Source organism: Homarus americanus, unplaced genomic scaffold, assembly GCF_018991925.1.
Source record: "Homarus americanus isolate GMGI-L3 unplaced genomic scaffold, GMGI_Hamer_2.0 scaffold51826, whole genome shotgun sequence".
Taxonomy (NCBI): domain Eukaryota; kingdom Metazoa; phylum Arthropoda; class Malacostraca; order Decapoda; family Nephropidae; genus Homarus; species Homarus americanus.
The window spans coordinates 1,451,853-1,519,047 of record NW_024747794.1 but is presented as its reverse complement, the minus strand read 5'-3'; the positions used below and the strand labels follow the sequence as shown (position 1 = coordinate 1,519,047).

Genomic DNA, 67,195 nt, shown 5'->3' with positions numbered 1-67,195 from the left:
TGGTGCTTGTGTATTATTCTGGATGTACTTAAATAGTTAGGCACATTAAATTTTAGTTCAGAGAGAAAAACGTATTTTGGCCAAAAATCCTTTAAGGCTATAGACACAATTTTTCTCATTTCGGCCAAAAATGGATTTGTTCAAAATTCAGTATAGGTACTCCTGAATGTGCTGTAAGGATCTGTTAACAAAATTTGATATCTTGATTCTTGTTCAAATGGCTTTTGAAAATGTTCAAATGATTTTTAGAATATTTTAATTACTTTTGCAATGCTAATTACTCGCCACTTATGGGTTTTCGAGGTCATTTCTTGGTGCTTAAGCAGCACATTCAGGAGTACCTATACTGAAATTTTGAACAAAATCCATTTGGCCGAAATGAGAAAATTGTAAGTCTATAGCCTTAAAGGATTTTGGCCAAAAATACGTTTTCTCTCTGAACTAAAATTTAATGTGCAACTATTTAAGTACATCAGAAAATACACAAGCACCAAGAAATGACCTCGAAAACCATAAGTGGCGAGTAATTAGCATTGCAAAGTAATTAAAATATTCTAAAATCATTTGAACATTTTCTAAGCCATTTGAACAAGTTATAATCAAGATATCAAATTTTGGTTAACAGATCCTAAGCACATTCAGGAGTACCTACTGAAAATTTTGAACAAAATCCATTTGGCCGAAAATGACAAAAATGTAAGTCATTAGACTTACCTTTTTGGTGGTTTGGGCCAAAAATTAGATTTTGATGAAAGTCAAAGTATAGGTACTCCTGAGCTTACTGATTATGACTATGTGGTCCACGATTCGATTGCAGAGAAATTAGTGGCCAAAATGACTATGAAAGATTTTACTGACATTTTTCAATGCTCATTACTCATCAACTATGGGTTTCTAGGGTGTGATTTAGGGTTTGTGTGTTATTCTGAAAGTATAATTAGTTAAACCCTTAAATTTCCATTCTGAGGAAAAAGTATATTTTGCCAAAATTTTTGGGCATTAGACTTACCTTTTTGGTGGTTTTGGGCCAAAAATTAGATTTTGCTGAAAGTCAAAGTATGGGTACTCCTGAGCTTACTGGTTATGACTATGTGGTCCACGATTCGATTGCAGAGTAATTAGTGGCAAAAATGACCCTTGAAAGATTTTACTGACATTTTTCAATGCTAATTACTCAACAACTATGGGTTTCCAAGGTGTGATTTAGGGTTTGTGTGTTATTCTGAAAATACTTAATTAGTTAAACCTCTTAAATTTCCATTCTGAGGAAAAAGTATATTTTGGCCAAAAATTTTGTAAGGCATTAGACTTACCTTTTTAGTGGTTTTGGGCCAAAAATTAGATTTTGCTGAAAGTCACAGTATGGGTACTCCTGAGCTTACTGATTATGACTATGTGGTCCACGATTCGATTGCAGAGAAATTAGTGGCCAAAATGACCCTTGAAAGATTTTACTGACATTTTTCAATGCTCATTACTCATCAACTATGGGTTTCCTAGGTGTGATTTAGGGTTTGTGTGTTATTCTGAAAGTACTTAATTAGTTAAACCCCTTAAATTTCAATTCTGAGAAAAAAAAGTATATTTTGGCCAAAAATTTTGTAAGGCATTAGACTTACCTTTTTGGTGGTTTGGGGCCAAAAATTAGATTTTACTGAAAATCACAATATGGGTACTCCTGAGCTTACTGATTATGACTATGTGGTCCATGATTCGATTGCAGAGTAATTAGTGGCCAAAATGACCCTTGAAATATCTTTCTGGACAGAATAACAGAAGACTGTGCACCCGAGGAACATCTAAACAAAAAATGGCCATACCTTTCCTTAATCATGTTTCCTGTAACATTACAAAAGATTGAGGTAAATCAAACTATTAGCACAGTATGATGCTATTGCAGCCCCAACTTTATTATTATTTTGGCTAATGCCCATTACCAATTATCAAGTTTAGATCAACAAGAATCTCAGGAGAAAGACAAAAGTTATGAGTATCTTAAAATAATAGCACATTTATCTCTACAGATTACAAATTTTAAGCATTTGGTGCAAAATCTGCCCCAAATCTAATTAATCCTGAATATATGAGGTACTGCAAAAATATAGTTTGATATAATGCCAAAAATCATTCCAGTAATACTGATGAATTGTGTCCATGAGTTGCATCACACATGGTATAAAAATAAATAGGCTGTAAAAAGTGGTCCTACGTATCTAATATCTTCATGAAACTGCTAATAAAATTGTACATGCATATTCTATACAGATTAAACCTAAACCTAGACTAGTTAAGTGCTAAATTTACCAAGAGAACAAGATATTGTAGTTTAAAGCAAATTTTTGTTGATTATGCCACATAACATATTTTGAAAATGTCTTAAGAAACTCACAAAAATTATCTATTATTAAAGGAATGCTTTCAAGTTGTAATCTAAATATCCATTTACTGAATTTTAACTTAATAATTATTAAAGAAAACTAACGAGTCAAGAGGCCTAGCATTCAAAAAATCAAAATTACCATCTTTGTGGATTTTACAAATGTAAAATGACACATAAAAGCAAATTAGCACTGATTAAAACAGCGAGCTTATATTTAAGTTTATGAAACAGATCCTTCTTCAATGGTAAGGATGTTATAATGTTCACTTCTATTGGTGGGCTTGAAAGACGTTACAAGTTAATCTTTCCATCTTTCTTATTATGCACAAGATTTCACAAATTTCAATCCTGCTTTCATGACTATGCTACATTTAAGCACCCAAATAACTGTAAAAGGAACTTGCCCTGACCAAACTTTTCTAATGTGACTTGGTGTTACTTGTTAGCTTAAACACAAACAATGACTGAACAATCAACCCTGGCAAAGTATTTGTCAAAGAATGCAAGTAGTCTATAATAATCGTTTTTTTTATAAAAAGAAAAAAGCCTCATATACCCGTTTAAAAAACAATTGCAATACTCTGTACTGTACTCGATTCTTCAAAAATGTAATTAACATGATGAGCCTGGAAACAATGCAGGCTTGACAAATAATATGGCCTTTCTGGCAAACATACATATCCTTTTTAACATACACAAATGTAGAGGAAGACTCAACATCAAAAAAATTATTCTCCAAGCTTACAGGGTATAAGAAAGGAAAAATGAAAACTTAACCTAATGAGGCACACATACACTCTTCTTGGTTCACTGTCCTGAGCAAATGAATGGGACATTCAAGGACTCCCACCGCAAAAAATCTTCATATTGACCATACATGAAGTGATGTAAAATTTACTACACACTGTACAGTATTTATGTATGCATGCCTGAGATCAGCAGAAGCAATGTATCCCAATACTCTTTTTCTATAATTAGCTCTAGATGAAATACCGATTTAATACTTGATTACCAGTCTTCCTACATACAATGGTCAGTCGCAACAGAAATAAAACATAATTAAATTTTTTAGGTAAAAGACTGGTTAGCATGGATAACCCATGGAAGCACTACCATGGGTGAAAGAGTTTTCCCTCTCATTGATGGTGGCTTTTTGTGTGATCATCTTCACTCACCAACTCACACTTTCCAAAATTAAGAAATCTCCATTCATGTTTAACTGCTTTCCCTTAGTCTTCTCATCATTTTATCATTTCTCCTTTACTTTTTTTTATATTCATAAACACATTCTCTTTGCAAGCAAATGACAACTGTTTAACTTAAGTAAAGAGCCAAGTCAATAGGCTGGTGTCAGCCACAAAGTGGATGTGGAAATAGTAGGTGACCCAAAATGATAGACAATACAATTATACAATCCAGTCCTGTATTCTAAAGGCATGAGTCATGCCTGTCAACCTTTCCAAACTCTCAGATTGAGACAATAATACTATACTGCCAATAAATATACCTCGATTCATTAGAATCCTTAACTAAGCAGGAATGCTTTTTCTAATACTCTTCAATGACTTATAATAGACAAAGCATGCTCACCTAGTCACCTAACTTGCTGATAATTATTTTTTGTTAAATAAATAGTTACATTACAAAAGATTTACCCTCAATCACATCTTAGAATCAGGTTTAAGAAGCGACTATTTCTTTTTCACAAAATTGTCACCGTTTATGGCTTAAAAATCTGTACATATGTTTTGTTACCCCAGCTTGAGACTGACTTGTACTATATTCATGTTTTTCCTGAAGTTTATTTCTATGTGATCAAAAAATTGTTACACGGTTTTCCCATATGATCTGCAAATGGAAGCCCTTGTTTTATCATTTATTATACAGAACTTCAACACTATAATGCTTTAACAACTATCAACATTAAGTGAGTCAACATTTTCAGTTATTTTTCTATGATATTGTAATGATGAATACATTATTATAAGGAATTCCACTATGACATAAATGCCAGTGTTTAGCTGATATCTGTCTCTTTATTAACACCTCTTGCTCATGGTGTAATTTTAGTTAATAAAATTTACTTTTTGCCTGGCTTCTTACCTGGACATGGTTACCAAATGGGGTACTGTACCCAAGTAACATATAGTCAATTATTATAAATTACTTTTAACACTTGCAGCACTAGGCTTTCAATACACCTTTCAAATATCAGTGCAAAGAACATCCAACAAACAGAGGAACATTAATTATGTGCATATTATTTAGTGTTGTGAGGATATATCAAGTTTAATTCTTAGTTCTTTACTACTTAAAAATACGCCAAAACACTAAAACCCAAAATTCATAAATCAGGGAAAAATTATATGTGAACTCGTAAATTTTTAATAACTGGTAGGTTTGAATGCAAAGAATAATAAACTGAAAGGATTATTTTGTTGTTGATGTACAAGATTCCATAAGTTACAAGTTTTTCCTCTATTATCAATTTTTCTACGTATATAAATGCACAAGTTCAACTCAGCATTTCAAGCATTGGACAACACAACTATTGCAATTCATATCAATCTTCAATTCTCTTGGTCCGTAACATGAACACCAATCAACCTTAAGGCAGTGTCTTTTTTGCACAAACTGCAAATACAAGTATTTTACCTCATCAATGAAATTAACACTGGTGGTTAAGAAAAATAGCAGTTATAGAGAAATGAAAACAAATATTTACATTAAAATATTTAACCAAGTTACAATATAAATTTGAGCAAAGGGCAGGCTGGTAAATCCAGAAGTTGTTCAGAGCTCAAAAGTTGAGCATGCAACTGCTCAACATTCAAAAAATCAATCAATAGTCTAGGTTTAAGGGCAGTGTATCATGCACTTTGATTGTTGCAAAGACAAAGGTTTGGACAGTATATTAAAATCACCACTTGAAATCCTACGGGTGCTTCTGACCCATTTGTGGTACTGTACTGAGAAACTAATTTAAGTCAGGTACACAATAAGTTTAGGACTAACCTTCTAGATCTCCCCTGACTTCTTAGTTACATCTCTTTTCTAAGGTTCAAAAAATTCTGAGCAAGTGGACAGACTAAATTTCATTGTCTTTTTATAAAAAACTTTCATATACTTGAACTTCCAATAAGGTCAATCTGAAGTAGCCCTTGGTAATATACAGGCTACCCAGATGTTATTTGGGTACCAAACTCATATGAATACGTAATATTTGCAAAACATGCCCTAACTATGGTTTACAACTAAATGTGACTTACAGGTTAAAAAAAATGCTGGCAAAAGACAAAGTTATGCCAGTAAAACTTCATACTAAACTACCTACACCATACATAGTTTAAAGCCTTAAAAAGAGATATATCTTGAACATCAAAAGGAGTCCAGTATTTGTAAGGGCAAACACCCCGAGTCTTATAAGCAAACTGTCTCCCTCAGTAGAGTACAGTTCTCAAACAAACTGAGGTAGTAAATCAACTTACATACAAGTTAACTACTCGTGTATTCAACAATCTTACAAAAGACTTTGAGGTTCAGTTCTTTGTATCTGAGTGATCAAGAAAATTTTCAAATCTATCAATCATCCTCTTTCACAACTTGTCAGGCAGAGTTCATGAACATATTTAGCAATGAGATGTTAATTATGACCATTCCCAAGGAGGTATATGTTATATTCTAAGTGGAATGTGTTTACAATATATTATCTCCATCTCACAGGAAAACATGATGCAGCAAGAGGACACTTACCTCTTAACTATAATATCAAAATGTTATCCAGAAGCAATATCCAAAATATTGTTAAAAAAAGCACCAACAACACTGGCACCGGTGAGTAAGTCCATCTGGAGATAACAGGCATGATATTAAAAACTGTTATGCCACCAAGTGGCATTCTTAGTAGCCTAGTCCCTCTAGCTACAGATATGATCTGATGGTTGGGACCAATCAACATAAAGTAGTCTTATCTGACAACTACAAATCCTACAATGGGCATTTTTAAACAGTACCAAACATACAAACGGCTTCCCCCTAATGTCAAGCATATCTTCCTATATTATAAAAATAAGAGACTTGGTGTTTCCATTGCTAGTGTCATACATCAGTGAGACATTTATCATAAGCTATGGGTACTGCACTGTACTTATTAAAAATTAAAATAAAAACTACTTACCAGAACTATATATTATTCAATAAGCCAAAGCAATAATGTTCTCACTTAAGAGTATTAATTCATGGGGTCACTATCAAAAAGTACTGTACTTGATATATAAATATATATATATATATATATACTGTATATATATATATACAGAAAGTCCTCTCTTAACGTTGTGGTTACTTTTATGAAAAACCACAACGTTAACGGAAACAACGATAACGGAATAAATTTTTCCCATTAGAAATAGATTAAATACGCTAGTTACGCTCCCCAGCCTCCCTTTTCAGAAACTAGTATATATTACACATCCAAAACGATAAATAAACTAAATCATTTTGTATTGTACTCACTGATGGGCAGAGGTGGAGCGAGTGTGTGGGTGGGAAGTAGAGAGGAGGAGGGTGGCGAGTCACTGAGACCTGGAGGGATTAAAACCTCCATTTTCGTAGCAAGGCTAATGATCTTGTGTTGCTTCTTCACAACACTAGCATCACTAACACTTGATGGGTGCTTGGAAGCCATTTCAAATGGTTACAGTACAAAATTTAGAGCAAAAACACTTAAACACGCAAATACCCTGTGGAAGCCTAACAAAGGCTGGGGACGCTGTGACGCTGCGAGAGAGCATAGAGCGCCAAGATGAGAGAGGGTGATGCGCCATACAAAGTAGTCCGTGACGACGTTATAACGAATCGGTCGGGACGTTGTCTAAATCACGGGTATCTAAAGAGTAGCGATGTCATAACGAAACAACGTTGTCGGGGGCAACATTAAACGAGGACTTACTGTACATATATATACAATATAGAGAGAGAAAAAAAATTCATGTCTTTGGCCTAAAAAAAAAGTTAAGGTACATACCTCTATCACTCAAAACATCAACATCAAAAAAATCAAAATAGTTAAGAAGTTTAATAACTGCATTTCAAGTTATACAAACCCTTTTGGGTACTTAAACATAAATTTAATCAGGAAACTTCAGATTCTGTCATAGATTTTTTTTTTTAATGAAAGTGCTGCTATGTAACTGTGAAACCTGATTTACACAAAGTGCATCAAATGTTTCATGGATCAATGATTTGTCAAATTAATTGCACCCTAACAATAGAGAAGTACCAGTTATAATCATGGTTAGTTTGTAATACCTCTTTCTACTGATGCAACTAAACACTCAACAGGTAAATATCCTGAGGCTACCAACATAATCATACACCTGAAAGTAAAAATAAATAAATAAATTGCCTAAACTACTTGTAGGCCTTAACTTAACCACCTTTGACATGGAAAATCAACCAAAATTAATACTTCATCAGCCACCAGGTTTACCTATATCCTTAAAAGTAGAAAAGTCTATGAATGATAGATTCACTTAATCTATTATATTAACCTCCACCTGGCACGAGGTAGAAGAGGTAGCTACCCAGAAAGTATTCATGGGAAACACAATTTATGATCAGGATTGTACCAAAATATTTTAACCCAGGTACTGAGTTAATAGGGATATAATTAGTATCTGTTTCCTAATGGAGACCAATTATTTCTTCAAGTTACCTTCATAATTAAAAACAAGCAATAACTGAGTTATGCTGTTTCTCCCACATAATATAAACTTGTTACAAAATTTACTTAATAAAATTCAAATATCCTTGACATCTAAATTCTGATAACACGAAAACTGCACAAACAGCTTTGTACAGTATTCAGTATATTGTGAAATTATTTTAGTGTATTATAAACACACTTCAAGATATTTTCAAATATCTAAGCAATCCTCTTTGAAGGTATCACTTCCTTTAAAGAGTGATTTCTTTCAGTTTCTCCAAAATTTCTTTGTCTTGCTCTGTCTCATCACGCACCATCATCAGTGTGTGCCCCATGCCACATGCAACTTGTGACACGTGAGCTCCTTCTAATGCCTTTACCTCTTTAGGTTGTGTGCTTGACTTGATGTTGTCACCTAAACCCTGAAACAAAGAAAACATTCATTGTGGTATCAAAATAATTTGATCTTGCTAATAGAGTAAAGTATAGTAACTGTCATCTGAAATGCTTGGGAACAAGAGGCTTCCATTAAGTGGAAAATTACATAAAATTGATATCATCATGAGCATCTGTCCATGGCAAGCATGTAATATACCATACTAATTGAACCAGCTTGATTATATTATACTGTAGTGCCTTTATTAGTTTCTACAATTACCTGTACACTAACTTACTTCATTATTCTCCAAGACTAACAACGTCATTAAGTCAATAATTATGCTCTCAGTGTGATGTCACTCTCTTACAAACACAAAATAACTACAAGTACAGTAATTCCTCGGGTGATCCCCATTTTCCCACCAACTCCCTTTTTGTAATTGGAGATATGTTCCTAAAAAAAAAAATGGCAAAAAATAAGTAATACAAACACACTTTTGAATGAAAATAAACATTATTAAACACATACATTGATCATTTCACAATATATGATAATAAATACTGTTCACAAAACATCTGAATTTAACTCACCACAGACAATGTCATGTGCTACATGAGGTGAGGTGGTGCAATGGGAATTATTGGGAGATGGAGCAAGCCCTAATGTTTTTGGAATCTGACTAAGTTTTTCTACTGCATAAAACTCCATTAAACATATTTTATATCCAATGTACAGTAATTCCTTTACTGGCTTTTTTAACACTGCTGTTTTCACTTGCACTTGATGGCCTCTTTCCACTCATCTTGACTAAGGGTAATACATACACTGGACAGTCTTGAATAATATACTTGTATGGCATGGGTATAACGTGTATCTACGCTTGGTGGTATAGTACGGTTGGGATATATAGCAATTTTTTATAAAGATTTTTTTATATCGCGACTACCAATATTATCAACATTTTCCAATATACAGTGTAGCAATAAATCTATTTATTTCGCGAGGGAAATCGGGCAGGATATATTTCAATTTTACAGCCATGGCAAACAAATGGGTTATTTGCTCACCAGAGGCGCCACCGTGGCTGCTCACTCACGTATTCACACTTGCCCACACAGTCTTTCTGGCTTCTAAGGTGAGTGTAAATGGGTTGCTAGTGACGTGAAAAGTGAAGTGAAGAGAATGGAAAGCTTAACGGAAAGATTTAATACTGTAACTAATGTTTTTTGGTTTGTTTGTTTATGTAGGTGCGGGATTGTCAAGTGAGGGTGGCAGTGTGGGGTTTGCTGCCGAGTCTGGTGTTCCCGGGATGGCGCGTCAGCTGCCGAGTCTGGTGTTCCCGGGATGGCGCGTCAGCTGCCGAGTCTGGTATTCCTTGATATTGAAACAGTCTAGTGTTCCCGAGTCTAGTGTTTATTGGTGCTTTATTTAGTAAGAAAATAAACTCGTTAAGTCGAGCTTAGTAGTCACTTTTATTGGCCTCCAGAACCTAACCTTATTTTCCTCATTAATTATATGTAATTATATATCCCGATTTAGTAAATGGCGAACATCCTTGGACCCTATCTCGCAATATATCCTGACCCTACTGTAGCAAACACCAAGAAATCCACACCTAAATAAATTTTATGGCTGTGGATTATTTTTGTATCTAGGGCACTATAATGCACTCCCTGGTAAAAATTGGTTCCTGCCGCACTAACCCAGTAACACCCAACCTTCCCCAATCATGTCAGGCCAGTTACTGCATGCAACACGTATCCACTATTAAGGTAAATCTAATGTTGTAGATTTTATTTAATTTACAGTGCAATTCATTTAATCTGAATTCCAACTATCTAAATTCTCCCGGTATCCAAACTTTGTCCACTTTGGTAAAAATTCAAATTTAGTCCAACAGTCAGAAAGCAACTGCTCATTTATTTGCGTGCCTGGCACCTGTAGCGCTGTAACTGCTTTAAAAAAAAATTGCTATGATAAACAATAAAATTGATACATGGCGGGTGGGTGTGTGTCTGTGTGTTTTGCAGCACTTCTGGCTAATACTTTCAATATGAAAATATCACAAAAATAAAAGGACATTAAAGAGCTGAATGAACTCATACAACTATAATACATTTATTACACTAATATTTCTTACCAGTTCACCATAAGTTGGAGAGGGACCCCATGATATGACACTTTCATCTGCAGCCACCACAATAGATGTGGCAGAACACCCAACAGATCTCACATCCCAGCCACAAAGGTCCTGTAGTGGTTTGGGGTACATATTGGCTTCTCCAGTGCGTCTGGTCTGACCCCACAGGAAGATTCCCAAGACACTGATTCCAACAGTAAAGGTAGAACCACAATATATTTTTACAACACCACGATTATGGCCATCAAAATACTTGATCAGACGTGGAATGTATTCATCCTTGGGTTCAGCATGACCCAGTCTTCCATACCCACCAAAGCCCCAAGAAAAGGCTCTCTTCTTGGCATCAACTGCAACCTAGAAGAAAATTCTCTTCATTATACACAATTAAAAAAAAAAAAGGCCAATCTTCAAAATATATAAGTTTACAGGAAACACATTTGAAATCAAAGTCAAACATCTATTATTAACAGTATTACAGTAAACAGCTTCACATTACAGTAATACCTCAATACACTGGACTAATTGGGGCAGACCCCAGTCTGGAAAAAGTGAAACTCTATATAAAGTGAATCTATGGAGGTACGTATAATGATTGTCTATCAGACCAAAGTAGTCCAGTCCAGAAGAACAACAACAGATGGAGCAGGTGTACGTGTACCTAACTTGATCCCCCCTACAGTAATGAGAGACAATAGAGATCTGACCCAACAAAGGACACGAAGGGACAAGGAGTTCTTGCCTTTGTGTTGATGAAAACACAGGCTCGATGTGTAAGGGGTTTATATTCCAGTCCAATGATTGCTGGAAATGTGTTGTTCAGTGTTGGGTTTGTTCTCTGTACCTGAAGCAGGTGTTGCTCATGGGTAGTTCGAACCGGGTCATAGTGCGGGGTGTGATCGTATGGCTGGTCACTTGGCTCCCTATCTCTGACCCAGTTGGTCACCTGCTACCTGTGAGTATTCCATATTAAATATTATCGCTATATATATCGGAAAATTTCGATCATTTTGGTCGCCGCGATATAAAAAATCGCAAAATAGTTGCGATATATCCTGACCCTACTGTATGTGTGTGTGTGTGTGTAGACACACAAAATACATACAATTAAATAAAAATGGGAAAATCCTTTTGCAAATACAGTAATCAGAAACAAGAAAACAAAATGAATTAAAAATGTAAGAGTCTACCCTAAAGTCAACTCCGTGTTTTGTTATTAAAGTTGACTTTAATAACAAAGCACGGAGTTGACTTGAGGGTACTCTCTCACATTTTTAATACATTTTGCTGTCTTGTTTCTGATTATTTGTGAGAGGAATCTCCCATTATTATGGATTTGTATGTATAACCCACTACAAAAATGCCAGCAACTTTAAAACTATCCTTAGACAGTCTTGGGTACATCCAGGGTGTCATCTGCGAATAATCGAGGTTCCCGAATTAAAAATCTGCGAATTGTCAGGTCATGCTGTACAGTACACTGTATATGAGGATGATCAGGTGCAAATAAGTTTATAAATTGGAGCAAAAAAACAAAAAACAAAAAGGAAAAAAGTACTCTATTCCAAGATGTGTTAAACCGTTGTAGCAAACATATATGGTGTTTCACATTTTGCAAGTTGGTGAAATAATATAAAAACATGGTTATCACAAGGAATGATTCATAACAAAAATCAATTTTGATGTTACATAAGATGTCTGGATGGCAATCAAGAATGCCAAAATTAAATTTAACTAGAGAAAAAATAAAAGAATAATCATCCCATTCAATAATAAAAAAATAAATGAAAAATGGAAATAAAACTTAAACCAGACAGTGTGGACTCTTTTCTTCAATATTATATTGTTTTGAATGTAGAATTGTTAATCAAGTTGACAAATGAAGAAATGTTATTGTCATGTTATTCAGTTTTAGACATTTTCACTAATCTGTTTTCGTGAAATGGCATATGGAATAATTCCATAATTTTGAGACATAAAACAAGTTCAAGATAAGGAGACACTGAACTGCACACATTTCTCTAGTCTATTACTGTTTCCATTCAGAAAGCATAGTAACAAACACTAACTGGGGAAGAATGTAGTTAAGGTGTAAACTGATTAAAAAAACAAAAAAAACATAAAAAACACACACTATGAACCTTTAACCAACTAATCTTAAAGAATCCCCCCCCCCAAAAAAATAGCATCAAAACATATCTTGCAGAGACTTACTGTATGGTTGTTTCCACAAGCAATGTCTACAATCTGCACATCTGTGACAGGTGTGGGGTGTCCATCTTTACTCCGTTCCACAAATATGGGAACTCGTCTTGGCACTCGTTCATGCTGGTATGACAGTTTAGTGCAAGAAATGAAAAACTTTCCATCAGTATTGTGACCCAACTGACCATATTCTGGTAGACCAAAGGAATACAGATAGCCTTTCTTGTCAATAATCATGCTGAATTCTGCACCACATGCCACCTGAAAGTAAAACAAAAAGTTACAATAAATTTTGCCCATTACAGCTCAAAATGCACCATGCAAGAAAGAACATATTGGAGCAACATGAAACAAGTTGATCACAAGGGTCCCTTCATAACTCCCTATGTTGTGAGGAGAAAATGCAAACTGTTTTAATGTGTCTCAGATTTTACTGGATTACATCAACATAGCAAGTTTAATCAAAACCCATTTCTATTTGTTACAATTCCCAGGTTTTTACAACAGACAGACTACGACACCAGAGGTGATGGGGGTCAATGCAGGGTTTTTTTTTAATTAACAAGTTAAACATCAAACTATCAATCAGCGCTAATAGGAATTTAATCAAATTTTTTTGTAAAAGGATAATTATTAATGATCGCCCATCCCTCACCATCACAACTATGGCCCTCAGAAGAATGTTGATAAACACAACAACATGTTCCAACTGGAAACAGAAGGCCTGATCATAGCTGGTTTTACACTTGCCAATGAATAATTGTTTTAAACTATGCAAACTGGAAGCATTAGAACACAGCAGTAATGTAATCTCTGTTTATTAATTTGTACTCAGCCACACTTTTCATCTTGGAGTCAACAGGTAGTAGGTATTAGGCAGCTACCAAACAGGGAGGTACTACCGCCTGGGAAGATATTGGAAGCATAATGTGTTGTCTATGGTAGACTCTGCTGTCATATGGCATCATGGAAATTGTGACCAAGTTCCAGGTTGCTGATCTGACTTTTTGCCTCATTTACACACAATTGCAGGGTCTCAATTGTTTCTCTTACTATTGACAACACAACATATATACTGTATATTGTTTCTCACTAAATTTTTTTTTCAATTTGTATTTCTTTATGGTTCTTTATTATTATTATTATTATTATTATTATTATTATTATTATTACATTTTCGCCCCCTAGGCCCCACACATCTGATTAAAAATCTCTTCACACCTTAGTAGTGAGAATGAGACTAGTGTAAGCATATCACTTGGCAACTTCTCTTTAAATCACCCACCCAACTCTTCCAAATTAGGCTTTTTGCATGATATAACATTAGTTTTGCTTTCATAAAATTTTGTAAGTGCAAAAATATTACCTAAACAGATTGCCACACTACTCGTAGCCACAGAAATGTTCTTAGGGATGGCCTGATACAAATCAGCAAGTGGTTTTCATCAACTTGAGGTAAAAAAATTTGTTTTGAGGTTTCTTTTGTTAAGTATTTTCACCAATATCAAGTGGGCTTTTTCTTATTAAATTTTGTTAGAAAATGCAAAATTGCAAACTACATTATATTCTCATTAATTCAACAGAAAAGGGGGCTCTTGGTGGGAGGGAAGAGATAACATTGCTAAACTGAACTGTTTAAAGAAAATCAGTTGTTGCTATGTTATTACCGCACTTCAACAACTTGGGTCTTTAGGAGTATAATAAGGTTATTAAAAGAATATTACATCAACAAGAAAAAAATATGAAACAACTCTGGGTTGAAAATCAGACATACAAGTCTGGTTGTCACTGAAATGATTGTTATTTACTGTAAAGTGTTATATGCAAGTAACCACATAATTTGTCTTATCAATAAAGAGAGAACTGTATACAGTACAGTACTGTAAAGATAAAATAAGAACAAATAAGTGTAGGAAAATACTGTATGTGGAAGATGTTTATCTGGAAGCAGCTGGCAGAGGGGAGGGGGGTTAGCATGGGGTGGGTGGCTCCCTCCCCCTAACTCCCACAAGATTCCTTTAACACTTCTTTATGCAATTCCACCACAATTCTCCTATAAGTTAGGATCATTTGATGCCAGGTTGATAAAATATTATCATAAAAGAATCAGCATTCCTGAAAAAAATCCCACAATGTGTCTTCAACACTTAGTAAATTAATACAGTACAGTTGTGTATTTATCATCACTTAATAAATACTACTTTAGCGTATTTAGCATCAATAAGTAATATTGTAGTGTAAAGTATTATGCATTGCATTTACCCCGGTCTTTTATTCTTCAGTTTCAGATGGAGAACTGTCATCGTGGATGTAAACACAGACAACAACAATGGCATCCCATCTCTTGTGTGACCATATTATTATTGACTTATACAGGTATTGCGTGAGGGGAAAAGAGAGTAAAAAGCCACACAAAAAATATGAAAAGGTCACACTAGGGAACGCATCTCATTATTATTGCTTTATTTTAATGGTAATTAATAATTCACGATACGATGATTCACCTTACACTGCAATATTGGAGGATACATTACCATCGTTATTTGAGGCTTTACTGTATACATAGCTAATACATAATAACTTTTTACATCTTAACACTGTATTCTTGGCTGATTGTGTCCTGGTACACTATAACATAACACAAATTGTATGCAAAAACAACAGAGAGCAAGGGATCAACCTTGTACAATGGCAGCAGAATATGACTAAGCAAGCTTTTCTACAGCCTAAGTTACCCAAGCAGCTAGCCTACCTACATGCCCGGCACATGGGAATGCGTCAGTGCAGGATGTAATCACTCAAAATTCCAGGAAAATTTGTTCCCATGCCCAGAACGTAGAGATTTTCTGAAATTTTCCGGAAAATGCGCCTGACTTTCATCCTTGGAAATTCGTTCCTATGCTGGAATGGAGTGTTTTCCAGAAAATTTTCTGGCTCAAAATCAATTCTGACTATTGGAGAGTTCCAGGGACCTAGGATTCTGGCTAACTGGGAGATGACTGTACTTAGTTATTTATTTCTTTTTTCTCTCCTTACACACACATCCCCATTTCTATTCTGAGGGGAAATTACATTTACATTAACATGATTTAAATTAACAGCTACCAAGTTATGTGAGGAGTATGCTTGCTTGTGGAAGCAAGCACAATATCATTTACTTACTTTGCAAATCTTGCTTTCCTTAAAGGAAATCTTGGTTGGAGTGTGAATAATGGCACTAGTACTGCCTGTACCACACTGTCCCGACTTGTTGTCACCACAGGCAAAAACATTGCCACGGTCAGTTAAGAGGAGACTGTGATTGCGACCCACTGCAGCTGCTACCACAGTAGATTCTGCCATTGACTGGATGGGTACAATACCAGTTCGAATGTCAGCATCCCCTACACCAAGCTGACCCTTCTCATTACGACCTGCAGAAAAAAAAAAAAAAAGACAAATATGTAGCAATGTAAATTAAAAATATTGAAAGAAAACTGAGTGAGATATGAGAGCAGGTTTAGAAAAAGACATTATCGGTTGTGCAAGTATTGTGGAATTGTTGTAAACAATACAAAGTGAAAAGACTAAGGAGTTGTACACTGGTAGTGTGCCGACTACAGAATATATTCGAAGTGAGAAGTCCAGCTGTGAAGCCATTACCCTGTTAACAGTGTTGTGAAGAATCAGTTCTTATTAGAGAAGACTACAGTTCACAAGTGTGTTTCTGTGACCTGGCTGGAAATCTACCTGCCTGTTTGTCTGTATATTGATACCAATCGTCGGGAAATTACAGGAGACTGGTGGGACAACCAGTGGTAATTCGACAACACTTGTGAGATATCTACTGCTTCTGTACATACGACCCTGGCCGCTGGTAACCAGTGGTGAAAGCTGGGTAAGCGGTGAAAGGAGGAGGGTCATTAACAGTATTATACTCTCATATGATTGGTTTATGGTTCATCTTCAGTAATAGAGAAATATACAATACTGTATATAATTTGTAATATACCTTGAAAATAAAAGGATAAGCTGTATCAGAAGGTTATTTATTCAAGATGCATTTGTGTGAGAGCTTTCAGCAGTCCAGCTTACAACAGGGGTCACAAAAACACACTGTATAGTATTTGATATGAAGATACCTTCTTAAAAACGTTATTTACTACCTTTGGCTCAGATTGGCTACTTGTACACTTAAGACAAATGATTAATGAATAAACCAGGGTTTACGCACATGCATAATACTATACACTTATTAAGTGATGATAAATACACAATAGTATTTATTAAAGGGTGCTACATACACTGCAATAGTATTTATTAAGCGATGATAAATCACTACTGTACTGTGCTAATTTACTAAGTGTTGAAGACATTGTGGTAAGCCAATATTCTATTTCTTCTTTGTAAACAAATGACTCATGGTGTTCAATGTGGGATTCTTTTAGGATAATATTAAGTTATCAACCTGCCACCAAATGATCCTAAATTATATGAGAATTATGGTGAAATTGCATAAAGAAGTGTTAAAGGAATCTTAGGGGAGGGAGCCACCCACCAGTGCCAGCTGCTCCCAGATAAACACTCGTCTTCCACATACAATACACTCCTACACTTATTTGTTCTTACAGTATTTTTATCTTTCTAAAACTGTACTGTATACAGTTTTCTCTTTATTCACAAGAAAGCTTCTGTAGTTACTTACAGTACATATAACACTTTACAGTAAATAACAAACATCTCGATGACATAAGTTGTTGGTAACCAGACTTATTTGCATGATTTTCAACCCATAGAGTTCTGTTTCATATTTTTTTTGTGAATGCAATATTTTCTTATTAACCTCGTAATACACTTAAAGACCTTAGTTGTTAAATTGCAGTAATAACATAACATCAACTTAATAAACAGTGTTATCTCCAACCCTCCCCCTCCCATATACAGTATTCGCTTTTTTCTGACTGGGGTCTGCCCAACTAGTTCGATTTATCAAGGTTCTACTGTACAGCAGAATTCCTAAACTTCACTTCAGTATTTAGAAAGATACAAATGACAGTTACATACATACCAGTACAGTATACGTATGCATGCGCACTCACACACATGCAAGCACGCACGCACGCATGCATGCACGCACGCACGCACACACACATAAATGACATAAAATTCAAGAACTACATTTTATAAAATTCTATGACTTCCACCTGTAAAAAAAAATAAAAAATAAATAAAAATTCATTAATTTTTATAACCAAGGAATGATATATTACAGTACTAAACTTTCCCCAAAACTGGTGCTAAGTAAATCACCCACCAAGAGCCATTGCTTTGCCCTCCTCTGTGATGATGATTGAATGGACTGCAGAGCAGTGAGATGTCACAAAGGCCACACGAATTCCCTTGAGAGCAGAAATGAGTCGTGGTCCATAATGTATCATAGAGGGAATACTCTTCAAGTTGCGTCTTCCAATATACTCCCACTGGGTACATCCTGTGTACACTAGAGTCCCACGTTCTTCTGGTAGATCAAGCTCCTGCAACATGAAAGAATTTTAAATGAAAAAATTATGACTATGCTAACCTACACCATGAAGATGCCGGAAAACCAGTTTTTTGAAGCGAGACAGATTGTAAGAGGATGGAAACACAGAAGAAGGAAGAGCATTCAACAATTTGGCTGTACAGTACATACAGTATTTCACTTTAACAAGTTTCACATTAACAAGTCATCACAATAGTGACAGTAACGAAATACAATAGCTCAACACATTAATTATACATTTCAACACAATAACTATCAGTAACACAAGTTGATGGTCACTATGGGAGACCATCTTGTTGATGTAAGCGAGCAGGGTGGCTTGTTTCGATCAGAGCGTGTGAACAGGTGGTGTACTGTAACCTGCTCACTGCACTGATGATGATAATGTTCAAGATTTACCTGTGTGTGATCTGTTAGATTTACCACTAGACTTCACTAGCTTTGAGACTGAAGGATCAGTTGGTGGTGGTGCTGTGGAAGCAGCACAGTGTGGGAGCAGGGGGGCACTAACACCACTCCCCTGCCTCAGATGACAACAGTCTCATTAAGCAGTTCAATGAGTGTCTAAAGGTGAGTTATTATTAGTTATTAACTCTACATGCAGTATTAATGTGTGAACAAGTGGTTGTAATTTTTTATGGGGTTTATAAGGGGTGAGGGCTGGTACCAACTGACCCATTTAGCATGTAAACTATACTCACCACATTAACGATTTTCACTTTAACGACCATTTTCAGAGTACCGATTAGTAGTTAAAGTGAAGTATGGATTGTACAGTAAACCCTCGATAACTCAGCATGGGTATGGTCTCGGAATGTATTACAGTATAACTTGGGAAATGCAGAGATATATAAAATTATCTTGTAAAATCTCAGCATATCTGGCCATGTGGGTAACACTCGCCACACTGCACTCCAAGCTTGGTCGGTCTGGTGTGTGCTGGCTCACTCCACCCAGTACATGGATGTGGGAAGGGAGGAGGGTGCTGTAGCAACCCAATATTTTGGGTATTAAGTGCTATACATTGCACCACAGAGTAGCTAGGGCACCAGAATTAATATTTAACACTCCCTGGCAAAATTTTGTTCATGCGGTACTAACCCAGTAACACCCAACCACCTCCCCCATTCATGTCAGGCCAGCCACTGTATGCAGAACGTCTCCACTATTATGGTAAATCCAAAGTCGTTACCACAAGCAGTAATGAGTGTGATAACTCTCAAACAAATAATATGTTGGGTTATGGGTCATGTCAGGTTTTATTGGGTGTGCCTGCCAGTATCTAGAGTATCGAAGTAGTGAAGATGGACAGAGGGAGAGAGAAAGAAGTGTGTTGTGTACCTATGCTGATTTTCCCCCTACAAGTGATGGCCATTATCAGTCGACAAAGAGACCAATTTATTGTAAAAGATAATTCAAACAAACAAAATTTACCTCACCTAACTTCCTTCTATTCTAATTTACCTCACCTAACTTCCTTCTATTCTACGATGGAAGTGCATTATTTTAATGGTAAAATTTAAGGACAGTAGTCTGGGTTATCCAATCATCTAGAGAAAAATATCTATAGAAGAAAACTTATTTCTTACCTCATGAATAATAAAGCAAATTGGATGGTGGAATATTATTTTTCCTATTCAGGTTTTTGTCTTCAGTTTTTCTTTTTGTCAATAAATATACAGCTACTATAGTGCATTTTTTCACAGGTGAGAAGAGATGCCCCGCCCCCTCCTCAAGAGTTACAGATAATTGATTGCTGCAAATCTGTCCAATTTCGTCCTAAAGTAATGATGTATTCCAAAACGAGTTTACTCATCGCAGCTAATATCATGTCTGTAAGTAATGCTATCTTAACTCGCCTGTACTGTATCTAGATAACTAATCATTTACCCAAGAAAATTAATAGAAGTGAAAGTAATCATCATACAAAACTGTGTCTAAAAACATCCCCCATAATTAATGAACCGCTGACGGCCACAAGTCCTATATTAGCCCAAAGGAAATTCATTAACGTTTTCTGGTGGTAACGGTTTCAGCTAATATGGTGAACTTCACAGCCGAAGAGTTATTTGTTTTGATGTTTATATTCTTACTATATTTTCATCAGTGAGTTCTGATATAATAATCATTTGGTAAATATTTAGACGAATATGTGCGCATTACATTTTGTCTTTCTCGGCAGTGCTGTGGCGGTACTCAGCCAATCAGAAGCCACCCACTGTTGCTCGCTGCTCTGCCAGTTCAAATTTCACCATGGCATGTGAAGGGTGTTGCCATTCGTATATGGACATTATTTATCAAGGTTGTTATGATTTAAATCAAATGATTTAAATCACATGATTTAAATCGACTTAAATCAGAGTAAAAAAATCATGATTTAAATCAAAATGATTTTGTTACTAATAACTGTTTTCTCTTTTTATTCTACATGATTGAAAAGTATATGCAATGCAGCAGGCTAATAACATTATTTGGATTTACATAAGTATGTATTGTACAAGTCTGTTCTCTCCAGTTTTGCGAAACTTTGATCATATCATAAGGTCTCATTATTAATGTATATATTTACATGAAATATATTCTTACCTAAGATAATAAATACTATTGAAATTCAGAAATCATCACATCCCAGGATCTTTGTATAGAAGAGCAGAAGGAACAATGCTAGTAATGCCATCAGACACTCGATGGAACACAGTGACAGATTCTATTGAATCTTATTTAAAGAACTGGGAGACCCTTGTCAAAGTGTGCAAAGAAAATAGTGAAGACATTGATAAGAAAATTTAAATGAAAGTTAATGTTAAGGCATTAAAAAGAACTGCAGAAGACTATTTAGAGAGACTTAAGCCTATTGCTGTGGCATTGGATTGTGTCCAGAGAGAACATACCCTATTAAGTGATGCTGTAGAAATCTGGGTAAAACTGATATTAAGGATTATTTAACAGATAAGAAGGATATGGATAATTTTGAAAAAAAGAATCAAAGTAGCATTGACACCTGCCCATTTTTTAGCTAATGTGATAGATCCAAGGTATCAGGGCAGACATCTGACTCCTGAGCAGCGAGACATTGCAGAACAGTATGTGTGCGAGTCTCTTCCACATTTCCTTTCAACATTAATGTCCTTCCATGGAAGAAGTGCGCCATTTAAAGAGGTCTATTTTGGTAAAGATGTTGTAAGATCTCTCTCAACCCTTGCTTGGTGGCAGTATTTTGCCAATGATATGACAGAAAATGTAATGGATGTTCCTAGGCAATTATTTACAGCTGTTGCATCATCAGCAGGGGTTGAGAGAATTTTTTCCACATATGGATTTGTACACTCAAAGGTAAGAAATCGCCTAGGACAGGAAAAGGCATCTAAGCTTGTCACAGTACATAAGCATTTCAATGTTCAACTAAACTAATTTAAATGTTTTGAACTATTTTTGTTGTTTACAGAATGAGAATATTGTGTTGACTTGAAGTTATTACCGGTAATTCTTAATACACTATAATTCTATAAATGTAAGAAAATAAACTTGTTACCAGCATTATTTTTTTTACAAAATGAGAATATTATTCTGTTGACTTGAAGAAGTTTAGTTATTAATTTTTGAAGCACTGTTATCCTATAAGAGCATTTAAGTTAAATTTCATTATTACGTTTGGATTTGTGCCCTCAAATGTAAGATATGTTACCAGCTTTCTTTTATTTTACAAAAAGAATATTATTGTGTTAAATTCCATTGGTACATCTACTGCATAAATATCTTAAGGCCAATTTTGTTTCTTATCCTGAATAAGCTTTGGTTGAAAAATACTGTTTTTATCGTTTAAAAATACTATTTTTATGCAATTAGTAAAAAATTAAAAAAACTCAGATAGTGTCCTAAGTGTAAGAACAAGTATAAATATCGTCAAGACCAACATAGTTGGCATGAACCAGGCCAATAAAGTAAGAAATGAGTGATTCCATCATATGGTGACAGTTAGGTTAGGTCAGGTCAGGTCCGGTTAGGTCAGGTCAGGTTAGGTAAGGTAAGGTTCGGTTTATGTTTTTTTGGGTGTAATTTGTATAGGTTTGGCCATGATTTTTATTGGAAAACGCCCCACCCAAAACCTCAGATAACTTCAATAAAAAAAAGGCAATTTCCGGCGGAAATGAAGGTCAATACAAATCAAAACACAAAAATACAATAGAAAAAAATAGTTTTGACTTTCTAACAGAGTTGTGTGCACTAATGCAAATTTACCATCTTTTCCTTAAATTGCTCTTTCTAAGATATTAACTTTTGCTGTCAGTAATAACTGGTTTACTTTATGATATCTGTAATTACATTTCTTACTGCTGCTAGGTATGGAGCCACTTCCGAATAATAAAAACAGAACAGTAACTACGGTAGCTCATTGCTGCCTGTCTTTTCCATATTAATGATCATTGAGTTAAATTATGTCAGCTCACAAAACTTTAATTCCATCATTAAAATACCGGGTACGTGATGTCATCGACATTTAAAAGACATACTGGGTCAGGAATGAAGTTACTACGGATATCTTTTCTCCTGCAAATCTTCCGGTAGGTACAAGTGAACGTTTGACAGGGCATCAACACTCGGCAAATGGATAATAGTAATAGATGAGATGGTGATGGAGGCAGCGGCATCATTTACCTTTTTCTCGGGATCAGAAGAAGTGGCAGAGTCGGATGCATCACTGTCTTGGCTAGTCTCATCTTGCAAGGCTTCTGTTACTGGTGGAGGGGAGTCCTCTTTCAGCTTCTTTGACTCCTGCTCCTCCTCGTCTTCTGCTGGTCGCTTTTCGGGTGTCATTCTATAAAAGTTCAATGAAAACAAGAGTTCACGTCTGGAGACAACACGGTAGTCGTTCCCGGTATACAACAAGCGGTGAACAGCCACTGTCCGAATTATTGTGAATTTGACTTCCAAACATTAATTGCAAGATACATATTCACATTTAATGACGTTCATTTCATAAGAGTATTATCATAATCTTCGTAACGCACAATTAAATAAATATCTGATATTGTCATAAGTTTTTATTTTGTATAATTTAATAACATAAGATATATTATATATTATTTAAGAAACAGAATTTGCTAAGCATTATTAATATGATTAAAAAGTTGATACTTATAATATATTTTCTAAATTAATTAATGAAACATATTTTTATAATAGATGGAAATAATATATTTTAGCAAATTTTATTTAAAGTCGTGTGAACAGTTTCAAATAAGCCTCCGACGCTTCCCTTTTCTTTTGTTTACGTTAGGAGGTCTGCGCGCCATCTGTCTTAGCTGGCGGGAACTGTAACAAAATAAAATCCTTTAATGCCAACATACCAATATTTTATCCACAAAGGCAAATTCTGTCAAGCATGATGAATGGAGAATGACGTACTACAATTTACATCAATACTGAAATAATTTGGTATAATCAGTTAACTACAATATTTCGGACACTGGAGGTAGCGGCGAGTATAAATAAATACATTTATCATGGTAATGGGCAACTCGTCAGTGGCAAGAATAATGATCAGTACCTACCACTGACGAGAGTTGAGTTTCATCAATTACGGTACTATGGTGGATATTTGACACAAATGTAGTTAAATATGAAGAAATTATACATTTAAGCCTAATTTATCTACTAATTAATTACATATTTTCTGGAATTAAAAAACAAATGGTAAATGTAATCTCCTACTTACATCCTCTGTCTCCATAGTAACGTTTCTCGTTTATATTATTTACTCGTTTCACGTCTCTACTGAGCTAGGTTTCCTCTGCCCTCTCTCATAAACCTCACACATTTTCCCTTTTCACATTTTTGTCTGCATTATTATTTTCTTCATAAGTATTATTCAGATAAATTAAATCTTTCTGTTCAGGAAAATGCACATTTAGGGAATTGTCCAAGTTTAGTACAACTGATCTAAATTTTGACCGGCTAGGAGAAACGAAATTTCCAATAAGCATGTGACTCAAATGTAGAGATGTGTAATAGATTTCCAAACGTAGAAATGCATATGAAGTTGGTCAACCATTCTCCACCCACTCATTTTTCTCTCCTTTCTCTGATTCATTATGATTCCTGCCTTCCTATTCCTCATTTAGTTCACCCTTCGAACTTTATATAACTTACATTCTGTTTTCATTATTTGCACTTATCATATCCTTGCCCTTTGCACACCTCATACGTCAGACGGTAAAGAAAAGAAAAGTTGGGCGTGCTTATGAACTCACTGCCACACCACGGGGGGAGTCAATAACCTCTTTGTTACCACCCGCTTATTATATCTGATAATTTGGAGTTAATTTTGATACGCTTCCCACATTTTGGTGGTTCTAATCAAAACTGGCCTACCACAAATTGCTCTTAACATCAAGATCAGATAACAATAGGTTTGCAGCCCTCTGATAATAGTAAAAAGAAAATACCTAGTTGGTTTCATCCTGCATCTTTGTATTGTACGTACTATTCATGCAGTCCCACATATTTCCCAAAGCATTTCTCTCACGGTATAGTGGTGTATATAAATAATACCAAGTTATAAAAATACTTATGCACACGTTTTTTTCCTTCGTAGAATTGTTGGAATACTTTTTATTATCGAAATAACTTTTTTTAGTTTAACAAATTTATTGGCAGAGCTTGTAGTACAGTTTGCCTATTCTGAGTAATTCAGTCAGGTCTTGACACTGAGGGTGGTATCACTTCTCACTGCAACGCAGGACAGAGGTTCATACACAAAGAAATACATCATATACATTAACAACTATAAATGTATAGAGGTCAGATTCAAATGGGTAATGTCACTGTTCACTGCCATGCAGGACAGAGGTTCGTACACAAAGAGATGCATCATATTCATTGACAGTACATATACATATATGTAAACACACACTCACATATACATACATATGCATATATACATACACATATACATGTACATGTACATACACACACGCACACATACATACATATACGTCGGTCAGATTCATGTGGGTAATGTCACTTTTCACTGCCATACAGGACAGAGGTTCGTACACAAAGAATGCATCATATTCATTGACACTATATATAGGTCAGATTCATGTGGGTAATGCCACTGTTCACTGCCACGCAGGACAGAGGTTCGTACACAAAGAAGGAAATACATCACATTCACCAGCAGCATATATAGGTCAGTGGATCACATACACTGGAGTCATATTCTAATTGAAGACTAATCAGTGTGGGCTAGCAAATTTGGGATAAACAGCAAGAATGTCCTCAAGCACACCTGATTCAATGAAGTAATTACATAGTTCAAGAAACAATAAGTCAGGTGGCCTGAAGTCTTTGACAGTGTCACATTCAATAATATAGTGTTCAAGTGTATGCTTTAAAGGTTTATCACAAAGTTTACATGCTGAGTGTTCCGGTATGGGTACAGCGTTACTAACTTGCCAGATGTGTCTGTATCCTAGCCTAATTCTGGCCACGACTACATCACATTGTCTGGTTCTGTCCTTATGCTGGCCATACCGGTACCTCTTGTTACAAAATTTGTCATATTTACTAATGCTACAACTGTCAGGTCTCTCTGCATTTCTCACTTCTTCTAGATCAGAGTTCATGATTCTGACTTGAATGTTTTTAATTACAGCATTGGACAGACCAAGGTCACGGTCAACATTTTCTTTCTTACATGCCTCATTGGCCAGTCTATCAGCACGGTCATTATACCTGATTCCAACATGGGACGGAATCCACACAAATTCGATACGAAAGTTGTTCTCATTGGCAGTTATCACATTTCTTTTAATATCACATGCAACTTTAGACATAGAACCTGACGGGCTGTTCATTGATTTCAAAGCACTTTGAGAGTCACAAAATATCACCCCACCTCCATTTTCTTTGAGGTAGTCTGTGGCTAAGTAGATTCCAGTTAGAATCGAGATAACGCTAGCGAGCCACACGCACCATTCATGTCTTCTGATGAGATATACTTTTAAGGCGGTACCAGTGAGTGAATAACTATTTTCCACACGTGTTCTTAACGACCTACTGAGTATATGTGGATGTGGAGAAACTGGATGTGGAACGGCTGGATGTAAAGATACTGAATGTAAAGTGACTAATTGTATAAAGATAGGATGAAGAGAAACAAGATGATGAGGAATACTGTAGATATAGGGAGAAGGAATGGGGGAAAGGTTGAACATTTGGAAGACTGGGTGTAGAGATAGGCAGAATGTAATAGCAATAACGATAATGATAATTTCGGATTTTGTATATGTGAGAGAGAGATAGAGGCAAATAGAGGGGGGGGGGGAGATAATCATAACAAAAATGGGAGAGACCGAAATTTTAATAAGATGAGGAGATGCAAGGGAGCGAAAATGACAGAGAAGTAAAGAGAGGGGGAGGGCGGGAGAGAGACAGGAGAGTGCGAGTCAGTGCCCCCAGGAGAAAGTGAGACAAAGAGAAATAGACATGCGGAGAGAAAACAGATTGAAGAAAAGATACCTAGAGAGTGAATGAGAGAAAGAGACAGATACATAGAAAGGGAAACAGGAAGAAACAAGATAAAAAAGTCACGAAGAGAGAGAAATAAATATGGAGAGGAAAGTGACAGACAGGTATACATAAAGGTAAACAGAGAAGAATCATGAAAGAACTAAGAAATAACAAAGAGAGAGAGAGAGAGAGAGAGAGAGAGAGAGAGAGAGAGAGAGAGAAGCGTCCCTGCCACACATGCACCAACAAGTGAAGTTGGCTCGGAGGTAACACAGGCCTCTTCTCTCCTCTCCGCTTTAAGAATGTTTCCGGGAACAAGCTGGACTTTATTCGCCTCAGATTATGTTTCATCTGTACCAGACTATTTGTGAATCGCTTTTTTTTTTACCTCTCCAATGAATGTCAACTCCCTCCACGAGTGACTGGCTGATTGATTGAAAGAACTGAGTGGGTGAAGGATCGGTCTGAGTAACTATCTGACTAATTGACTGACTGATTGCTTGGATGCGTGACTGATTGACTAACCGACTAATTGAGTGAGTGATGGACTGACTCAAGTGATTAAGTCACTCGTTCATCCACTCAGTAACTGATGAATTAACTATCTTACTCATTGAATAACTAGCTAACTGACTGTGTAACTGGTTTGAATAACTTGATTGATTGAATGACTAACTAGCGCAGTTTAATGACTAATTCTCGTACATTAACTGTGAGAACGAGAAACTGTCAGAGATCAGTCCATCTAGTAACGTTGTTTTATGAGAGTTTTCGTTTTTAGTGAGGATCCTTATTTTTTTTTGGGGGGGGGGATCTCGTTATTAGTGAGAGGTCTCGTGGTTAATGAGATGTGTTGTTGTTTATGATGCCTCTCGTTGTTTGTGGGAGTCTCGTTGTTTGTGAGGCGTCTAGTTTTTTATGAGGCGTCTTGTTGTTTGTGGAAAGTCTCATTACAGCATGACAGTTTTTCTTATCTGTGAATAAATACGTTGTTGACTCCAGCTTTTTAGTTTTGTATCTTTTCCTGTTAAGGACATAATATACTTTGTTTACGTTTCCCTGGGTCTAGGTTGAAGGCTTCAGTATGTTGTATAATGAGTTACTCTCAATAACATTTATATATCTTACAGGTCTTCCCAGCACCGCCACTGTGACCATAACATTGATTCACTTGTGGTCGCAGGGCTGCTTTTTAACTAGGCAAAGTGTAAGTCTGAATGTGGGACCAATAACCCGAAATACGACTAATCGGTGAAAAACATTTTCTTGGAAACTGTAGACAAGTAAGCAGACGAGGCGTCGTGAATCACACATATCACTGAAAGCAGTGCAGCAAGTAGGGTCAGCAGTGAAAAAACAACAACCAAGCTCAATAGGAATCTTACGTCGTACTTTCGAATATAACGATAAGAAATTACTCCCTAAACTGTATAACTTTGTCGTATCTGTCTCCGTCTAAACTACTGTATACAAGCATAGAGATCAAACATCCTAAAAGACATAACATCCCTCTAAAAGGTGTAGTAGCGTAGAACGACTAGAATTATCCTTCAACTTACCGTCTCGATTATCCAAGTAGATTGAGGACCCTCGGCATGACACCTTTTCAGACATGACATATGAATCATAGAATCTAGTCTTATTAAACATACCGAAGCATTCAACATGAATTTGAGTAACGGCATGTACAAGCTGGACAATTTTGTAATTAAGAAGATTTGTAACCAGGTGAGAAGGCCGGGTCACCTGACCATCTGACCTGACCACCAACCGTTGTGTGCTATTTAAAGATTAGTAGGGTCATTGCCTAATACCTGACCATTGTGGACCTGGTCTCACCCTCCTCTGTATATATACACCTTTGATTTGTATTTCTCTCTCGAGTCTGTACTCACCCCTGAAGATGTGAATTACACGAAAGCGCTTGGGAACTTCGTGTTTTCTTCTTTCCTTGTGGTTATCAGCATATACCTAAATCACGCGCACCTACAGTGATTTACTTGCATATATATATATATATATATATATATATATATATATATATATATATATATATATATATATATATATATATATATATATATATATATATATATGTGTGTGTGTGTGTGTGTGTGTGTGCGTGCGTGTGAGCATGTACTGTATGTGTGCATATAGTTAGATAGATACTGTAGATATATAGAGATATGAGATATGAAATAAGAAAACCAACAGAGTTATATCTCTCAAATCTTTTTATGTTGTTAGAATAGTGTAATTACTAACTTTGTTATGCGCTTAAAGACCTTAGTTGTTGAAGCGTAGTAACAACATTATAAGAACAGAGATAGGAGTAAATGAAAAATCATATTTTAGCTACTTTTATTTCCATTTTCCGAAAACTGTATGGTACGATAGTTGAAAAATAGGGGTCAAAGGAAACTTGGAAATTTATAAAATAATTGGAAATGCAGTTACTACAATAATGATAACTAATATAACCAGCTCTGTATAACACTTGTATCTCCAGCGACTGCCACACTTTTAACATATGATAAGTACACCGACAATTGTTGTGACACAACACATTCTGCTTTTCCGCTACGCTCTTTTTCGAAACTAAACAAATAAACAAAATATATGAAACGTACCACTTAACTGCGGAAATTATTCTGAAGAATATTTGTTTAGAACGTTTATTTCGAATTTGGTTGTCCGGTATTCACATGTGTAGATCGTTGTATTTGTTTTTCCCAAATAGCATTATTTGTGAAATTCTGTACCCGGGCTGTTTTTAACGATGGTCTAGATCTGCTCAAACTAATTGTTGCTTGGAAATGTTGTCCGTGAGACATTGCTAACAGGAAGTGGAAGAGGAGGGAGAATTTTATCTTATACTTTGACGTCTAAATTTAGTAGAAAAGTTAAATATTAAAAACATGGGTGCCACTACAGGTAGTATCAGTGTCGAGAACTACATATAATGAGATTTTGAGCTAAGCCAAAACACACATTTTCTTTTGTTAAAAATTAGCATCTAATTTAAAATTTGCTCCTAATATTAGTACAGACGGTTGAAACAGAAACCCGGTTGAAGGTGGCAGTTGTGGCCCGATGAAATCTGTCATCTCTGTTTTCTACCACGGATGTGTGTCCTTTTTTCTAACTGGTGCAGTTACTAAGCACTTCACGATTAAGTTAATTAGATTGAAGGCGGTGGGAGGTGCGGGGAGGGGAGGATTTGTGAGACACATATGTTTCTCGCTCTGATCACCCTGCTGGAGGAGGAGTGAAGGTCACGCCGGACACTATTTGGTCCTGAAGGGGCTTGCTTTTGATTACAATGGTATTTTCTATCATTTAATTTACAATGAAGAAACAAAACAAAAACGACAAGTATTGACGCTGCAGACAGTGTGCCTCTTACCTAGAAAAGCGCCTGGGTTTAAGATCAGCCTAAAAATGCAGAAGGGGTTAATGAACAAAGGACGACACTGATGCACTACGGGTTTTATCGCGTAGTGGACAAAGTGTAGAGAGATTACATTGACGTTACAAAGATTGCAATGTTTTTCTTGACATCTTTATTTTGGATGGTTTGGCTCAACACATTTTAGTAGATTAGGCAAGTATCCCTCAACCACAATAACAATCTGATTACACCAGAGCAGTCATAGCAAGTATCAAGAGATAGGTCTCCGGAGAAGGTGAATTTATTTGGATATGTAGGTACTGTATGTGTACCATGAATCCTGGGCCTGGTGAAGCTAAAGCTATACATTAATAGCACTAGTATTAAGGTTTTCACTAGCCAAACACTAAACACTAGGAATGATATTTTAAGTAAAATTTCTAAGCCATTTCGTCTTTCACGTGTTTGTAGCACCTATGGTGAATCAGTCAGCTGCGTGATAACATCATGAGCTGTGGGGGGGGGGGGGTAATATAACGTACGAACTTTTTAAGTCACTGTCACCCTGCTCAGTGTGTGACAACTACGGGAAGTGCATATAAACTGGACATTTCGGCCACACCTCGTAATGAGAGTGATAATGGCGGCGTGTGAGCGGAGATTTAGTTAAAAGCGGGATATTGTGTCGCTCTGTCGGCTCGATGCTGTCCACGGTGAAGGTAAACATGTAATTAGCTGATAGACAGTTCACAGTCCATTTTAGTGAGCGGCTTTGTGTTGCCACAACTGCTGGACTCTTATATTGTCTATTTGTTCAGTTACTCTGTACCATCCTGACTTCTAAAAAAATCACTCTCTTTCATTTACCTAACGTTCTATTTCTGTTTTTACTGTGCATTAACCAGATTCTAAAATACAAAATAAATATTGTTTCCTTCCATTCACATATTTGAAGAAAATTATATTGTTGCGGCTGTTAGAAGGGAATTCAGAAATCATATGTACAACCGAATTTTTGTAGGCACGAAGTTTGCGGTAAAACCCAGGCAATTTTTTAGTATTTCTAAGCCATTTGGGAGAACCAACAATAACACTGAAAACAAAGGTCTGACATTGAATTAAAGATAATATATATTGTTTGAGAATGGTGACAATGTTTAAATTCTTATAGCTAACTTAATTATTAATTATATTTCAAATTTTTGTCGTTTAGAATATTTTTCATAAAATGTGTTTATACAATTTTCACATAGTATAATAAATTATGACGCCCAGTGGTGTATAAAGATTGTATTTATTACACATGTCATTTTGTAGGATCAATAAACCAAACAATCAATCAATCAGAGTACCGTCCTTATCTGAGGGTTGGAGACCACAGTCCTCCACTCTAAACGTTCTCGGGCTGTTTTTACCAAGCCTTTAAGGTTTTGTATCTCTGGGACCCATTTTTTTTATTTAATTTATCCATCCCAGTTTCTGCCTTCTCCTGGCCCTCTTACCATCTACTTTGCATATTAATATTTCTGACAGTATAGTAAATAGTACTACACCATAATCTTCACAGTCATCTAGAAATCACTTTAAGAGATGTACTGTACACTCCCTTCAAAATTGTAACAAATCCAAATTAAACACTGCAGCGCTATCTATGAACAGACAGCGGTTTGAAGACTCGTTCCTGGAGCCCGGAGTCTTACGTGTACAGGGACTTAGTTTGCACCCAGGTGGATGCAGTCGAATATGAGCTGGCGTGAGGTTTACATCAGTAGTTCTTGTTGAGCTCCATCTCATCATCCTGGTTCTCATAGAGCTCTATGACGCACCATGAGCTCGTACAGGAATTTATGCCAAATCACTGGCGTTTAAAGGGCTCTGTGGCAACACAACATGTTCTTACAGAGCTCTATGCCACACCTCGGTTCCTTCTTTCTTTATATCTAAGTTCTCGAGCAAGGGAAAACAGTCGTCTAGCGAAATGAAACACATTTTATGAACCGTTCCTTTCACACACACACACACACACACTCAAAAGTTCACCATCATGAAAAACAAACCATTCTCCATGTAGAATCTTTTTTTTTTATATTTTCTCTTGCTTAATTTTAGTAATGTTATTGGTTTCTGTTAATTATAACCTATATCAATATACTAATATAATTTTGCATACATAATATAATACAAACTTTCTTACTGTCAACTATAGCACACACACTAGTCCAACATGTTACAGCATTCACTTAGGTCTGTAATGACTCAGGTGTTGACGGCCAGTGGAGCAGCCGAACAATAACCTGAGCTGTCCTCACTCCCACAACTTGACAACATTATTCTCTAGGGTGTAAGAAACAGACAATATTTATTAATTACATAGTGATTCTTGTGATGTGTATTTAAACCATACAGTAACATACAGTACTGCATCTCACGGGTTATGTATGGATATTCCACCAACAATAACATATACTGTACATATACACCTTTTATTCTTCCTCACTTGTCCATCATATACATTCTCAGCCACCGATTCCATCATTGAGAAGTAAAAATACTCATTTACTAATAACACGATCAAAGGCGGTAAGAAAACAAGGTATATTTATGGAGTGAATAATGAGGAACCAATATGAAATAAGCGTAATAAAATATGCCGGACTTACAACTAACAGTTATTAATCCACTTATTTACATGAAGTAACTAAGCATGGGGAGGAGTCTATCTATTCAGCATCCGATATACGATTTTCTTAGTGTTAAACAATGATTGCATTTATGTTAGGTTTATAAAACAAAAAATGTCCAAGATTTCCATAAGTGACATTGTTCCATCATCTCGCCACCCCACATGTTCTCTCACCTATACACACCCAACCACGACTTTTATAAGACCTTCCGCTGTCCTAAAATAACAGTTTTGGAAGTAGGGACGAGTGATCCCGAGAGAGAATCACACTTTGAGCATCATTAATAGCAGTTTCTCTCCAGGTCGTCAACTGTAACGCTTTTCACCAATCATTACGAGTTTTCTATTGTAAATAACTTCTCCTGAATTCCAATCACCTCTAAAAATATGTGTGTCCATCAGTTAACTGCGTATGGTTTTGATCAGAGAGGAAATAGCCTCTTCACTCTGTTAAGATCATATTTATCCAATGTTAAATAGAGAATTTCATAAAAAAGTAAAAAATCTCTTAAGATTAAATTGAAAAGTCTTATTGCAGGTCTAAATTTGTATGATTGGTTAAGTTATATGCCAATGATTAACTCATCAGTTGCTCGTGGTCACTGGAGTGCGGCTGGTATGTAGCACCTTGGGCGGCTGTACCGTGTGTGTATTTAAGCTTAAAGGGGTACTCACAACACATCACACTGACTCACGCCGAACAAGTGAATCACACGTCGTGAAGCCAAGGAGAAGCCTGAAACTATTTTTAGACGTAACAGAGATCCTGTGTATGTGTGTTGTTGCATGCTCGCCTCGCAAGCGAGCGAACCCGGGTTCGATACCCGGGCAGGATGAAACTATGAGCAAGTTTCTTTACGACATTTGCCTCTGTCTACCCAGCAGTAATTGGGGACCTGGATGTTAATCGATTTGCTGATCGTGTTCCGGGGTAATGGTTAGCCATTGCGGTTGACGAGTTGTCCGGTCTTCTTGGACTATTCCTTGTAACTGGGTGATGCAACTCGTTAACTTAAGGTGTGGTATTGTGTTGGCGACAGCTTCTACACCTTAAACAAATTCACGCCTAGGTGGCCCTTGGGCCAGACATCCTCGTTACACCAGGGGCAACCATTATTATGTGTGTGTGTATCGTAAAGGTTGGTGTGGCAGCGGGCTATTAAAAAAAATACCTTCAATTCCCAAAAATAAAGGAGTATAGTGAAATTTTCAGAAGGGAAGACAATTATCAAACAGGACATCTGCATTGCAGATGGCAACAGTGTTGACACTCTTACTGGGTAAAAGACAAGACAGTATAATATGAAAACACCAGGCAGCAGACAGCTGCACATCATACACAGATTGTAGCCGTGATCGGGAAGACTATATGACGTCACTGAAGTATGACATAAGGCTCTAATGTGTACCTTTAAAAAACTTTTAGTCAGGATATACGAGAAAAAACACTGCACAGTCCAATACAGATGAAATACGTTTAAGAGCAGACCAGCTCAAAGACAATAATTATCTAAAGAAAGAAAAACAAATGAACAAGGAAATTAAAATATTTATATTTATTTATAAAACAAAGACCGATTTAAACATTGATTCTTTGGAAATAAAATATTCGTATTATTAATGTTTACAAGATGCGATGTATCTGTGGTTCACTTTATTAGTAAGACGAACTTGTCTGTATATATGGCGATTGTTATATCTAATGTAAATTAAATCAACTGTGTACTACCGTAGGATATATTCCAATGGCTGTGATGCTTTGTGTTTTAATGCAATATTTTGTCTCGACGATTTTGCAGGTCAACAATACCCCAAAAATTATTAACTGAGCATATTCGAATTCTCAAAGATTTATAAGTTTATTTATTTTTTCTCAAACTCAGAAAACGCTTCAAATTATGGGGGTCTTAGTGCAATTTAGACGCCATATAAGAACACTAATTAAATGTGTTGTCAAACTACAAGTTACCGGACAGAGCTCCGAGAATCAGAAACGAGAGCTTGGCAGGCTACACAGGGCAGCGCCGTCAGAAGCGACATTCAGCATCACCAGTACAGATTGAAAAACTACCTTTTCATATTCAAATTATGAAGGACATCACCAATTAATTATTGGTAAAATAACATTTATTTTTGTTTAATGTTTTGTGTTTGTGTTTACTGAAGCTCATAATTATGCATGGGAGGAAATTTACGGATGTCTGTTGGTAAAAGCTTCATCTCGCCCCAGATGACTCGGGCATTTTTTCCTTTATATTAAAAACCCCCAGATATAATTAAGCATAATGTTATAATCAATTACATAAAAAAGTGTCAAAATTATACATTGAAGAAACATCTTGATATACAACTGTTGTAAAAAGGCTACAGTTGGTCCGTTAGTGATGGTCAACCTAGAGTAGTGATGGTCAACCTAGAGTAGTGATGGTCAACCTAGAGTAGTGACGGTCAACCTAGAGTAGTGATGGTCAACCTAGAGTAGTGATGGTCAACCTAAAGTAATGATAGTGTGGAGGATGAGGAGGGACGGTGTGGAAGGTGTCGCAGTACCGTACAAACTTACTGAACGCCGCTTCAACTTGTGGGGTTTTATGTAGTGTACCTAGTGACGTTATGATCCTGGTATGTATCCGTGTGTGTAATCTGATAACGGTGAAGGTTATCTGTTGATATATTATCTAGGGAGTCGTCCTCACTCAGGTAACAAGTATAACTAGAACATCTCTCTCAGCTGCTGTGTTAACTAGAACATCTCTCTCAGCTGCTGTGTTAACTAAAACGTTTCTCTCAGCTGCCGTGTTAACTAAAACGTTTCTCTCAGCTGCTGTGTTAACTAGAACGTTTTTCTCAACTGCTGTGTAAACTAGAACGTTTCTCTCAGCTGCTGTGTTAACTAGAACGTTTCTCTCAGCTACTGTGTTAACTAGAACGTTTCTCTCAGAGGAATACAATTCATTATCCTTGTCATTCCCATTTGAAACATCTTATGTATTATGGACGATGCTCTAGGAGTCCAGGGTAAATTTTTTTTTTCAGGATTGAAATCATTTTGCTAAGATAAAATCATTCAGATCAACAAATGCAAAATGCAAGCGAAATAAGCAGTGCTGTAAAGTATGAATATGTCATAGTGAAATGTTAGACACCAATAAGATATATTCAGGTCGCTCATATGTTGTACTGCATTTAATGGAGCGTTAGTAAAGTTATGTATGATTATAACGTGGAAAAGTCTATCTTCACACACCAGAAATCGTCGTCATATTAATTTAAGGGCTTCCACAATCTAACGGTCTATGTTTCATCTTTACTCAGAGAATTGTTATGGACTTCCATCCAGGATCTAGACAGGCAGACAGGCACCCAATGTGTATAAACCCGAGATATCAGAAAATAACTTCATAACGACCTTATACAGGAAATATATATATATATATACAGTATACAGTACAGTATATGTAATGGTCACCTGGACAACACATCTTGCTAAGGAGTCTAGTAACATCCCGGCGTGGGACGTACAGCACACGCCTGTTGCCTTGACAACCCGTGCCTCCAGGTATAAACACAAGCCTCAGAGGAAGGAGTGCCCCCCTCCCCTTTGGCACACACACACACACACACACACACACACACACACACACACACACTATACAACTAAAATACAAATATGAAAACTCATAAACGATTATATACCACCCTTCAACCCTTCCTCTCCCTGCACCTACTGTACACTGCACCTACACACACACACATAATATAATGTTAATGGTTGCCTCTCGTGGACAGGTATGGCCTGCCTTAGCGCCGATTAGGTGAAAATTTCTTTAAGGTATAGAAGTGTTCGCCAATGCAACTACCGCACCCTATGTTAACGAGTTGTATGACCCAGTGTCAAGGAATAATCCAAGAAGACCGGACAACTCGCCAACTACACTGGCTAGCCATTACCCCGGAACACGATCCGCAAATCTATTAACATTGTATCAAGTAGTTAATTTGGGTACATCGATTAATGGACAAATCTAAGTATGCCGTGACGACATATAAAGCTCCATATGGTGACAGTATCCTAAACTAACCTAACCTAGCCTAAATTAACTTAACTAACCTAACTTAACTTAATGAATCCCTTAAATGACATATGTCCCTCGGGTTGCTCACAACAGCAGTGCTCACTCCTCCCCTGAAGTTGTTTATAACTGCTACCCTCGATTTTGCACTCCACCAAACTCCGACCAGAGACGACACCAACATATCGGGGCACAGTACAGGTCACGAAGCAGTATAACCTCGTGACTCACTACAGTACGTCCGAGAGCACCGTGATGTTCTTCAGCTTGGAGTGCGGTGGACCTGCAATATCACCACCATTAACCAAGATAAATACAACCAACAACTGTTACACCCATTGATGTATATATTAAATAATTAATAACTAAAACAAAACCAACATTATCAATGCCATTCATAGTAAAGCGCAAGAAATTATGGAGCAAAAACCTTATTTTAAATAGTTAGTCATTGCTTTTTAATTATTTGCATGTAATTGTGTATCGCTTTATAATTTTTATGCACAGTCTGTCAGAGTTTACACAAGAGCAACGTTATGTTTGGTTAGTTTTATATAAATTTATCATCTTTTACTTCTGCTAGAGTGCTCGATCCTGTGGTCGGCCGCCAGGTTGTCAAAGAAAACTGTTGCTCCACGGGGTAGGGAACTATTACAGTTTTAAGCTTCTCTACTCTCGTCTATATTACATGTTCACCCACACAATAATTGGATGGTACGACCACAATACTAACCTGATTTAACTGTTAGTGCTAGCATATTAAACAAACCAATAACCATCATTTGTGGTAAATAGGAAATATTCCAGTTTTAATTCATAGGATGGCAGTGAATATTACTTTTACTTTCATCCTCTTCACCACTGATCGGCTCGTTAGCCGCTTGGGCGATCGGTCACGTCTCTGTTACGCATTGTTGGCAAGTACTGGGCATGCACTGGCTCCTGAATGTATCTGAACATGCTCCAGCGCTTGACAAGTCTGGTCTTGACAGAGTTCACACTCGCTGCCGTCACAACACTCTCTAGCAAATTGTTACAAGATTTCACAGCTCTCACTCCGAAAAAGTTACCCCCTCACAGTCTTCTGGGCTTCCGGCTTCTACAACCTTGAGCTGTGACCCCATATGAGGCAGGCGTTCACCAGCTCCAGGCAAGGGCACTCGACTGAGTAGTGCCCCTTGAGCTGTTTATACACCTCAATTAGGTCCCCCCCCCCTTGCCCATCTGTAGTGTAAGCTAGGCAATTACAGGCGCTCTAATCTCTCAGGGTAACTGAGGTGCCGAAGTGCAGGCACCAGTCTGGTGGCTCTCCTTGGGACATTTTAATCAGCTGACAGTCCCTGGCATATCTTGGGGAACCAGGGCGGGATGCCAGTACTCCAGGCAGGGAAGCGGCTTACGAGCCGATCTTTTGGTGAAGAGGATAAAAAAAAGGAAAAGTAATCAGAGACGTGACCGATCGCCCAAACGGCTAACGAGCCGATCAGTGGTAAGGAGGATAAAATTAAAGATAAAAGAGACCACAGTTACCCAGAGAGATTGGAGCGCCTGAAACTACCTAGTTTATACTACAGACGGACCTGAGGAGCGACCTAATCGAAGTGTATGTACATATCAGGGGGCACTACTCAGTCGAATGCACATACCTGGAGCTGGTGGACATCGGCCCCTCAAGTGGTAACAGCTCAAGGTTGAAAAAGCCACAAGTCCAAAATACCGTGAGGGCAAAATTTTTCGAAGTGAGAATTGTGAACTCTTAGAACAATCTGCCAGAGAGCGTTGTGACGGCACCGAGTGTGAGTTCATTCAAGACTTGACTAACACTGGTGCAGGTTTCGATATATTCAGGAGCCAGTGCATGCCCAGTATCTGCCAACAAACAGTGCGTATCAGAGACGTGACCAACCGCCCAAGCGGCTAACGATCCGATCAGTGGTGAAGAGGATAAAAGTAAATGTAAGACCTGGGTGATGTCATGATATAATTTAACATGTTCTGGCAGCACTCTCAGGCAGCAGTTCCGAGCGACAGAGCATGAACAAAACCACCTTAGTCACTTGACAACCAATTGGTTGCATCTCAAAGTTCTTTGAATCCACAGTATACCAGAATAACATTGATGTTGTTTGGCTTCTCACAACTGGGACAGGATATAGTTAATATGAGGTATATTTTACAAAATATTGCCAATATTCTAAAGTTAACTGATACATGAGTTTTGAAATACGCTACTGTACATTTTGGTAAAATTTTTTGTAAGGCATTAGACTTACCTTTTTGGTGGTTTTGGGCCAAAAATTAGATTTTGCTGACAATCACAGTATGGGTACTCCTGAGCTTGCTGATTATGAGTATATGGTCCACGATTCGATTGCAGAGTAATTAGTGGCCAAAATGGTTCTTGAAAGATTTTACTGACATTTTTCAATGCTAATTACTCATCAACTATGGGTTTCCTAAGTGTGTTTTAGGGTTTGTGTGCTATTCTGAAAGTACTTAATTAGTTAAACCCCTTTAAATTATTTGTCTTCTACTGTTTATTGTTCTGTTATATAATTACCAGAGGCATTATATAAGAGACGTTTTTACCAGTATTGTCGTCTTTAATAACACACTCACACGACCCTATATCTAAAAAGAGTGTTGTTAGGTGATCCCACTTCTTCCCGTAAGTACGCTAATTTAACAAGAACTCGTGTATATGAATATTAAAAAAATGTATATTAAACAATATTTGTCCTTTTTGTTGTTATAATGTCATTACTACAGAGAGTTCTATCGCTCAAAAATTTAAAAATGTTGTTAGAATAAAGTAATTACTAACTTTGTTACGCGCTTAAAGATCTTCGTTGTGAAGCGCAGTAATAACATTATCACAACACCGACAACAACATTATTCTAACAACATTTTAAAAATTATGAGATAGAATTCTGTAAGTGTGTTTTACGGGCTAGAATATTGTTCACTTATATATTTCTCCAACAATATCAATACAGAAGAAGATTATGAATTATATGCAGTTCACTCATCCAATCTGTGTGTGTGTGTGTGCGTGTGTGTGTGTGTGTGTGTGTGTGTGCCAAAGAATTATCATAGGTACTCTTTTATTGTAAGAACTTTCATTAGAACTCCTCATCTACTGAATCTATTTTTATTTAGACAGTTGTGACAGTGAAGGCAGCGGCAGACAGTGGACACTTCTGCTAGTTTAGGAAACTTTCTGTGTTTTCACCCATTCACTGTTACCGACTGTAGTAATTGACGAACTCAACTGACAGATCCAATAAACGATCAATTGTCCACTACAATTTTATTTCCTTTCCACTCCGAACGACTACGTATGTTGTTATTCAGGTCTTTTTTGTGACCTTTGCAAGAGCTATACCAGGACCTGCGGGCTCACCCATCCTCCGCCAACCGAGCTGTGCTATCACCTGCCCACACATTCTGTTTCGAGAAGTCATTTCTAGAAACGGTCTATTTATCTATCTACTCATTCATCCGTCCGTCCATCTATCTACATTATAATCACTCCTGTATCATGCTTCTTTTTTTAGTCAAACTTAACGCAGTATATTATTCTCTGCGTTTTTTGTGTCTCTAAAGATCTAAACACACTATCATTGTTACCGTTATTTGTAATGCTAATACTGTTACTAATACTTTGTAACCACAAACACTGCTGTTGTCACGGCTATTGTTACTAATCCTACTGCTACTGTTGTAACTACTAATAAGTAATAACTTTAACCACTACTATCTTCTAATATCACTGCTACTACTATCATCATTATTTCTACTGCTGTTCTTGATAATGTCATTTCTTCAAGTACTGCTACTCCTATTTCTTCCAGTAAACTACTATCTCCACTACTACTTCCACTTTTACTACTTTTAAAATGGGGCAGATAACTCATGAATTGTATGTTTTGTAATAAAATTATTCATTCAACTTGGCATATAACGCACATAACAACAACATGCCAAGGTAACCATTTTAAAGTAGGAAGGCATCTCAAACTCCTCCCTACACAATCACTTGTGTAGCCGAATGTTTGGGTGTAACCGTCGTCTGCTTGCCCTAGATCTAAGATTACTCAATTAACACTTCCTAATCATACTGGGGGCTATTTACATAGGTATACCAAACATCAGCTCGACCTTAAAAACCGAGGGCATGGGGAGACTGGTGTCAACACCCCCAAATTCTGTTGTACATGAGGATCTCCATGCCAAATTTCAGCCCTCTATCTTCAAAAATGTTGCTGTGTATAGCAAACCGACAAACAAGTATCAATCAATCAAACAAACAAACAAACAAGGAAATAAACAAGGAAACAAACAAACAAACAAACAGCATGGGTAGTATACAGCATAAATAACACTAAGGGAGCAGGAACAAGGCAGCAGCTTGAGGAGTGCTGCATAAGTAACAGCCAGGGAACAGGAACAAGACAGCGGTGTGGATGCCCTGACTGTCAGCGTAACAAGAAGTGATGACAGTCAGCGGAGGTTTAATAAAAGAGCAATGTTGTTTGTTATTATGTGTCGTGGGGAGGTAACGTATGCTGGCTTAGTGGACCACCACCAGGAGGGGGAGGGGGTAACGTATGCTGGCTTAGTGGACCACCACCAGGAGGGGGAGGGAGGGGCAAGGAGGAGGGGAGGGAGGGTAACGTATGCTGGCTTAGTGGACCACCACCAGGAGGGGGAGGGGGGGGTAACGTGCTGGCTTAGTGGACCACCACCAGGAGGGGGGGGGGTAACGTATGCTGGCTTAGTGGACCACCACCAGTGGACCACCACCAGGAGGGGAGGGGGGTAGCTGGCTTAGTGGACCACCACCAGGAGGGGGAGGGGGGGTAACGTATGCTGGCTTAGTGGACCACCACCAGGAGGGGGAGGGGTAACGTATGCTGGCTTAGACCACCACCAGGAGGGGGAGGGGGGGTAACGTAGCTGGACCACCACCAGGAGGGGGAGGAGGGTAACGTATGCTGGTAGGGGACCACCACCAGGGAGGGGAGGGGTAACGTATGCTGGCTTAGTGGACCACCACCAGGAGGGGAGGGGGACGTATGCTGGCTTAGTGGACCACCACCAGGGGGAGGGGGGTAACGTATGCTGGCTTAGTGGACCACCACCAGGAGGGGGGGAGGGGGCAACGTATGCTGGCTTAGTGGACCACCACCAGGAGGGGGGAGGGGGTAACGTATGCTGGCTTAGTGGACCACCACCAGGAGGGGGAGGGGGTAACGTATGCTGGCTTAGTGGACCACCACCAGGAGGGGGGGGGTAACGTATGCTGGCTTAGTGGACCACCACCAGGAGGGGGAGGGGGGTAACGTATGCTGGCTTAGTGGACCACCACCAGGAGGGGGGAGGGGGGTAACGAATGCTGGCTTAGTGGACCACCACCAGGAGGGGGGGTGAAGTTTAGGCATGGAATGGAAATGGATGAATCGGAGAGAAAGGAAAAGCCGAAGGGGTGTATATACAGTGTATATATTCGCCTTGTCAAGTATTTCTCCTTAGTCTGTACTCACCCCTGAAGATGTGAATTACACGAAAGCGCTTCGGAACTTCGTGTTTTCTTGTTTCCTTGTGGTTATCAGCATATATATATATATATATATATATATATATATATATATATATATATATATATATATATATATATATATATATATATATATATATATATATATATATATATATATATATATATATAGTATATCCTCTTTATCAAGAATTTACCGCTCGTCAAATAAGAGGTGAGTGCAGAAGTAAAGAAACAGACTCCTGTCACTTTTGGTCACAACAACTATAATGACTCATAATATTATATCCACCAGCTTCTCAAAAAGCCTCAGATTAACTCACATTGAGGAGGAATCATACACTGCATGATTTCTTAATATAATGAAATTAGGGAATGTATTTACAAAGACAAACAAAAGAACAAAATAAATACAAAAAAACACAGCATAAATTAACCTAAGCCCTGTTTGTTTTCAGCAATTTTTAGTTTATTACCTTAAAGACTCAGAGCAGTTTAATAGTATTTTGACATTTACTAGAATTTATTTTCTTTGCATTTGTGATATCTCGCGAGTTACAGTTTGATGTGCAAATATTGAGAAACGTGATTTGCGTTGTCAATTTGATGTGATAATTAAGTTTAGTTATTCCTAGCTCGGATGGGGAATGAAAATTTACAAAATATTTTGTCAACATCTCACAAATTTTCATATAAGTGACCAGGGGGAGTATTGTAACAATGGCATAAGTGAGTATTTCCCGCCAAGCGTGAGCCCATCGCAGTGACCTGTGAATGTGAATGCCTTAGACCTGAACCAATAAGAGAACCTGTGAGGCGGTTTGAAAAAAGTCAGTCTTGTTTTCGAGAGAATGAAGTGTGCGTGTGTGTGTGTCATCTTCCCCATGGTGGGATATACACGTGTTAGTGTCTTAAAGGTTTTATCCGTTTCACGAAATGTATTGTGATTCATGTGACCCCTGTTTAGCTAGCTAGGACGATAGGTTTATTGTTTTGAAGTGTAGTTCTCAATCTCGGTAGAAGGTGTTCAATAAACAAAGGAACCGTTAAGAAGTGTTATAAATGCCCCCCCCCCCCACCTCCCCACCCCCTTTGGTGTTGAATCAAACTTTGTCATGCATGTCTTTGGTGTTATGATACAGTGAGCCATTAGAAATAACAACCTATCACATCTTACTTATATTCCTAGCTATTCCCTCCTTTCATCAGTCTCCCCTCTCTACCTCCCCTGAGTGTGGGGAAAGGTTGACCATAGGGGAGTTGGCGGGGGCTACCTATAGCCTCCCTCATCCCCCCACTTTCCTTAGCCTCCCTCTCTCTTCTCCCTCCCCTCTTAGCCTCTCCACCTCTCACGAGAAATACAGAGAATGAAACAAAGAAGGAAAGATTAAGAATAAGGAAGGAGAATTAGAGAATAAGGAAAGAGTAAAGGTAAGTAAAGAAATAACGTAAAAAAAAAGCATATTATTGTTACACCAGGACAAGATGGCGGAGGAAGGGCAATAACCAGGACAAGATGGCAGGTAGTGAGAGATAGTAAATTAAGACAATATGACAGGAGATGGACGATAGCCAAGACAATATAGCAGGTAGTGAAGGGCGTGGCTGGGAAAAAAGGACAATAAAAAGGACACTATGGCACTGGGGGGGCGGTGAGTGGGATAGTGGTGAGTGGGAAAGTGGTGGGTGGCTGGTGCGTTGTATGAGGGGGTGAGGGGGGGGGGTGAGAGGAGGGTGAGGGTGAGGAGGGGGTGAGGGTGATGGGAGGTGAGGGGTGAGAGGAGGGTGGTGAGGAGGAGAGGAGGGGGTGAGAGGAGGGGGGGTGAGAGGAGGGGGTCCTGGATGACCAACCTATGATTAAGTCTGTAAATCTTGGTGTTGTTATGAGCTGCCACCCACCCACTCTCTCTCTCATCCCCTTCTCTCCATTCTCATCCCTCTCTATCCTCTCACTCTTCTTCTCTCTCACTCACTCACTCTCCTTTCCTTCCCGCGCTCTTCCTCCCTTCAATCTTCCCCCCTTTCCCCTCACTTCTCTTCCTCCCTCTCTCACTGTCGTTTCCAATCCTCTCCTCTCTCTCTCTTCATTGTTTACCTTTCTCTCTCTACATCCTTCTCTTACCATCTACTTCTCTTTATTCTTTCTCTTTTCTCCCTCCCACTCCCCACTCTCTTCTTTTCTCCCCTCCCTCTTCGTTTTTTCCATTCTCCCAACTTCCCTTTCCTCCTGTAGGCTCACACTCCCCAATACATCTTCTTTCCCTTCCCGCGCTGTCTTTCTCACCTCCTCTCTCACTCTGTCATTCATTACTAATGCTCTCTCGTACATTCCGTTCCAATTATTATTCTTCTCCACCTTTCCTCCGTTTCTAACTCTCCCCCTCCCTTGCCACTTCCCCTCTCAATTATTCCTTTCACCACTCTTAGTCTTTCTCTTCCACCTATCCCCCCTCTCTCTCTCGCTACCTCTCATCCTACACTCCCCCTTCCCTCTCTCTACCTTGTTAATTCTTCTCATTCCTCATTCACTCACTCCTATCCATCACATTCTCCCTCCTATACCCTCACTGTCATCTTCCATCTCTCCCTCACTCTTCTTCCCTCTTCCTAACTTACTCTTCCCTCCCCTTACTTTCTCCCTGCTACTCCTCTTTCTCTCTCTCCTGTTCTTCCTTCTCTTCCTTGCCTCTACACCTCACTCCCTCCTTCTCTTTCTCTCCTTCACTGCCTCTTCACCTTCCTCACTACCTCCTTCCGTCCCTCTACACCTCACTCCCTCCTTCTCTTTCTCTCCTTCACTGCCTCTACACCTTCCTCACTACCTCCTTCCGTCCCTCTACACCTCCCTCCCTCCTTTATATGAGAGATAAACACCCAGCCTCCCGCCCCCATCCTGTAAGCACCCCACCTGACACATATTTCTTCCCTCCTAAAGTGGATCTGCCACACCTTCTGTACTTCTTTTTTTATTATTATTCTGTGTCTATTTTTCTATTATTATCCTATTCTTTATCATTATCCGTTCGTAACTATCTGTTCGGTTGTATATTTTCTTCTCTCTCTTTGCCTATTTTTTCTATTCGTTATTGTTTTTTAAAAGGAGCTTTTCTTTTTATTCATTACTACCTCCTCTATCAGACGATCAATGAAAGTTGATTCCTTTTCTACTTCTTTTTGTAGATCTATATTTAGAACTCAGACAATTGATCAAGATCATCTTTATAAAGAATCAAAGATAAAGGCTTGGGATTTAATTACAATTGTAGAAGGTTAAGAAGCCAAGATGGATAAATTAGAGAAGTAACAAAATAAACTCATAACGTCCCTAAAAAAGGTGCAATTGTCTCGATTATCCAAGTAGGCTGAGAGCCTTTGGATTGACAAGTCTTCAGACAAGACACATTAGGGCGGATCTCATAGATACATTCAAAATCTCGAAAGGGATGGAAGGCATAAACCCGGAAACATTTATCGAGATATCACCAACACAATGTAAAGCTTATCAAGGAGGTGGTAGACCTATGAAGCGAGAACAGCACTGGGGTTCAAAATAGTCTTAGACAAAGTTATCAAAAACAACAGGGGATCCTAAGTAGGCCACTGGGCCTTTCACTGGGCGTAGTCACCTCTAGTTGGAGCGGTCGTTTGGTAAATTGGGTAGGTAAATGTTTGAAGGTTTGTTTTGGTCCGTTTTCTATGTGACGACGGAACGGAAGCGCTACACCTCCACAGACAACTTATTTAGTTTTCTTGTTCTCCTCTTGTACAACTATATATCTTAAATTATCTTTACCTTTATTTTCACCATTTCTTCCCTTCTTAAGGTATTTTTCTACATTCATGTAAATAATTCTGTTCTCTCTATCTTGTGTTTTAAACGTTCAATCTCGCCTACGATTGCTGTCTGGTATTATGTCTTTTTTCTTGAATTTCCACCCGTTTATTTTAATACAATCTGGAATAATTTCGAATTCATCTCATTCCTCACTTTTTTTCCTACTCCTTCTTTCAATTTAATGTCCAGTATATATTTCAGATTTATTGTCTTCCGCCGCAGAGTTTCTTTGTGTCTGTTTCTGCGAGTGTCCGTGTGTCTGTCTCTGTGTCCGTTCGACCGACTTGTCAATATTTGGAGAAAGAAATGAGTTAAATTCTCGATCACCAGCACATTGTTGCCTTAAGTCATTATTTCTTCTACTATCGCCTGGAATGAAGTTCTTCCTTGTAGTCAAGTATTACGATCTCTGTCACTGACTGATTACAAACATACTCTGAGGGCATGCCTTTACTTACTGTAACATCACTTGTGCCTGAACCCAAAGAGATCTTCGGGTCTACGGTTAAAGTGCTCGCTGTTTACATTTCATTGTAAATTCTCATCAGCGTGGCAGTAAATTGCTTTAATCAAGGAAGAAAATCACACCTTCGCGTATCAACTATGATTCTGGTAGCATTGAAAATTGTTTCGAGTTAAACTTGATGGGTACGTTTAATTGGATCCGTGTTAATTGGTTCATTTAGGTGTATTTTTTAACATGCCGTTCGGGTACGTTCAGCTAAGTGAGGAAGGGAAGCAGAAGATGTTTCAAAATCAATAAGGCGTAGATATTCTGTTCACCTCGCCTGTCATTCCTGAACAACGTCAATACACTGCTTCACTTGATTAAGTAGATGAGAGATGAACACTTCCATTAAAAGCCTTTACAGTCACAGTGAAGAAATCGTAATCAACACAGACTATAACAGTGGGGGGACCAAGTATTTTTATATTACCAATCTCATTAAGGAAAAGTGACTTGTCAAAGACGTCCTGTTCTGCCATCCCCTGAAATAACTGATCGACCATACACTATACTACACTACACTACGCTAAGCTTCTAAGGGATGTGTTCTGCCTCATATTCAAGAAAATGTTAAATATTGTATAAGATGAACCACTATAATTTGGGATGGATTGTCGTTTTACTTGGACATAGTACAAGACGACCAATGATATTTTAATATATCTCCTGGATATATCATACATGTAAAGTATGTAAAATATATGATTATGTAAACATATGTCTTAGAATTCCACTAAGACACAGTAAATTCTTACAAGACATTACACTTGGTACTTCTATGGTTAAAACGAAAGTATTTAACCAATGTTTATTAAAAGTGTTGACATAAAAATGAAGTACGGTCATTAAACACACAGAAACTCAGATAATAATGAAAGGTGTATGTAATTTATGTTACGAAAAATAAGCAATAGACAAGGTGTATATAAAAGTTTTTTTTTACATTTATTCTTAGTTTGCTTTCATCTTAAATTTTTTGACGTTTTCTTTGTTAGTTTGTGGTTATGGAGACACCATGTGATGTGGTGTATACAGTATGAGACACCGAGACACGTGTGGTGTGGTCACAGTACCTCACTCTCTGCTAAGTAGTGTTGTGGTATCTCATGGTCAGGTGTAAAGCCGACCCACGTTTGTTACCAGAGTGGACTAAGCACTATTCAGCACCCCTTAACACTGATACCACTCCTTTCTGAAACGAAATTTTCCCCTTTGGTGGGATTTTGTTGACATCCCGGTGGGGAGGATAGGTTGAAGGGAGGGAGTTGAGGTATGAGCCAGCAGCAGATGATGATGATGATGATGATGATGATGATGATGATGATGATGATGATGATGATATATAGGTTAATAGATAATTATATAAAGAGTTAATACAGATAGACAAAGAGCGAGAGAGAGAAATTATCTTGTTGCTATTAACACCCTAGAGATAGAATAAAAGGTTCCTCACAGAACCATTTTTACTCAAACATATTATTTTGATCTGAATCTAAGACAAACTTGAACAGTGAGAGATATTAACAACCTTGCAGACTACATCAAGGACGAGATGTTGATACTTGAGTGGGCAAGACAAAGTGACGACCTAAACCTCCATGCATGTAACATAAACCGTAAGAAGAAGTGCTCGGGTTACCTGGAGGAGGAGATGATGTGGTATTCTTAAGAAAAAAACAGACAAAAAACTAACAGATTTGTTTACAGTTAAGTCCACAAAGAGCATTTATTTTGTTACAGAATAACTTCATGCTCACGAACAAAAATGACAGAGATATTACTTGATTAATCTGTTGCCATCATTTAAATGACAACCTTGGTGACTTTTTTAAATCCGGGTGTTAGTAAATTTTATACATTAATTATAATATTATCCTTTTTATGTGGTTTTCTTTCTAATGAACTTTTTAAAAGGCGTTGACGGGCAGCACCATTTTACTTTTTGATCGTGTAATTTAATGAAGAAGAGGAAACTGATACTAATACTCCCTCCTTCAAGTTCCACGCGTTCTTTCCCGATAGTATATTATATATCATGTGACGAGGTGTAGGGAGACGTGGGTGTGGTGAGTGTGTTAAGATTGTTGAGTGTGATGGGTGGTGTATTGGGAGCGGTGCAAATGGTCATATATAGTACAGTAGGTGTGTTAGTGTGATGTGCTAGGTGTGGGATGGTGGGCGTAAAGTGTGCAGGTGGGGATGGTAGGTGGAGGGTGGTGGGCGTAAAGTGTGCAGGTAGGGATTGTAGGTGTGGGATGGTGGGCGTAAAGTGTGCAGGTGGGGATGGTAGGTGGAGGGTGGTGGGCGTAAAGTGTGCAGGTAGGGATTGTAGGTGTGGGATGGTGGGCGTAAAGTGTGCAGGTAGGGATGGTAGGTGTAGGGTGGTGGGCGTAAAGTGTGCAGGTAGGGATTGTAGGTGTAGGGTGGTGGGCGTAAAGTGTGCAGGTAGGAATTGTATTGAGTTCATAACTCTGACACACGGACGGGAGGACAGAAAGACTTGCAGACGATTTTCCACATCACTTCACATTACTCGGCGGGGTAGAAAAATAAGGCGTCCGATAAGTCACAGGGAGATAGTGAGGCAGCAGTGTAAGGAACTCCTTCTTTACACGGTGATCGCTATTGCATACGTAATGAAGCAAGTGACTGCAGCACCTTCAACAGACAGACACCCCAATACAATATAAGAATAAAATTGGTGAATATAAATTTAGTGCCTCTTCATCTAAAGTTGTGAGTCTAGTGTTTCTAAAGAATTCCATCCACCATGATAATAAATAATATAGATAAAACGATCAGTACGAAACAAAAGAAGTATAATCCTTGGGTTTCAGTGATATAAAAGGAGGATAAGAACTAGGTTTACGAACACTATAAAGCTTTACATACAGTGAATAAAATTGCTTATATAGTGAGTCCCACCAATAATTTCTTCCTGTCTGGGACCATGTGTGATGGTCTGCCTAATATGTAAGGTGCTTCGTCTTTTGGTAAATAACGAGTTCTATCTTTTAATACTTACACTGATGGCCCGCTATACAAACTGGATATATAAAACTCAATTGGTATGCTACATAACATTCTGTTTTTTCTCCATATTCTGTGAATAAAATTCATAAATGTACAAATGAACATTTATACTGTACAGTATACATACTGAAGCCAATATGCATTTATATACGAATACAATCCGTCATATTCATGTATGCCACAAACATACATATACAATAAAAGATACAGTTACATTATATATATATATATATATATATATATATATATATATATATATATATATATATATATATATATATATATATATATATACACACAGAAAGGGAAAGTAATTACGTCGTCACTAGTAATCATTATATACAAGATAGTGGAAGCTTTTATTCATATTCAGAAGAAGCTGTCACCAGACTCCTGTACACCCTCAGCCCGGCCCACAACTCACTTCTCCACCAACCACAGACGAGCCTCGCAAGATATTGATTAAAATTCCCACCGGAAACTAATGTAACTCATTAGCGATAATTTCTCTACTTAGGCGCTGCCAGCTTATTACAGGAGTAAATCAGATGTATTAATCTCACCACAGGAGAGCTTGTACCCGTGTCTGAGGAGCAGCTTAACAACTTCCTTCCCTGGTAATTGCACTTTTATATCCTCTCTCTCTCTCTCTCTCTCTCTCTCTCTCTCTCTCTCTCTCTCTCTCTCTCATTATATATGTAATGCCGGCATATGTGTTTAACATGTGTTTATACTATTTCTATTCATTCAGCTGGCATAATATTTTTATCAGGATATTTTCAAACCAGTTAATCTTTTACGATGAGACGAAAGGAATTTTTTTTATATTAAGGTGATGGTGTTGTGTAGTGTCCTCATCCTACACCTACTAAGTTACACAATATTTTTACCAGTACAGTATGATGTTTGTTAATGAGGAATTGACCCTCGAGAAAATTATGTGTGATGGTTAGTTCCTGACTCCTCCGCTTGGCTGTTTGGTGCGTTGCGCGAAAGCCTTGTCTAAACATGCCATGAGTGCTAGTGACTGCCCTACCTATGTTTCCCTGTTCGTCAGATCAGTAATTTTCCGTTCTTAGGTTTCAGAATAAGATGTGTGCCGTTTTTTTGTTTGGTTTTCTATTAAAGACGTAAAAAGATGCATGTCCTTTGAAATTAGTTTATTTTGTGTATTTAATGTGAATTATATTGGTTCAATGTAATTTCTAATATTTTGTAATCATATAATATTTTGTACTTATACAATATTCATATATATATATATATATATATATATATATATATATATATATATATATATATATATATATATATATATATATATATATATATATATATATATATATATATATATATATATATATATATATATATATATATATATATATATATATATATATATATATATATATATATATATATATATATATATATATATATATATATATATATATATATATATTCAGTTTGGAAATAATATATTGCCCACACATACTTGTACTTTTATGATCTAAAATGGTATTCCTGATGTTTCTTTATAACTTGAGTGAAAAAGATTTGGAAACTTATCCAAGATGAAGTTAGCTGTACTTCATGCAAACCTTTGTTGTAAGTGTCTCCTCATCCACGACATTGATAACTGACAAATGTATTGACGGATTTCCCCCCGTCTTATCGACATTTATATGTGTATAGTTTAGTAAGACATCAGTGTAATATAAGAGGTCACAGGGAATTTCTTATTTTCTTTATAATGTTATAGATCCAAGTTCAGTATATCTATTTTCGGCCAACTTTTTATATCTACAAAAAATATCTGGTAAAGGACGTAGAGGATGTGTTAAAAAAAAACATCCGATAAGCTGTGATGAGAGAAAAGGTAAAAAGAAACTTGTTCCAAAAATCTAGTCAATATTCACTTGAGTGATTTTGATCCGGCAACTCCTTTTCCAGATTATTCACACGCGTCTCTCTGGAGTTAATTAGCACTTGTGTGAAGACACTGTTTACGGTCACCAGACTTCAAGCTGTGATTGACAACTCAAGGGGAGAGAAAAATCGTCGACATTCTTCGAGACAAAATGTTGAATGTATCGCGAGTCCCCCGTCGGACTGTCAGGTAGACACACTCACACACACACACACACACCTATGCACTTAACGTCACACACGCACTAATCAACACTTCAGAACCTGTTACCACATCTTTTTCATTGATTTTCATTATATTAATAGCAAAAAGAAAGTTAGTGGTAGTCTTAAAAGACATACTACAATAAGACTAATAATAAGAGCATACTTATCGGCGTATGGCAAAAGTTTCAAATAAATTATAATGTGCTATTTGCATCCTTCCTCTTCGTCATAAATAGTTCCCAGATGAGTCACGAGTGAGTCCATTTAAGCTGCGGTGGATGCATGTTTGTGTGTCAAGATGTTTACTATCTTCTGTTCATGTTAAGGATATCTCGTATTAGCCGTAATGTTATCTGCCTCACTGGGTAATAGCTAACCTAACCTAACCTAACCTAGCTTCCCCCTCCCTCGTGAACAATGATGTAAGTTTTCTTCTTGACACTTTTATCCTGAACTAAGGGGGTTGATGATTTAATGTTGACATGAAGCTGACACTCTCATCCTAACACACAAAAATGACACCTTTATTTTGACACAGAGTTGTCTCCCTATTTTGACACAACACGGTACTGACACCCTTGTCTTGACACAAGGAGCTGACATGGGGAGCTGACGACACTGAACCTGATACAGGCAGTTTACAATATTTATCCTGACATACAGAACTGACACTCGTATCCTGACACACAGAACTAACACTCGTATCATTATTTATGGAACTAAGAGCATCCCATGTTGTAAACACTTAGGGCTAATATATCCTTTTTCGATATTAATCCATACTACTTAAAGCAGGTGTCATTCAGAGTATCAATGGTAATATTCACGGCATAGTTGATAATACTAAATATGGCTATATAACAAAGGATACGTCTCGACGCTCCATCCATAACGTCAAGAACCTTAATTATATTTGGCTACATTCACATTTGATGTTAGTCTTGGCTCAGTCACCAAGTCGCTGGAACGGGTTTATCTTGGGTACAGCCTCACTGGTCTTAGTCGTTAGTGATCCAGTGTAGGTTACTCATGTTTTTGTTTTTTCTTCTTTTATTTTTTATCAGAGATTGTTACAAGAGGTTAAGCGACTTTAGTCTTCAGGTTCTTAACATTAGAGTTCATGTTTCTCATTTAAACATGAAAATTAACGTAAAAAGTTAAGGGATTACAGTTTTTCTCTCATCTCTTATAACGTAGTCACTTTTATACCGCCACCAGGCTTTTTATCGAGCACTGCAGGATGGGGGACACGCCGCAGAGAGCTATCACGAATTATTGATGTACCCGAGAGGGGACCCACTCCCCTCAGGAACTCGTTATTGGAACATTCGCACCTCGTAAGGCAGTAGGACTTCCATCCGATGACGGCGGCCTTAAGAGGCATCATTCTTCGCACGTCGGTTTGAACGACTACAGTTACTTTTTTAGGGAAGGACACACTGTCAGCAACAGGGAAGGACACACTGTCAGCAACATGCCGTCTCTTTCATGTCAGCACGGAGTGAGAATGACTTAAGAGATGAGCACCGAGAAAAGAAGCTACTAAGTACTTACTCCCTCGCATCCATAGAATTATTGGATTTAGGTGACGTTTACCTTACAAGACGTTTGGTAATCTTTGTCAAGTGCTACTACTATGACCAGCTTAGATAAGACAGGGAAATTTTCTACCGTATGTGAAGCAACTTTGCGAGACCATTTTATTGATGATGTTGGCCTCATTTACACACACTTGCAGGGTCTCAATTGTTTCTCTTAATTTGACAACACGACATACTGTACATATATCGTTTCTCACTATTGATTTTTTTTGTTTATGGGCCTATTATTATTATTATTATTATTATTATTATTATTATTATTATTATTATTATTATTATTATTATTATTATTATTATTATTATTATTATTATTATTATTATTATTATTATTATTATTATTATTATTATTATTATTATTATTATTATTATTATTATTATTATTATTATTATTATTATTATTATTATTATCAAGTATTAACTCTTGTTACTAAGATTATTACCTGCAGGGAAATTTTTCAAGGATGATGTTAAGGATGTGTTGGAGGAGAGTGTTGAGGATGAATAGGAAGAAAATTTTAATGTTTTGTGTTGAAGCAATGTTGGGGACATAATGCAGGAGGAATGGTGGAGATGTGTTGGAGGAGGATCGTTAGGGAGAAATCTTTTTAGGATGTGTTGAAGAGTGCTCGGGGAATTGGAGAAGTATTGAATGTGCGTATTAGAAGTACTTAAGTGTTGGAGGAAAGTTTTTGATGAACTGGAGAAATTGTTTGAGGTGTAGTAAGGTGATGGTAGAGTGTTTGAAAAGTGATGAAATGTTGAAATTTTTAAAAAGTGTTGAAAAAATATCTTAGGAGAACTGAAGTGCTAATGGGGTGTTGTAGGTGTGTTTGGAGATGCGCAGAAGTGTTAAAGTGTTTGGAAAGTGTTGAGGAATTGCAAGTGCTGGAGGAGTGTGCGTGAGAGAGAAGCGCTGAAGTTTTGTAAGTGTTGGAAAAGTCATATGAGTAAAGACTTGAGCCTCGCCCTGTTGGTTCACTGTTACACAAATAAATCAATTGCCAGAAGTAATAAAACTGTCAGACATAAATCACCAGAAGGGAGTAATACTCGTTTTATTGCTCTCTGAGTCAAGCAGTTTTTTTCATTTTATTGTATCAGAGGAGAAGATCAGTTTGTAACGAGACGTGTGTGGTAAATGTGGTGGGTGGTGGCGGCACCTCTACATTTAGGCACGGAGCGTATCTTACCCATGTTGCTTTCAGGTAAATAACTCCTTTGGTCAAACTTACACACCGACAGGAATTATGTGCATCTTTCATTAAACAAATATACATATATAACTGTGTGTGTGTTTGTTTGTTTGTGCAATTTATTATGCATTTATATTTCATATTTGTAATAAGTATGTAGTGCAGTTTAGTGGTAATTGCGACATAGCAATAGTTTTCATTTTTTATTTTATTTTTTCGATAATATTAATTGTTACGTACAGAGGAGTAACCATGTAGATATATTTCAAAGTTAAATGAAAAGTGAATAGCATCTGTACTAACCATAACCAAACATAACACAACCTAACCTAACCTGAGCTCATCCAACTTAACCTAACGCAAGGGTGAGTACAGTTAAATAATACAGTGCATCTTAAATAAAACAGTCAATATTATCACTTATGCAAAAATAATAAAAACAAAAAGGTTACCCCAATATCGCGAGACAGTTTGCTACGTTAAAGGCTAAATTGAGAGGGATTATTTCTAAATCGAATGACATATAGAGTAAATTCACCCTTTTTTCTGGTTCAATAATTTCTTAAAAATATTTGATATAGGACTGTCACCACGACCATCAAGTTATTCTGTGGGTTTTCCTTAATCTGGTAATATTTACTGATCCAATGGTAGTCCCCAATAATTACAAGAGATTAGACAGAGTGGGCTGACTGGTAACCAAATTAATTTTACATTTGTCAGCGCTTCGGGGATCCTCTCACCTGGATTATCGTCAGTGGTGGTGGTGCATTTTTATTCCACTTTTAGTAGAATGACAAAACATATACTACTTTCTGATAGATATTGGACTCGCTTAACTCTCCGTTATATCCCTGTTTTCCTTTACCATTTCCTTTTCCAATTTTCTTATTTTCTTCCCCACACATTTACCTTTCATTTAAACATTCGTATTTCTCTGTCCTTAGCTCGACATTTGTAGATAAAACTAATAAATCTTGTCTTTTATTTAATTAGTCCAGTCATCCTCTCATTTCATAATCATTTTTCTTCCTTGTATGTTTGTTTATCAATTCTTTTGTACCCAAATATTCCAACTGCACTTTTTAGATTTTCACTTTTAAGCTGCCCTCGGTCCTCCCTCAGCCCCTTCCATTTCATTCTTATTTCAATTTATCCTTTTCTTATATTATTTACATTCTTTTCCTTCAGCTTGCCCACTTTTCAATTCATTTTTGAGCTTTTATTTTTGGTCATGAAACTCCCATTCAATATTCTTCTCGCTGTATTCACATAAAAGTCAGACACTACAGACCCATTTCCTTTTAGCCCATTTACATGACTCAGATCTAATTATTCTGGCATTTAACACGTTCTATCTTGTTATTAGTCCATGCACACTCGCGAATGTCCTTCATTTTAAATTAATTATTCTTTGTCATTAATCCTCTCTCTCAGCTCACAGTCCCACTAATTTTCATTCCTCCCTGTCACTCTATATTCATACATAGTCCTGTGCACTTCTGCGTTTCCCTCTCGCAAATCTCCCACCAGTACATCACTCATTGAAGCTTTCACTGCTGTTATTGAGGTCATACCTACCAAACTCTTTCGTTTCTTTATTTTTTTTTCATTTCCTGTTGCATTCCCTATTTTTATTCCTATTACCCTACATTTCTTCATTCAACACAAACTTCATAGCCTCTTTCACTCTTACCCTTTCAAACACTAGACTTTATATATAGTTAATTCGGGGTGAAGTATTGGATTAAATCTTTTACACTGTATTGAGGACAAACTGTCCTTTAAAATATACCAAGTTGTAAGATTTATATATGGGTTACACCCTGTGGTGCCCCTGTCCGATTGGTTGACAAAAATACGCAGTGATTGAATAACTGTGGAATGTACAATAAAGGAGGCAGTAATTTACCAGTCAATCCGGAGTGGATTTCAAAAAGTATCTAAGGGGGACAACTCAGGGACAATTACGTGCTACAATGGCGTCATGATGTAGATCCATGCAATAACTATTACTTGTACAGATTCTGTAAAAAAGAAATTACATTTAAAAATTGTTTAGTCATGTTGTCAGCTGGACTACGCAAAGCACTGAGCAAATTACGTATTGAGAATCACAGATTACCTGTTGAAGTGGTGAGGAGCCTCAGACACTGTGTGATGATCAAATACTGGAGGATGAATAACATATTTTGTTGAACGGGAAAGGTTGAGAGGTTTAACAGCCAGGTTTATATTTTGAGGGACTTGTAAGGTCGTCCTGACGCTTCAGTGGTAAACTTACGTAACCTTTTGAATTTGGCTGTTTGTTAAGCGGAGTTTGGCTCTCACCAGATAATTGATGTGCTCTGCGTACTTTATAATGCACTATAAATGAAAATGTACTTATTTATATGATTATATATGTATGTGCGTAGTGATAGAAAATATGTCTTTTCTCTGTCTAATTGCCCTAGCAGCTAGAGCACCCTACCCTAGTCTGAATGCCCGGCTGTTATGTTACAATGTATTACTGCGTTTCAACAATGAAGGTCTTTAAGCGAGTACATTGCATTACTAATTACACTAGTCATTAACAGTTAGGAATTAAGTGGGATGTATCACTCTGCTTAGAAGGTCATGAACACATAAGTAACTTTAGGAGTTTTACTGAGCAACTGCTGTCATGTGGCCACGATATACGGAGCCGTGTATCACTATAACTTCTTATTGTGCTGTGTAATGTGTTAAATGCCCCTTGAATTTTGTGCACTATTGTATACTGTACGTAACAAAGTTGTGGTACTTCGTTTAAATATAGTTAATAATTATATCCATTCTACTGCTTGTTCTTATTAGTGTTTATGTCTTTAAGATTACCTGACTGCCATTTATATTTTGTTAGTTTATCATTCGTGTTTCCCCTTGAAGTTGTTCTTGTTAATTCACAGATAAAATAAATAGACACAAAAAAAAACAAGGAATAACGATTGAGGTAACTATAACCTCGTAGCAATACACAATTGTTAGACCCCAGTGGCAGAAATTCCCCATGCTGTCTCGCTGTGTTAATCCGGCGTAGTCCCCCTCCCTGCTCCACATCCCTTGGTTATGCATTTTATGTGCCTGCCGCCAGAGGTCGACCAAATATTTTCAACTGACTTATCTCTCCTACTCTCCCGGTATCCAAAAGGGGTCTTGTGTGTTGCTAGCATAACTTCAAGCAAAATAAGCATATATGTGATGCAGGTGGACAGGAGCGAGTGATGGCCAGAGTAAGGACTTAAGATCGGCCGAGCAAAATATGATATTAGGGCACAAGAGAAAAAATGTACACCTAACATTAGTCAAGACGTATTTTTGAATATTGGAGATACTGATGCCGAGTCGCCTAGACACTATCATTAATTACTTTTTCTTGTCTGTTTCACCGATCAATTGGTAGATCAGATGACAACATTAAAGAGCTTGTTTAACTGACTGGATTTTATTAGTAGTCCAGAGAATTAGTATTGCTCTCTCTCTCTCTCTCTCTCTCTCTCTCTCTCTCTCTCTCTCAATTAAAATAACATCCAATCTAACACGAATGTGATGAAGAGCCACCAATTTCTCTTTACCAAACTGACCGACAACGACCACCAATAAAAAAAAAATAAATAAATGGTCACCACACTTCAATACATTCCTCCCCCCTTATAAGTTGGAGAAAAGCCCGCGCCGCTATTCATGAGAATTTTGATAATAATTTTTCTGTTGCTTCCGAAGGCCGGCAGAGGAGCAGGCAGGCAAGCAGGCAGGCATACAGGCAGAAGAACTCTCGGATGACAAAACGAAAATGGTCCATCCAATTAGAGAAAGTTGGATCAAGAAGGAACTTTATATCACAAGGTTATTTTTGCACTGGAATATTGAGACTGTTGCCAGAAGTTTTATAAAGAAGGAATTGAAGCTCAAATAACGCCTTATATGCTCGGGTCTCTCACTCACTTTTCTCCCAAGTCGCCATAAGCCTTTAAATCTTGGTTGCAATATATCATAAAATCGTTAGCATCTGTCCTTAAGGCTCCCATTTAAGAATTTTCATGTAAATTAAAAAATAAAAAATCTCAGGTCTCAGTATAATTGTGATTGTATTTCTAGATGGTGTTTTATGTGTTTCAGGTTAACTCAAGCAGATGCATGTTTTCTTCCCTCATCAATATTCATCGCACGAAACCTTGTGACTCAGGACCCAGTATTGTTGGCTGGTGTTTTACGAGTTAACTCCCCCCTCAGCCTCATCGGTCTCGGTCAAGTGCAGCCACACAGAGGATGTTATCGACCCGTTATCCCTTAATGAATGATGTTATAGATTCATGTTATTTTGTTTTTGGCAACGATAAAAATGTGTGGATTAAATTCAGTGTGATTGATTTCATCTCAAGCTGACTGGCAATTCTACAGTGTATTTCTCGAGTGAGGGTTCAATCCAAGGACTTCTGTACCATAAGCAATAATTTGCTTTACATCATGTACATAAAAAAGTAGTAATGAATTACTAACGCCATTAAAACTAAACACCCAACTCATGTTTTTTCCACAGTCTACTGTAACCTTTCCTTCGTATAATTTTTCTTATATATATATATATATATATATATATATATATATATATATATATATATATATATATATATATATATATATATATATATATATATATATATATATATATATATATATATATATATATTTACTTCCATGTTGTGTTTTGTTTTGGTCGTCTCGCGCCTAGGATTTCCACCCGTATGCTAAATAGGAGCCGCAAGGACCAGTTGAGAGCGGAACAGCTGATGCGGAACTAAGCTTATCTATAATGAAATCTTTCTTAAAGCGTCCCCGTGCGAGAGTCGTTGCTTTATGAAGGGAGAGAAACTTCTGACCCCCGCAATAACTTAACCCAACACTGAAGCAATGAAAACGAAGGAGAACTTGGGGGATGAGTTTTATCATGAATAACGCAAACTACTCGTAGGAGAGGCGGGATGTGGAAGCAGCATTGTTGATCTAATTTTTCTTCAAAGTTGTCTCCTCACCAACTGATAAGATTTTTCACTCTTTCTCTGTTCCTCTTATTTTCTTTTTCTCTCCTGTATTACAAGTACAACATTTCTTCTAATTTACTATGAGTTGGACAGAGTGGCAATGTCGCTGTAGCATTTGTGCAGTTTTCGCTTATTTGAACTTGGATGACTCGAACCAAATGTATTTGAACCCAGTTTTCAAGACTACAGTTACAAAGAGTTATCATTGACTCACCGCTCTCTGTATAAGGTGTCCCTTGTATAATCACTCTAAGAGAATGATGAGTTCCAGACACATATATAAGAAGTAACCCATATGTTACTTCTGTAAATAATATGCCTTCCACCTGTCAATTTAGGTATTAATTCAAATACTTTAGCTCTTTCCAGGTACACTGTTTCTCTTTCAGCATGAACTGCTCGGAATGTTCTCAGTGTAACACGCTCTATATATAAATTTTCTGGTGATCTTTATATATGAAATAATTTCTATAGTAGTTGAAAACCTTTTGTAATACTATACTTTTATTAGTAATTTGAATGCTCTGAATATAGAAGGCTTTCTATAGCACCTGTAGAATTCCTAGTATCGAACATTTACTGCTGCCTCACTGCAGTTCTGTTATATTAGACATCTCAAGATAGTTCACTTTCTCTATTCCGAGTAACCTCTCAAAGCACACTACGCTTGACAATTTAAGAGACAAAAAATCATAGTTGAATTTAGTCCAGACGCATGACTTTGAGTCTCTTGTTTGACACCAACTTCGGATGCTGTTGAAATTACGGTCTCTTATCCTTATGGTTTGTGTCGAGCTAACAACTCCACCATAGTTGTTTATGTTGACTTAACACCACACCTGGATGGTTGCCAAGCACAATTAGGAATTTGCTATTAACCCAGGAAGCTGCCACCATATTCGGTAGGCTACCACAATGCCCTGCAAACCTGCGCTATATCCGAGAGTCTTCACCATACCCTCACCACACCTCCAGTATATTTCATATCTCCCGTTGAGGAATTAAAGGTCAAATGTGGTGATTTAGTTTCATTATGCAGAAGTAAAGCATTTCCTGAATCTCGAGCCTCGAGAGTCAAATAAAACATGGAAGCGAATAAAACTTGTCTCACCCGACACCAAATGTTTCACCAACTTAAGAAGATTTCCTCTCTCCCAGGACCCCCCCCCGCCCCCCTATCCCATTTGTTCTCCCAAGGCCTTCATAACTCATAGTGGTGACGGGTACGTGTGAAAAACAGCGACGTACTCTTGCGGGCCACCATCCCCTGCCACATACTTACCTCTCCTCTCTTCCTGGTGTTTACATTTCTTTTTAATAAACTTCCTGTCGGTCCATTTGCGTGGGAATATAGCCCAATATTTCATAGGTGTGGCGTAAACGTCTACGTAAGGGTTACTTGAAATATTACACACATATATATATTTTTTTTTTGTAATAACTTGGTCATTGATGAAGAGAAGTAAATAAACAAATAGAAAAACAATGAGCATTTATAGGTGCTGTGATCTGGAGTGAGTGATGGTAAGAGGTGTGGAATGGAGTGAAAGATGGAGGGACGGAGGGAGGACAGCCACCACCACCACCACCACCACCATCACCACCACCACCATCACCACCACCACCACCACCGTCGCTACCACCACCACACCACCACCACCACCATCACCACCTACCACCACCCATCACCACCACCACCACCACCACCACCACCACCACCATCACCACCACCACCACCACCACCACCACCACCGTCGCTACCACCACCACCACCACCACCACCACCACCATCACCACCACCACCACCATCACCACCACCACCACCGTCACCACCCACCACCACCACCACCATCACCGCCACCACCACCACCACCACCACCACCACCACCACCACCACAGGTCCGACTAGCAGAGATGACGCCCTGACCCCTGTGACGTTTATTACAACCCGCTCATCACTTCCAGTTTGTTGGCGACAGATTTACCGTGACCTGCTCTTGTTGACTGTGGAGAGCCTGCGTAGTAAGACCAAATATACAGGGTTGGAAGAGAGAACAAAGGATTATTATTGTTCACGGGTAAATATAAATGAAGAAACGAGAGAAAATAGAGTGTCTTTTTTACACTTTGACGTATGATGAAAATAGATATTTTACAGTGACGAGTTTAATGGAACAGTGTTATGCATAAAACTTGGTGAAATGAACCCCCAGGGTGTAGACAAGAATTATGTTTATTGTATAGTCTGTGATATATGTGAGAAGATTGAAATTACTATTTTATTTGTTTGGGATTTGTTCAAAACACACGCACACACACGCACACACACACACACACACACGCACACACACACACACACACACACACACACACACACACACACACACACACACACACACACACACACACACACACACACACACACACACACACACACACACACACACACACATTACCATTTCAGTCTTGGCATCATTACAAGTATTCCTCATTATGTGGTGAAAGAATATGAGGGACACATAATGTATCTCACCATTGAACTAGACGAGGTATCTCCATAAGCATCTCTTCTGGTTGATGGTATCTTGTGGTAGGGTTCCTCGTCTTCTAATGAGCACACAATTTTAAGATCAATTACATTAATCTTACCAGTAATTCCCTCAGTGAAACTCAAGTTTATTTTGTGTCCTTTTTGTTCATGTTTTTTTTCTTGTTTTGTTCATTATCTTCTCTTTGCTTTCCGTTTATCGTTGTCTTTTTGTCTATCTCTCTTCTTATCTGTATTTATCTGTTGTTTAGTATGTGTATGGAGAAATCCTGTCGTGTTAAGCATCGGATGAAAGTTACGTGTACCTGCACCATCCACGACAGTCCTCTCTCGCCCTCACCTCTCACATCCCTTCCTCCATCCCCCCCCCCTCTCCCTCCCTCTCCTACACTTACCATCTGCCCCTCCCTCCCCCGCCACTACACCACTCTTCCTCTCTTCCCTGCACCACTCATTCTCCCTCCCTCCCAACCACCCATACCCACTCAGATTCCATTCCCTTAGGCTTATACCAACTCTTCCTACCCACAACCACACTCTACCTGTTTCCTCCTCACCCCACACTGCTGCTCTTCCTTCACGCACACACTTCACTATTCCTTCAAGTGTATTGTTTGGCAAGAAATCTCGTTGATTTTCCGATTTGATATTGGATATTTATATGTGTTTTAGTATGAATCTTGGCTCTCGGGTAAACTAAATGAGATATAAAGGTGAAGGGTGACGCTCCTCCTCCACTTGGATTAATATTGTATTCTCGTTCTTAAGTCGGGAGTCGCCTCGAGTAATAAAGATTCTTTAATTTACGAAACTTCCAAGTTTGTTACTTGAGTGTTGTGCTGTGTTGTTGAAAGAGTTTGGGTGGTAGTAATTCCCGAGGTGCTACTCTGTGTGTGTGTGTGTGTGTGTGTGTGTGTGTGTGTGTGTGTATGTGTGTAATTTATAAATACTAAATACCTCAATTATTAATCGATTAAATTTTCAGAATATCAATAAAAAGCAACAGGAAATATTATAAAAAAAGAATAGAATATAAAGGTCTCTTTTTTTTTTTGGGGGGGTTAGGATCCTTCTAACCTTGCTTTCCGAACAGAAATCTTGTTCCATTCAGTAAAACCACACGTTTGTGTCGCCGAGTTTCTTGGCCACCGTGTGAGACCTACTGACTCACTTACCTCCACAAACATTGTTACTCTCGCTCTGTTGAGGTGAGTTCTTACTTCTGTTAATTGTTTCACCTTAGGAAGCGTAGGGACTTAAATCTATCGTACTTTTGACAATTCTAAGTAGCAGCTTAATTTTACGTGTCTGAGTGTTGATTGAATATCTCTTTCACGTAACTAAATACTACCTCACTTCTGCTTCACTTAAGCGTTTAAGCTTACTGCTGAATGTATTGACTCTCGCTGAGTTTACTGCAGAGTTTGGCAATTTGTTCCCTGGGTTGACAACACGGGCTGAGCACTTGTTTACTCTGCGTCTCGTCCCTTTGTGACTTTTGACAAGTTTGTCGTCATTCTCCCAGAAGCCTCTGTTGGAGTTGTCCCTTTCAGAGAATTAATATCTCTACAATAGAACCTACGAACAAATTTAAAAAATTCAGTGTTGTGATATTACTTCACTACCGGTCTATCTATATACTGTATCTACCTGTATATCTCAAAAAGTGTATAGACAAAAAAGAATAAATATGACCATAACAAAAAAGTATTAGAGGTAAACTAATCAATCAAGGAGTAACAAGTCTCTCTCGAAAGTATGGATGAATGAAACATCTTCATTGGGTATTAAAATATGATATAGTACTATCATTCAGCAGACACGATACTTCATCAAAAAGGAGCTAGTTGTCATGATACTGATTCTGGTACTTCAGCAGCACTAGAGTTTTAGATAAGAATTATTTATCCATCTAATTTCAAACTATGTGGGGGGAACTTAGTTATCCTCAACTTATGACATAAAGGTAATACTCGGGTACCATTACAAGGCCTCATGCAACTACACGTGAATGTCATACACGTGTGACGACTCTGTCCCCTCCTCACTCTACCATCTCAACCTAGACTTGCTACCTGAGCTGCCATTTCTATCAGGTTTTTGTGTTGTTGTTTATAGTAGGTGTATTTAATGTATAATGTAAGAATAATAGGGTGATATTCTGGTAGCAAGGAGGTTCATCACACACGACAACAGCTGATTTTATTGAAGCAAGTTAGTGCTTGTACTGATACGAGATAACCTCCTGGTTCTTTTAGTGCCACAGATCTTAGAGAAATTAATCCCTTGGGGTTGTATATGAAATCTATATTGGCAACCGTTGGTTTCATAGCACCGCAAGACATAATGACTCACCACAGCATCATCTTTGTCTTTATATTTAAAGTCGATTACGCTTTTATTTGGAAACACACACACACACACACACACACACAGTGAACTGGCATTGAACATTTCATGGGGTTCCATTACCCTGATCCTGTCCGGTGTTGAGGACTGCTCCGCCCCGTCCTGCTCCCCATCTCCCCCCTCCCACTCCTCTTTCCTCCCTCTCGTTTCTCTTCCCTCCATCCTGCTCCTCTTTCCTCCGACCACTTTTGTCTCTATTATGAGAGGAGTGAGGTGAAAGAGGAGGGGAGGGAGGGGGTTCAACAGTTACAGATACTCTTACAAACAATACAGTTAATGGCAACGGAGGAGGAAGGGCTTGGTGCACGGTTTTCATGAGCAGTGGAGCTAATAGTGTGGGAATTAATAGTCACTGTCACCAGTAGTTGGTACAGTACAGGTATAATGTACTCTACTTTTCATCCTCTGTTGGTTGTTGGCATTACTAGTTTTTGCTTGTATCAACGATTACTTAATTAGGGTACATAGGAAAGAGTTAAATGCTTTATAGCTCGTAATGTTATATAATAGATGCACGTCTTTATTTTTAGAACGTATTTCCTTCAATAAAAGGTACATTAAAAGGAATATAACCTTTATGCTCTCTCTCTCTCTCTCTCTCTCCCTCTCTAAAATAATGAACAAGCGTCGGGAATATTTAGAATGAACATCCTCAACTGCGATATGCGCCTAACTCCTTCTCTGCTGTTCTGTGTGTGTGTGTCCTTACTTCCTAGTTGCATTCTGAACACATAGTTCCCGACGATTGTGTGGAAGTATGTGACTCTTCAACCGCGTTGTGAAGGCTTACATACCTTTCTGGTGACGTCTTGAATGCGGACGGGACTTCCTGCCTGCAGTGGAAAGGCTGCAGGTCTGTAACGGCTCTACACCTCCTAGACTAGAGATTGACTTCTGCATAGTTTATAAGGAACACCCCCAAAGGCCACGTCTCGTATTCTCGTAGATTTATGCGTTGTTTTGTCTCCTGTTTTCTAGGGTTTGAGAGATCGGGATTTATGGTCACAGTTTAGACACCAATGAGTTTCCTTCCAGTATTTATACCGTACCTTCAGGTGTGTGTGTGTGTGTGTGTGTGTGTGTGTGTGTGTGTGTGTGTGTGTGTGTCAGAGTACAGTACCTGGTTATCCGCCAATGTTGAAAGTCAGCAAAATATTCTTCTTGAAATTTGGGGATTTCATGATGATTAGACCTTTCCCAGCTTATTTCACCTGATAGTTAAACACCCTAACATTACCTGGTAGATTAAGTTAGGTTAGGTCAGGTTGTTATGTCATGTCATGTCTTGTTAAGTTAGTGTTATGTCAGGTTAGGTTGAATTAGGTTAGGGTAGTTAATCATAAGGTAAAATATACTGAGGTTAATTTTCACATGATCCAAATTATGAGGAGATTTGGGAAGTAATCGAGAACAGACTAATTTAGTCTTTTGAGCAATTTGGTGGTCAAGGTCACAGGTCAATATTACTGGTTTGGGTAAAGGTCAAGGGATCAGTTCTAGGTCAAGGTCACAGGAGAAAGTCAGAGGTCAAATAAACAATCATAGATCAATATTGTACGAGTATTTCAGCAAAGATGAAAGTCTCAGTTTATGATCATTGGTTAGTGTCAGGACAAGGTCAGAGTTCAAGAGCACTGGTCAATTTCACTGATTAAGGTTACAGCTGAAGGTCACAAGTGAATCTGACATATGATTAAGGAAATGTTTTTAATAATATTTAATAATAACTATTTTACACAGAAAGAAGGGAATGTTAAATTTTTTATGTAATTTTCGATTATTCACGGATGAAATTTTAACATTTACTATGGATATTCAGAAGCGAAGTGTGCAGATTAACGCAAGAACATCGTACATTCACCGGTAAAATATGAACTATTGTAGAAGCTTATTACAGATATAGACTGTGAGCTTGAACAGAGGTGAGGACGCTATTGTCGTATTTTACAGTGTTAGTCCGGATATTAGCCATCACTGTTGTCCCCGCTAGTCGATATTGAACCGTCAAAAGAAGGACATCTAAATTTGAACCAGAATGCCCTCGAATAGAGCGGAAATCACTCGATCGGCAGCCATCCGCCCTGAAACGTGGCTGATGGCAACTCCAGGTTTCTCTCCCCGTCTGTGGAGTGAGATACCCTCAAGTCGCAACTGAACCTCGAGTGGTCAAGTGACGGACAAGAATTCCAGACTCATAGGAGAAGAGAAAAAAAATCTGAATAGGGGAAGGAAAAATTTCTTCGCCATTAAGCATACAAAGAAGAAGTAGCTCTTGAGATGCTGGAGACAACTCTGCCGCCGATGTCAGGGGCTGA

At 37.7% G+C, this 67,195-nt stretch overlaps 1 protein-coding gene across 1 annotated transcript; it reads right to left on the bottom strand.

Moving 5' to 3' along the window:
• Window positions 1-7,054: 7,054 nt before the first annotated feature.
• Window positions 7,055-23,227, bottom strand: LOC121879860 (protein RCC2 homolog). The gene is made up of 6 exons (XM_042386646.1): window positions 22,989-23,227; window positions 18,105-18,324; window positions 15,974-16,224; window positions 12,821-13,072; window positions 10,607-10,963; window positions 7,055-8,509 (listed from the first exon to the last, which is right to left on the bottom strand). The coding sequence occupies exons 1-6, from the start codon at window positions 23,145-23,147 to the stop codon at window positions 8,339-8,341; spliced, it is 1,410 nt and encodes a 469-aa protein (XP_042242580.1). The 5' UTR covers window positions 23,148-23,227; the 3' UTR covers window positions 7,055-8,338.
• Between the last annotated feature and the right edge of the window lie 43,968 nt (window positions 23,228-67,195).

Excerpts from the sequence above, each read along its gene's own strand:
- LOC121879860 (XM_042386646.1), bottom strand. The coding sequence starts at position 23,147 with ATGACACCCGAAAAGCGACCAGCAGAAGACGAGGAGGAGCAGGAGTCA. Across the intron at positions 18,325-22,988 it reads CTTCTGATCCCGAGAAAAAG|GAGCTTGATCTACCAGAAGA; the intron begins GTAAATGATGCC and ends TTCATGTTGCAG. Across the intron at positions 10,964-12,820 it reads CTTGTGGAAACAACCATACA|GTTGCAGTTGATGCCAAGAA; the intron begins GTAAGTCTCTGC and ends ATTTTCTTCTAG.